At 48.5% G+C, this 67500-nt stretch overlaps 3 protein-coding genes and 2 long non-coding RNA genes across 5 annotated transcripts in view; 3 read left to right on the top strand and 2 right to left on the bottom strand.

Annotated features, from left to right (window-relative positions):
* Nucleotides 1–7860, bottom strand: part of LOC135825087 (uncharacterized) — an 18343-nt gene extending 10483 nt beyond the window's left edge. The window contains exons 1-7 of the mRNA XM_065337825.1: nt 7237–7860; nt 6106–6342; nt 5330–5530; nt 4529–4689; nt 1896–3521; nt 1554–1709; nt 324–658 (exon numbers count right to left, since the gene is read on the bottom strand). Of these exons, the coding sequence (XP_065193897.1) occupies nt 324–658; nt 1554–1709; nt 1896–3521; nt 4529–4689; nt 5330–5530; nt 6106–6342; nt 7237–7386 (2866 nt within the window). The 5' untranslated portion in view covers nt 7387–7860. The remainder of the gene's footprint in view (nt 1–323; nt 659–1553; nt 1710–1895; nt 3522–4528; nt 4690–5329; nt 5531–6105; nt 6343–7236) is intronic.
* Nucleotides 7861–9299: 1439 nt separating this feature from the next.
* On the top strand, nt 9300–12707 carry LOC135824510 (uncharacterized). The gene is made up of 3 exons (XR_010554867.1): nt 9300–9577; nt 11177–11324; nt 11857–12707. It is a non-coding gene; the product is annotated as an uncharacterized LOC135824510 (long non-coding RNA).
* A 5305-nt stretch (nt 12708–18012) lies between these two features.
* LOC135825117 (uncharacterized) lies at nt 18013–21707 on the bottom strand. Its single transcript, XR_010555018.1, has 2 exons — nt 20455–21707; nt 18013–19701 (listed from the first exon to the last, which is right to left on the bottom strand). It is a non-coding gene; the product is annotated as an uncharacterized LOC135825117 (long non-coding RNA).
* A 5358-nt stretch (nt 21708–27065) lies between these two features.
* LOC135825116 (queuosine-tRNA galactosyltransferase-like) lies at nt 27066–48428 on the top strand. The gene is made up of 12 exons (XM_065337852.1): nt 27066–27425; nt 29843–29959; nt 30214–30337; nt 36301–36365; nt 36617–36682; nt 37861–37956; nt 38476–38571; nt 38984–39108; nt 40494–40629; nt 44531–44599; nt 44955–45029; nt 46352–48428. Exons 1-12 carry the CDS (start codon nt 27381–27383, stop codon nt 46430–46432), a joined length of 1095 nt encoding a protein of 364 aa, XP_065193924.1. The 5' UTR covers nt 27066–27380; the 3' UTR covers nt 46433–48428.
* A 17978-nt stretch (nt 48429–66406) lies between these two features.
* Nucleotides 66407–67500, top strand: part of LOC135824734 (uncharacterized) — an 8426-nt gene continuing 7332 nt past the window's right edge. Inside the window, exon 1 of the mRNA XM_065337442.1 lies at nt 66407–67383. Coding sequence (XP_065193514.1) covers nt 66801–67383 — 583 coding nt within the window. The 5' untranslated portion in view covers nt 66407–66800. The remainder of the gene's footprint in view (nt 67384–67500) is intronic.

The raw sequence follows: 67500 nt of genomic DNA on the forward strand, positions 1-67500 counted from the left end.
TTCGCATCGCCCCATGTGAATAGGGTGAATGGATTCCGAATCGATTCCAGGGCTCATGACATGAAAATCGAACGATTCGAATGCACGAATCGATTCAAGTGCATAATCGAACGCAGCCAGTGTGGGAAGTGAACTGTGAAAAAGAGAAAACATATGCCAACCCTACCAGGACTCGAACCCGGGACAAAAAATCTGGGTGCGGCCTATGCTCTGGAAAATACGGTAAGAACACACGTACACACAAGTACACACACACACACACACACACACACACACACGCACACACACCCAACACGCACGCACACATGCATACAATATCCTACCGGGAAAGCTGCGACGCTTGTGCATTGGCGCCACGAAGCTCCACCGATCGTTGACCTCATCATACCTCTCCACGCTATCCAGACACATATGCCCATCATATCCACCGGCGGCGTAGATTGCACCCTCCAACACGCCCACACCAACCCCGGAGCGAGGAGACGCCAGGCTGGCTCGAACCTCCCAGTCCTTCGTCCGTAGGTTCCAGCTGTGCACGGAGTTGAGGCGAGACACGCCGTCCGACCCTCCAATCACGTAAATACTGCCGTTGTGGTAGACAACGCCTAGCTGTTGGCGGCGGCGTAGCAGTGTGGGACCTTGCGTCCATGATCCCGACCTGAATACACACCGTGGTGGAGCAGAGCAGAGTGGGGCAAGCAAGAACGCGTGTGGGAGAGAGAGAGAGAGAGAGAGGGGGGGGGGGGGGGGAGGGGAGAGTGTAGATTCAAAGGTTGGAATCCCAGGACAGGTAGACATTGGAAAAACAAAATTTATTCTCTTCTTGTATGTATCGTGTCTCAGCGGCGTCACATACGGTACGACCACTACGACCATGGTCGTACCACTTTTCGTTCAGGATGGTCCGTCCAATTCATCCAAAAAATAAGAGCGCTAAAACGCATCCCGCTACCTGAAAAATCCGACCTCCCCCCCCCCCCCCCCCCCCACCTCCCGGGACACCCCGACCTCCCGAGAGTGTAGATTCAAAGGTTGGAATCCCAGGACAGGTAGACATTGGAAAAACAAAATTTATTCTCTTCTTGTATGTATCGTGTCTCAGCGGCGTCACATACGGTACGACCACTACGACCATGGTCGTACCACTTTTCGTTCAGGATGGTCCGTCCAATTCATCCAAAAAATAAGAGCGCTAAAACGCATCCCGCTACCTGAAAAATCCGACCTCCCCCCCCCCCCCCCCCCCCACCTCCCGGGACACCCCGACCTCCCGTTGTACCACTCCCCAATGCCCTGTGTCTGCACCAAGCCAGCAATGATACTGACTTAGGCCTGGTATTATCGATAATTTTCACGAAACGAAAAAGTTTAGTTGGGATCCTCCACCACCCACCCACCCCCCTGAACAAAAAATGGATGGACTTGACAGCTAGATTGCATTGATGTCTCACATATCAATATTTTTGAAACGAAACTCCCCTTGACCCACCCACCCATAAACGAAACTTTTTTCTCTTCGTGTAAAAGATCGTTCATTATGGACGGCCCCTTACCTGCTATTGAATATCTCCATGCTGTCGGAGATGTGCTCCGACGACTTCTTGCCACCGAGTGCAAACACGGTGCCGCGCACCGACTTGCGAGGTCTACACATCTCCAGCCGGCTGCGCATGTCCCAGCGCGCTGGGCCTTCGTCCAGAAGATGAAACCTGTGACAATAGAGAGGTTAAAAAAATTTCAGATGGAACTCTCTTCCAGCTGACTGTCGACTGGCCCACTCTCTTGCTCTGTTCCTAAACATAGTTAAACTTCACCTAGGGTTCCCAGTAAAAAGGCAGTAGCCTGTTGGGACTCCCCTTGTAAAAAAACTACAACTACTACCACCTACTACGCACCTGTTTGCCAAGTCCAGTACGTTACGGCACTCCATGGAGTTGCGGAACGCCGGGAACGTGCCCACCTGCTCCAGCAGGCTGCGCTTGCTCAGGTGCACCAGACGCAGCGTCCTGAGCAGCGCTAGAGCGTGCTCGGAGCGCGTCCTGTGCTCCGAGCGGCGCAACCTCTCCTCGTGCTCGGCCGTCGCCCTCGCCAGCATGCCACCAGGCATGGTGTTGCAAGAGTGTGGTGATGCCGCCGTGGTGCTGGAGTGGGATACCGGCGGTGATCCGTGTATGTGATGCGATGCACCAACTGCTGCCGGTGGTGCTGCTGTGCTGGTTGACTGCGCTTCAACCGTGCAAGGATTCGCATCCCATTCGGATGCAGCAGTGGCAGCGGTGGAGGAGTAGGGTAGGAATTCGTGTGACGTGCTCAGTGGCAGACTACTGCTGGTGCTGCTGCTGCCGCTACGGAGGCTGCCACTGGACAGCGGGGCAGGCGCGGGCGGTGGCGCTGATTGAGATGCCGGTGGAAATGCCCAGCAACCACCACCACCACAAACACCCCCAGCACTGGTGACTGTGCCTTGAGCCTGCAGTGACGATGGCCACTGTGCATCTCCGGCTACTAGTTCTTGTGCTGTTCCAGCTGTTGATGCTGCTGCTGCTGATGTTTCTTGCGATGCTGCTGCTGCTGCGGACACTTCCTGCGATGCTTCTTCTGCTGCTGCTGTCTCCCCATCGGCATAGCTCTGACTCCAAGTACCTATCATAGACACCATCCTCGGTGGTCCGGCACTGGACATTGATCTCCTTGCCTGTACCGACGGCGACGTCTGGTTCGCGGCTGTGTTTCCGTCCACTACGCTGACGGGGAATGACTGCACGTGAACTGCACAAGCCGACAAAGTTGGTTTGTACGACGCTGCCCCTGCCACCGCTGGTATCTGCTCACCTTGCTGCTGGTGCTCCGTTGTCGAAGATGATACCCCGGCTGCCGCTGTGGAAGTTGACGATGTAATTGAGACGGCGGAGGCGGCGGAGACCACTTGAACTGAGTCCGTAGCCGGGACATTACTGCTCCTGCTGCTGGTGTTTGTGGTGGCGGTGCTGCTGGCGATGCTATTCGTGGTGGTGGTGCTGCTGGTGGCATCAGAGGCACTATTCCCTTCTGGTCCAGAACAGGAGTGCTGCTGTTGCTGCAGTGGAGATTGACGCTGCTGCTGTTGCTGGTGTTTCTGTTGTTGCTGTTGTGTCGTGGGACTGCACGCACACCTACATGGCTGCTGACACAATGTAGCCACAACGTTGGGACTACCCGGTGATGTTTGAGCAGCAGCAGCAGCAGCAGCGGCGGTGGTAGTGACAGCCTGAGGTCGGCACTGGGTTAGAGGATTCACCAAGCTACCGATCTCTGGGCACTGCCGATGCTTGTTGCCGTGGCCGTGGCAGCGGCCGCAGTGACACAGCGACCGGGCGCGAGGGTAGCGGTGCTGCTGCTCTTGACTCTTGTACAGGCTGCCGCTTTTCGGCGCGAGAGAGGAAGCGCGTCCGGCAATGCTGACGGACGTGGCGGCGGTGGACTGGAGGCGAGACATTGGGCAGAAGCTGCCTCGCAGGCCTGCTGCTGACATGGCTGAAGAACTACGGGCAACGAAATCCGGAGAACACACACACACACACACACACACACACACACACACACACACACATACACATGCACAAGCACACGCACAGACACACAAATGCACACACACACGCACACACACACGCACGCACACACACACACGCACACACACACGCACACACACACACACACACACACACACACATTTGTAAAGATCATGCCATGTGCTAGTATTGAGCACTTTGATCCCCAGGCCTACATAGAGGTTATACAGTTGAATTGTCAGTTGAGAGCTCTGGCACAGATCGAGTGAATAGCACTGAAATTTAATCCCAAAAAGCATCAAACCCGTTGATATTTTTCAAAATCAAATACATTCGGGTCAGCTCCCAAAGGGCATAAGTAACACAGTTACATCTACAGAGGATAGCACTGCTGTGAAACCTGTCAAGGCGACCACTCTGATAAGGCGACCACCTGTCCAAGGAGACAAACCTGAACCAGGCCCAGGGGATGCTATTTCCAGTCCGAAATGACCCTGGATAAGGAAACCCACCAACTGTACACACGGACCAGATTCGTCAGATTCGTTGAGTGGCTGCCTTGGCAGGTTTCACGGTTCAGTGAAACCTGTCAAGGTGACCACTCGGATAAGGCGACCACCTGTCCTAGAAGACCACTGCAGCCAGGACCAATGGATGCTATTTCCAGTCTAATGACCCTGGATAAGGAGACCACCTGGTAACAGAGACCACGATTTAAAAGTCCCTTGAGTGGTCGCCGTAGACAGGGTTCGCTGTACAGTTGCGCTCGCTGAAATCCAAGTGCCAAAGCTGGTGCCCTGGAGCAGTTCCGATTTCATCATTGTATGTGTACATGTGTACGTCCAGCCGCATTCGTGCCGCTTTCAGGGCGTCAAGGGCCGTCGAAGTTGAGGGCGCCAGCTTTGCACGTCGGGTCGGATTTTAGTGAGCGCAACTGTATAAAAAAAAAGAAGTCCAGTAGGTGCCTGATTGATTCTTACCTGATGTTAGCTCCGGTGTTACAGTAGCCTTCATGATGGTTATACCATCGCAGTACAGCTTCCAGCACCTGTTCCTCACACTCCACATTCAGTAGGTCATTGCGTAGTATCGGTAGCAGCAGCTCAAGAGGGTACGTAACAAACTCTTCGCAGACGGACACCTATGGACGGAAGTACAGTGCGCATGCACACACACATACATACACATAAGACAATTAGCAAGCTACAGATGGAATTCATAGGCCAATCAGCAAGCCAGGGATGGCATTCACAGGCTAAGCAGCAAGCCAGGGAAAGAATTCACTGGCCAATCAGCAAGCCAGGGGTGGCATTCACTGGCCAAGCTGCAAAACAGGGAATAAATTCACTGGCCAAGCTGCAATACACCAGGGAATGGAATCCACTGGCCAAGCTGCAATACACCAGGGAATGGAATCCACTGGCCAAGCTGCAATACACCAGGGAATGGAATCCACTGGCCAAGCTGCATACCAGGCACTGTAAAAGCCATTATTCTAACGAGGAGCATAACAATGTCCCAAAATTGACTGGTTTACGTGTACCAAAGGTAACGATTCTCACTCATTCTCAACGCTCAATAGGACAGTATATGTGTCGATTTCTGTATAACGATTTCTATTTTAACGACAGATTTCTCCTCGTTAACTCGTTAGAGTTAGCACTTCGTTATATATATGGCTTTTACAGTAATGGATTCACTGGCACAACGGCAAGCCAAGAAACACAATCCAGCAGCACAGGGCATGTAGTAACATTCTGCACTAGTGGGAATAATCATACCTCGGGAAAGTTGTTCAGAATGTACATATCAGTACGATGGGCGGTCTCCATGCAGCCATTGCTGGTCAGGAACGCACGAATGCCCAGACAGTTCTGGTCGTCGAGATGGTTGAGCAAGAAGTCGCAGCACTGACTGACGACACTGGAGACTTGGAGAAGCGATGCGGCCGCGAGTAAGTCCTGTACGTTCTCAATAGTGATCTGAAGACATATGCACGCATGTACACACACAAGCATACACACACACGCATGCACACACACACACACACACACACGCATGCACACACGCACACACACACACACTTCACTGAAAGATCCTCGATAAGCCAGCCTGGATGCATGCACCGGTGACGGTACAGGGTGACACACATACACGCACGCGCACACACACAACTCCGTAGCTACTCATGCTTACAAAGAAACCTAGACAATTGTTTGTGTCATCCTCGTGTCAGACAATCATTGTAATGATCATACAGTGTTAGGAGGATAACACAAACATAATTTATTTTGAAACTCGGATGTTGAGCCATAAATAAATGTAGAAAGGAAAAGGACATATGGATACGAGTTAAGAGTTATTGCACTTTCTGACTGTATATCGTATCCAGTTACAGTGATGGAGATTTACTCGTAACTCGTATCCACATGTCCTTTTCCTTTCTACATAATTTATTTTGTTTATTAATCGGACTTGGCCTCAAGGATGACACAATGTTTTAATACTATCAGACCTTGCTTATCTGCCTAGAGATTCCGGTGCATCCTGTACACACCTCAAGAGTTCGCGAGTAGATGGAGTCAACAATGGTCTTCAGCACATCGAACTGAACATGGCCAATTTCCACCTCCGCGGCGCGTCCTTCCTTCATGCCACTAGTAAACATGGCAAGGAAATAGTGACTGGCCGATGCCAGTATTGCACGGTGTGCCGTGAGGCGACTGCCGCCTGCTATCAGTGTGACATCACACAGGGTTGGGTAGCAACGTAGCTCATTCAGCCGGTCCAGCACCTGCCAGAACACAACAAACGATGAGCCAGCGAGCGAGCAAGGGACAGACAGACAGACGGACAGAGAGATGGGACACACTCACACACACATGCGTACGTGTGCACTCACACACGTGCATACACACACACACACACACACACACACACACACACACACACACCATGTACCATGTATATGCCCGTCGCAAGAGAAGTACGCAAATCTGCAAATGCACTGGATGTGAACCCACAGATTTTCTCTTACAGCAATGATAGCGAACAAGATTTGAATGAGACAGATCATGACTTGCGCCAGATAACTGTCTAATCCACACAACTGGCGAAGCCACGTGAATCGACCACCAATGCACACCTGGTCTACATCACAAGGAGTACATCGGCCAAGACAGTTACGTATGCACACCCTACACTTGCTGGGGTAACCAGTATGACACACACACACACACACACACACACACAAACACACACATACACACACACACACACACACACACACACCATGTACCATGTACCATGTACCATGTACCATGTATACGCCCGTCGCAAGAGAAGCACACAAATCTGCAAATGCACTGGATGTGCACTCACAGATTTTATACACACACACACACACACACACACACACACACACACACACACACACACACACACACACACACACACACACACACACACACACACACACACACACACACACACACACACACACACACACACACACACACACACACACACACACACACACACACACACACACACACTTAGCTCCATTTGAAAACATTATCCAACATGATCATAATCATGTTGCCTTTATATCAGTCTTGTTTTCAACAATGTTTGCCGCACAATTACGAATACAGCATTAGAACTATTTAGATGCCTATAACACCAGTACCTCTCGGGCTGGATCGCCAAACGCGGCGGGAAGAGTCTTGGTCGCTCCCCAGCCCTCCTTCACAGGCTCTAGCGCGCGGCTACTTGGCGATTTGACTTGCGCGGCCACTCCGTTGTTGATCGGCGCTTGATACTGATTGGGATCGGCCATGGCAGTTGTGTGACGCTACTGCTGTCTATCGCTCCTGCCTATGCTCACGAGGCCATGCAGCTACTAGTAGTACTACGCCGTCTACAGTAACTCCTCGGCTCCTTCTTGAATCTCGTCGCTGAACACCCGGCAAGGGAATAAATTATTTTAGTAGCAATCCCAGCGAGTCATTGATTTCCGCAGATCATTTGCTACCTGGAGCTGTCCAGACTCTACGACGCATGTCGTTGTCCTGGTCTCCTGCCTGAGTCCTGGCATGGCAGCCCGTGCCAGCTGGCTGACTTCGAAGATCACGATTCCACGTGCACGGAGTCACACTCGAATGAACAGTGGCATGCAGTACGCTAACAACACACAGCTGTTCAGCAACCACTTGCACACTCCTTCTGCGAAGCAAAGAATGATGGATTGATGTTGTGAATAACAGCTAACACAGCCTTTCGCCTCTGTTCAGACTGTTGTGTGTGTATTTATTATAATTTTATGTACATGTATGGAGTTTGAAGACATGGGATGATGGGGGGTGATCAATATTTTTTGTCTTTTTGACTTCAAGTTCAACTGTTCAACTCAACTTCAAGCTAGCATGCAGTGCAGGATCGAACCTACTCACATCGCAGCACTCACATCATAGCAGAGACTACAATCATGTATACCGGTAGTACTACTAGGCACTTCAGGCGGTTTTTTCAAAACCAGAAATACTCGTATTTCTTTCTTGTATCCGATTCAGATAGGTTTAGGAAGACTCCACAGAAAATTTGAAGCAAAAAGAATAACTTGGCACAGAGATATAGCCATCCAAAGTCGGAGAATTGAATAACGGCAATTTCAGTATTTCGACGGCACCAGCAGCATATCAGAAATTGGTAGGACTTGCTTCAGTGTCTATAGTGGCAAAATACCAGGCTCGCTCGAAGCAGGTCAAAATAACCAGATGAATGCAGAAACAGCATGGTTTGGAAAAACTTCGCATTTTTCATCCGTCCGGCAGCTCAGACGAAGATATCGGGTGTGGTCACCATGGCAACTCCATAGCAACTCCATCGCAACAGCATGAAAACAGTGCAGAGAAGCCTTTGGAAAAGCATAAGATGAGACTTTGAGGTAAGATAAAGTAACTACAATAATTCAGTGCCAGAACACATTGTTGCTACATGTACAGTACTGACGTGGTCATGAGTACAGAAGAACAATGAGCCACAGACGGAGCAAACTAGAATTTTACAGAGTATTTGACGGAAAGAAATGACAAACTATTACATGTAGAACATCGTTTGCAAATGTTTGGGACTACTGAAACTTCAGCAACTCCAGCATGAGAGATTTTGTGCATAGAGTGTGTGCTGGATTCTTGGTATTATATCACCGTCAATGCTTTTCTTGGTCGCTGGAAGCCACCTGCTGATCAGCTGACGATTTGTTCCAAGCAGGCCGTTTTGATGTCAGCTCTCTTGGTCCAGTCGCCGAAGTATATACTGTCCTACTCGTTGCCTGCAGGAGAGGACGACTGCTCCGATGCGACTCCAATAATACCTGGCAATATTAATTTTTCTTCTTGCGCAGCCATGCGCATGGGCTCCGACGAACAAGGACTACTGCCGGGAGGACGCCTGCCGCGGCTCGCTTTTAATAACACCTCGCATTATTTCTTCTTGCGCAGCAATGCGCAAAGTGTTGGACAAACGAGGACAACTGATTCCGAAAGGAAATACGACGCTGAAGACGATGAGCTACATGGCAAATGCGTGCAATCAAGTGAAATGCCCGAAAAATCCTTGCCGATTTTACTCGAACTGTACGTGAGTTCAAAAAATTGCCGCATCATGACGTATGTGGGCTCAAACGAAAGCTGAGGGCCTCAGCTACACAGTAGGATCGCCAAGCCCTACTCAAGGGCCAGTTTTATTTGCAACCGCGGGAAACAAAGCCCCCATGACGCCGTCTTTTCAGGCCTTCAGGAATGGCCGAAATTCCGAAATTTGTGGAGGACTCTACCTGGCCCTTGTCGTCTCAGTGGCCGGTCAAGGGCAATCGAAGGGTGTTTTCGGCTCCGTAGGGATACCTTCTACCCCAATATGATATTAGTTTGAGGATGACCTGCGTGAAGCGAAGTTACAGGGCTGATGTTTGTTGGACGTCGTCATTTCCATTTGCATTCATCAATCATTGGGCTCGAAAGAACTGGCTGGTAAGTGAAAACTGTATAACTGGCACTAAAGCCACTTGGTGGGTAGGTTGCCGCAACACTCTAGTTTATCAAACAACAAAAGAAAGCAGTGTGGGTGCTTGCCACACAACGCGGCACGAAATTCCCAGAGGTGTGTTGCCATTACGTGAAAATCACGACGTAATATTTTCGCACATATCAGGGGCGATATGTCTCTGTTTAGTATAGCAATCATGGGCAATGCATGTGTGACGCATCTATTGACAAAGAGCAAATGATGTAAAGTAATGTCGTGCCTTCCATAATGCTTGGACTTGAAAAAGTAGCATTTAGCCAGTGAGTACTGTGGTTCTCTAAAGATTTCCTTGAGTATGGATTTGTATTGCTCAAATAATGGAGGTGAATACGCCAGGAAATCTTTAGATTTTTCATAATATAGCAGTAGGGGATGGTCCGAAAAGATTCTTGGTACACTGCAGTATACATAATTATAATATACCATGCACATCATAAGCCGCGTCATGTTCCTGCTGTTGGAGCTGTTTGTGCTGGTACCACTGTGGTTGTCGTAGCTGAACATGATGATGCTGCTGCTGCTGTTGCTAATGAGGAGATTTGGGTTGATTATGTGACGATAGGTGCTGCAAATGGTTGTTGTCAGGGGTTGGTGCTACAGCTAGTTGTGCTATTACGACGGGTTATTTTGCAGCAACAAATTGTGGGGCTTTGGAGGGTTATGCAGATTTGCTGCAAGGTTTGTGCTGGTGCTTGAGGTGCGCTCACGCTGCACATACTCCCCCCCCCCCCCCCCCACTGAGGCCGCAATCAGGATTTGTAACGTAACTGTGACGTTCAGTTCATGTGTGTGCTGTTGCCATTCAACTTACCCGCTTTTGCGCATGGCCACCGGTTTTGGTCGCAATGTGAGCATGCCCTCAGTGGGTTGTACTGCTGCTGCTGCGATTGTTGCTGCTGCCACTGGCATTACCGCTACCGCTGGTGTTGCTTTTTTAGCATTGTTGCTGCTGTCGCTCCTCCTGGGACCCGTGTTGCTGCTGTGATCGTTATTGAGTCTGTACACTTGCCGTTGCAGTCTTGAATCTGGATCACTTTATCAATGGTCCTTGTGCACGTTGTACAGATGTACGAATTCCCGTAGTTGTTTGTATTCCTGCTTGGGTGTTCGTTGTGTGCCATACATGCACATTTGACCAATTTAGACCAATAATCATGGGAAGACAATCGCTTTTCCAGCTTCATCACTTTGGATAGAGCTCAAGACTAGCTAGATCTTCTTTGGAAAAATGGTTCCGTATGAAATGCCTTCAGGGCACGTTTCATAAAGCAAAGAGCAGTAAACACGTTTTCCTGTACATTCAACACCCAACACAGTCTATAGGATTCTACAAGATTCTATGAAATTTCTTGCATCTGTACAGCATTACTTGTTGAGTACAGAAACCCATGACTAGGCATTACATGAGTTGAAAATGTTGCCGCGGTACATGTATTTGTCGCGATGTCTACGTGTGGTATATCGGTCCTACCTGTGGAAACCACGACAGGTGTCTTCACAGTTGATTCTTTACCATTGCGTGTTATTGTGTGTGTTATCTTCAGATGTCATGGAGAACGTGTGCAGCATACCTTTCTGAACCCCGACAGACATGTGTCGGTCAACCATTGACATCATAGCAATGTATGCATGGCAGCAATGTTTATCAGCTCAGCCGAATGTCTATATGTTTCCACCACGTCGATCAGGAAGGTGTGTACATGCTTGATTCTGCATGTAACTGTGTGGCTTGGCCTCTAGCACTGTATACTATTGTGTATATTCTGCTTCAAACATTCACCACAGTGACTTCCAGAGGTTAAGACAATTTGATAGCAGTTCGAATGGCATATCTCTCGCTTGCATACGATAAGCCGAACTTGCCAAATCGCCAATTCTATGCTCACGTTGCCATAGCGTGTCAATCACGTACATGTATCATAAATTACATTGGGCTCTTTCGATTACACATTCTGGACCCAGGTTTTATAATTCTTGAATGACCAGAATGAACGGATTGCGGCTATGTAAACAAACTGCACGTAGAAATCGTAAAGGGGGATCACGTGGGATCCCGTACACCCTCGCCCGCAAGTGTACCTAGCATGGCGTGTACGTCGAGTGTGTAATTTCTGAATTCTAGAAACGACGAGATTTTGTGTAATAGGACGCGCTCGCTGTAGATACTTCTTACCTTAGTTTGTGCCATTCTGGAGTTGTTGCTTTTTTGTGTTACTGTGTGCAGGGTGTCTGGTTCTTGCCTCTGCCGCAGAAGATTCCATCGCTGCTCCAGGATTGAGTTGTAGAGGAACTGCAGCATGTCCGACCCATTTCGGTGAAGCACGATGCCGTGATTGATCGTGATTGATCAGTGATGGTGATGATGGCCTGTACCTGGTGGTCTGTGCTGGCTGGTGCACGCTACCCTATCCACAAGTTGCCTGTCAGGATGTGAAGCTAGGCATTGTAACATGTGCTGCAATACCAACCTTCTGGTGTCACCTCTATCTGGAAGTTGACTTGCAGATACTACTGTATCGGAGAACAAGTTTGGCGAGTCCCGCCGTGGCTGTTTTGTGATCGCTGTTGACGCATTCCACATGCTAGTCTATCATGTAGCTACTAAGAATTAGCATGGCGCTTTGGCATTTGGGATACGTGGCAGTGCATGTCACCCTCACAGTCGTCAGCACTGCACAGTGGCTTCGCCGGTTGGCCGGCTACTCTTCGCTGCCGGCCATTTCGCTATACCGTTATCAGGCTTTATGCGAGGCCAGCTTATACATACATTATGCTGTTGACGGCTTTCTGGCTTCTTAGTCTTGTACAGTTTGTGGATGCGTAAACTGGTATGGCTCTTCACATATTGCGCGTTCCGGGCCACATTGCTGACATTGCCGCATGTGTTCGTCCCATTTCTATTATCCAAATAAGTGTTTATTTTCATTCCTTGTTATGGTGGTATCATGGTGGTATAGTTTCCAGCCTCCACCCACTGTTTCTGATTTCGGCTGTGTTGCAGTAGCTCGCCAGTATGATAATCATTATGACTATATGACGCGAATTTCTAATAAAATATGACTGCTGAAAACCTGGCGAGAACAGACTAACTCGATAACTGGCACTAAAAAGAATCCTCTCACCGATACATCTAAGCAATATCTGTGCACACATGCAAAAAGAATTGCAATCGGTTAGTGCCAAACAATGCGGCACGAAATCTGCGGAGGGACGTTTTGAATCCAAGAATATATTTACCATCCAGAAAGCCGACGAGGACGACACTGTTTCTCATCTGTGGCCGTCGCGAAAAGATCTCAGGGGAGTGTGTATCCGTAGGATTGTGTAGAGCGCAAAGAATCGAAGCGAAGTGGAGTATTCTCGGTGCGGTGGCTGTCTTTGTTTTCGTCGGCATATTGTTGCCTTGAGAATTTTCGTCCACGGAGGGCTTCAAATTTCCCGCGACTGCAAATAAAAGTGCAACTTTTAGACGGCTTTTTTGAATCTGGCGATCCTACTGTACACGCGCGTGCGCTGCGCCACACGAGAAGGCCCTGCGCAGATTCCGTGCAGCTACAGATCGATGCGCATGCGCCTTTCCGTGGTGCCACGCATGTACGCGATTCAGCGTCAGCACTTTTTGACAGGTCGTGTCACGTGACTGAAGTGCCTAGTACTACTGAGTCTGTACTACTAGTACTACTACTGAGTACTACTACTAGTACTAGTCTATCCTAGTGTAGGACTGTTTCATCTCCAGTAAGATCTTGCATGTAGTGTGCACCCTGCCCTGCCTGCCATAGCTATGGCCCAGGCCTAGCGCCCGCGACAGTATAATAATAAATATTATTATTATAATTTTAGTAGTAAATTTACTATCCGAACGGGCCGAAGCACTGAGTCTGTGGCCGTGTGGGTGACCATGCATGGTGACCATGGTGACCATGGTGACTCGACTAAAACTTCGCAAACTGCGAAGGACTAAAGGGACCGTCACTTAATTTTTGCCGACTACCCGCCAAAAAAATCTTTTCGTTTCACGTGTCAGACACGTCCGCGAGCGCGTACGACTCGCGCGCGCGCCTGCGCTACCTTTCACGTCATGACGTCAGGCGATCTGTTCACGCCACATGGCTGGATAACGCGTACATGCAAACATGATTGAAGACTTGCAAAATCAATTTTTTTACAAGTCCAGGCGCTAGGCCTAGGCAGTATAGCTACAGTGCGTTTTTTTATAATAGACTCTGAAATCCTTGAGAACGTACTCAAGGCCACTTTTGAGAAAATGTCATGCGAGTTGCGTCACGAAAATCTGCGCGCGAAATTCGAAAACCAGGTGTGACTCGTGGCATTTCGCCATTTTGTTCAGAGTGTCCTTCGAGCTCCTCGTGGCCGGAGGAATCATTTTGTTGCTGACTGCTCTGTGGCCCTATTTTTGCTTTTTCTCGAGTGTCTTTTCGTTCGTGGCAACTTACTTGTTCTCTCGACATGCCACATATAACAAAGCGCGAACGGGCCATGGTAGAATCTACATGGTGGTGTCTGTTTTACAATTTTTGCGAAGACGAGGAGAACAGTGGCTAGGGCATCGAATTGGTCCCAAGTATTCCATTCGTCATGCTGCTGTTGCGTGTGGCGTCAGCATTTCCACTATGAACAGATGTACCAGGGATGCTGACGGCGAAAATCAGCGTGCTGCGTTGGGCTTGTCTGTCTCCAGTGATGAAGGTAACGAGAGTGACAATCCCCAATGTGAGACTCGTGCCATAAAACCACTCAACCCTGACGGATTTGCTTTGGACTGTATAAGAAGTAATTTACGGATTCTATGCTGCGAAGGAGCACCCAACACTGGACAAAGTTCCTGCTCGCTGCATAGAAAGCATCGACGATTTTCCAGACATGAGCAAAACTAGCTCTTGGAAAATGTTGCGTTCCATGGGATTCCAGTGTGGCAAGACCAGAGGTATCACACACATGATGATGGAACGGCACGGGATTGTGTCATGGCGGCATCGCTACCTGTGAGACATACCTGGATGACACGTGGGTCAATGCGCGTCACACAGTTACTAGGAGGTGGTCCGACAATGGTGACAGGAGTGTATAGGCAAGCAACCAAATGAAGCACCATCAGGTAAAGGCAAGTGCTTTATTGTTCTGCATACTGGTGGACGGGATGGATTCGTGAAAAACTGCGCCGATGTGTTCGTGACTGTAGACCGACGAGGCCGACGCCAACGATGATATACGTCGTCGGCTGTCCTAGCACATCTGTTCACTGTGTAATACTGTCGTCACAAGTGCAACACAAAACACGGAATTATTGGGGCCGTTTCGACGCTCGCTGGTCTTCTACTATTCGCAGATGTTGAACCAGACAAAACTGTGACCTATTTGCATTGTGTGTTTGTGTTTGTGTGTGTGTGTGTGTGTGTGTGTGTGTGTGTGTGTGTGTGTGTGTGTGTGTGTTTGTAAAACCGCTCATGTATTGCTTCCTTTTAGTCTCTTTATGGGTGCTGTGTGAATTGCCCTTGTGATTTGTTGTGGTGTTTGAATTTTCACTGCATTCTTTCAGGGATCGAGGGAAGTTTCCTACATGCATGCTGGAATGTTTTGATTTATTGAGCTAATTGCAATACAGCATTTGAATTATTCAGTACAGTTTGCCACAGTAAGTCGTGAAAAGCCACGACTCCCTGGTTTCCTACAAAGGTTAGGACAACTGCAGACAGCAGTGCACAACTGCACAGTCTACTTGTAGTCATGTACGTGTACATGCATGCGCTGTACCAAAAAAGAGGAGAAAAAAAGAATCAGGATGAACTGTACTGGATTCGAACTCTGGCGGACACCATGCACGTGATGAGCTTTCCTGGCTAAAACTTTCGTTTTAAAATCAAAATCCACTGAAAACCATTTAAAACCGGATTTTCAGCCCAAACCCGTCCGAATATCTAACTTTGACAATTATTATTATTCCGATTCCCAAACTTAATTTTCTTCGATCCAAGACCCACACAAACGCAGCTGTGAAGAAAAAATTTCAAATTTGGAATGAGAACAAACTAAAAAATCAAAATCGACAAATGTCTGTTTTAAAAAAACGCACTGTAGTATTAATGCCTAATGCCCAGGCAGCTGACTTTATTTTCGGAGAAACACTACTCATTGTAGTAAAAAGTAACAATGAATAGCGATATCATCTAGGAAGGATCGCTACCCAAACGCGAAGGAAAGGCCTTGCGCGGCTGCTCTACGAAGTGTTGAAGAAAGACTCATCAAAGTTAGTTGGTGGACGAACAACTCGCTGGCGCCGGAAAACTTGGCCCCCAACGATGGTGTTTGGTGAATCATCAAGCATAATGTCTTGTAGCAGTGTTCACCGAGGAAGGAGAACGCTCTAGCCGCTGCTGTTGTCCGTTTCATCCACGTTGGGCGTTAGCTGCACCGCGCCTATTGCGTTTTAGTATTCCATGGACACACATTAGCATTCAGAGCGATTGTGGAGCCACAATTTACTTCACACAGCGTTGTATTGTCCACGAGCGCAAACTTCATTATCAGCAGTAACTGTTACTCTCCATCCTACATGTAGACTTGGAGTATACACGGCCTTGTCACGACAGCGACAGCTCTACAGAGTGTTCAAGTGAGAAACATTAATTTCTATTGTTGGTGGACGAATAAATGGCTGGTTCCGAAAAAACGCGGCCTGCACCGATGGTATTTGGTGGATCATCAAACAGGGTGACCAGCAGTGTTCACCGAGGAAGGAGAATGCACTCGCCACCACTCCGATTCATCCAAGTGGGCGTTAGCTGCGCCGCGCCTATTGTGTTTTAGTATTCCATGGACGCACACTAGCGTTCTCAGCGATTGTGGAGCCACAACATATCTTCATGCGGCGTTGCACTGTCCAAGAGCAGAAACGTCAGCAGTGACCCATCATCATACATGTAGATTTGGAGTATACACACCATGCGCCAATGGGCCTTGGCACAACAGCGGCAGCTCTACGGAGTGTTCAAGTGAGAAACATTTGTTTCGACTTTTGGTGGACGAACAAATCGTCGGTGCCGAAAAACGTGGCCTGCGCCGATGGTGTTTGAACCATCGAGGGCTCCGGAAGCAGCAGCTGAGCCAGATCAGCCAGTCTTGCCAACTCTCAGTTGCCGGACTCCGTGCTGCAGCTAGCAGCACTGGCACCAGCCGGAAATATTTTTCCGCCGATACCCGTTACTTCCAGTTCTGTCAAGGGCATAACTGGAATCCATTGCCAGGTGATGACTTTTTACTTTGTGTTATTTTGCTGCCGAGTTGTTCAGAACTTTTCAGCCCCGATCTGTCCATGTCTACATGTCGGCCATCCGCAAACTTCATGTGGAAGTTGGCTTTACCTACACGTCGGGCCCAATGACTCTCCTCGCAAGGTTCCTGTCGGGCATCAACAGGTCATCATCGACACAGCGTCATCGCCTGCTGATAACCACTCAACTTCTCAGGGAGATTAGCCGGCATGTTGCCTTTCCACGGATGTGGCACCCTCATGACAAGGCCATGCTAAGGGCAAACTGACTGCTTTATTTTAGCTTTACATTACCGCAGTCAGTCCAGCACAATACGCCAATCGTATTTCACTATTACTCGCTTGTCAGAATTGGGGATATGGGCTGCTCCGCCCTATATCCCTGATATGCCAACTAGACGAAAAGTGTGTTCTGAGCCTGTATCGCGTATAATAGGCTCATCGTAAAACAAATAATAAAAGTCTTAAAAATCAGAGTTCACGTGACACTCGGGTTCCAGCCAAGTTTTCCGCATCCGCAGGAACGCTACCCCCCCCCCCTCTTGAATCATAGCATAGTGGACTCTGCAATGAACAGATTCATATGAAACTCCCTGCAGATTTACTACGGTCATCTTTGGTGACTGGTCTTGGGGCACCGTGGAAGCTGTGACTGGTTGCCAAGTTTTGTTTTGTGACTGATCATGGGGCATTTGTGACTACTTCGAAGCACAGCTCTGATTGATCACAAAGTCTTACTGTTGTGAATATTTATATCGATTGAGAAGTGAAGCAGCCACGGGGCGCTGGCCTTGCAGCTGTGAGTATGCATACGGTACTGGCATATTCACATGACTCTATCGTATGCTGGACACTGGTGGTCCATTGTTGCAGTGTGTAAGTGAACTGCAGAACCTATTCCGTGATGAAACACCTACTCTTGAAAGACTGAATGTTTGAGCTAATAGTCTTTTACTTCACTCTCATGCTGCTCATATAATTATACCATACGCCAGAAGACCCTAAGTTAGTTCTAAGATTTTGTGGACCATGTGACCATGTGGTACTTTCACTCTACAGCCAAGTCAACCTCTTCGTCAACACACAGGGTTTTCCTCAGACACAAGCGAATGGTTTACTCCACTCTGGAGAAGAACACAGTTTGCTCTCTCGAACACCAACCGCAGATAACTACGGAATGTAGGAAGTGCAACAACTGCTAGAATATTGAACTGTCGTCCACACAAACAAATAAAGACAACTGAAAACCAAAACACATGCAACTGCCAACATGCATGTAACAGCAACTGCAAGCCAGAACTACAGACTCCGCGCAGGGAGGAACAGGGGAAACAGAGCTAACGCTTCCGACTCCGAGAGCTTCGAATAGCAGCGGACAAAACAATCCATCAACCTTGCGTGTCACCTTGCGCTACCGCAAACGAACACCTATGGATGCACAGTGCAGCACAGACTCAGTGCATGCACGGTGTAATAACTGGAGTACATGTAAACCGACAACGGTCACCTTGCACCCTATGCAGTAAGTTACATAGGCGGTGCCAACAAAAGAGCAGGGTTTGTGTATCGTGCACACTCCAATGGCACAGCAGAAAATGTTCTCACCAACAGCCACTGCTAGCTGTTTTGTTATCTTGCTGTGCCAAATGATGCTGTATAGACGCGCCAAGCAGAAATGGACTGCTTATGAGCGTGAACAGGCTGGATGGGGTGACTGATGGACTGTCGGAGTTGGCGAACCACAGAAATCGTGTCGCAACTCTGTATGCTGGGTTGGCACTGATTTGTAAAATGGCCTTCTCAGTATCGCAGGTCATGACGATTGGTGGCAGGCAAAATCGTAGAACAATGATGAATTGCCTAATGGCTAGGTCGTTGTTAGTAAGATTGCCTGAATCCTGGATGTCAACACAGTCTAGGTTCCACAGATCTGGGATGGTGCAGGAGTCGGAAGTTGCATCAGTTAGAGAAACGATAGCTGGCATGGCTGCTCATCGGCGTAGCTGAGTGCTTGGAGTGACGTGTTCGGCCAGTCACCACAAAACCGACTGTGGTAGGCAGAAACTGTAGTCCTGGCGGAAGTCCTCTGGTGCTCCACGTCAACTGAGACTCCCAGAGGAAATCTGCACCGATCAAGACGACTGACTATCTTACGGTCAATGGCGATACTGGTTGATGCTGCACTAGCTGCTGTTGCGCTAGATGCTGGTACCTCGTCAGCCACAGGCTGGTCAGCTACTATGTTGGTACTGCTGTCAGATTTCTGTTGAGATTCAGGGCAGATCGTGACATGATGGTGACTCTGATTGGTGACCCATGCGAGAACACACATTACACTTGCGGGTGGCCTTGCACTGAGTTGACCGGTGCCCTGTGCGCAAACACACAAAGCAACGCTTCTGTTCAATCAGTTATTCTTTCCGCTGTGCTACTGTTGTGTATTTCGCGCAGCTCTTGTCCAGGTGAGATCCGCCGCAGAATGCACACCCTCTCATACTGCTGGCATTCCAGTTAACATCAGACCGCTTCCTTCTGGTGAACTTGCATGCGCCTGTCACCAGTGCACCTGCAGAATAGTGAGTGACATCTTCTGCTGTAGTACCGCCTGTGTTTGTGCGGCGCAGAAAGGCGTCTTGCATGATAACATAACGCTTCAGTGCTGTTCTGAAGTCATTCAGTTTCCATTGTGTCCCTGCATCTGAAAAGCCTCGCGATTCGTCCACGGTTGAATCAGCGTTCGGCATGATCCGTATCTTGGTCACAGCACCGTGTGACGATCTGGTGACATCAGACGGATATAATACACAAGAGACAATTGTGATATTTCTACGTTGTGTTTACTTCAGATACATAATCTAAATAAAAGGGGGGTTGTCAACCGACAACCGCTCTATTTAGTTGCTTTTCACTCTTTAGATGAAAATTCTTTTATTAATTATGTCGAAAAATTATTCGGTTGTCAGTTGACAACCACCCTTTAATTTACACTGCAGTTGCGTGATGTCCACCATTTTCTGTACATAATCTAAGAGTACTAACAGCCACTGACTTCCAACTACCAAGGGAAAGCAAGCCCAAGCGCAGGAGAACCGTGCGCGCGCGCGGGTACGTGACATGTAATATCGTAGTAGAGCTGGCAGGCAAGGCATGATCAGGGGTTCAGGCCCTGCCTGTAAACGCTCTGATTGGCTCAAACCCTGGCAACAATCACGTGACATGTCTGAAAGTACAAGTAGTTGCGATTTATGCTGAAGTTCTAACTAACGGAACACGTGCAGCGCTACACCATGAACCGTGTGGAAACAAAAATAAGTAGAGGAGACACGGGATAACAGACATGAACTCAGGGTCAAACTGATAACTGTGAAACGTGAATGCATGCAGTATATGGAGACAAAACAAAGTCACAGAATTCAGTACGTAACAAGTACTACACACTAACCTCGTACATGAGAATGTCACGACACCATTTGAATTAGCTCTTACACCCCACTTATGTTTCAGTCAGTAAGAGTACACATGCGTACTTACGTTGACTCTATTTTATCTGACTTGTCCAACACCATCGCTGTGAGCCTTCGGCACTTGGGAATACACAGGACGGATAAGATAGCAGCAAGAGCATCTCCCCGCTCTGTGAACACAGCTCAGACGCCATGCTTCATGATTGTGTGCCCATGGAATACAAGGACACAATAGACTTGGTGCAGCTAACGAAATGGATGAACGGTCGACGGCCTAAGTGTTCTCCTTCCAAGTTCCTCGATCAACACTGACAGTCACCACATACCATGCTTGATGTTTCAAGCACCATCGGCGCAGGCCAAGTTTTTCGGCACCGACGATTTGTTCGTCCACCAAAAGTCGAAACAAATGTTTCTCACTTGAACACTCCATAGAGCTGCCGCTGTTGTGCCAAGGCCCATTGGCGCATGGTGTGTATACTCCAAATCTACATGTATGATGATGGGTCACTGCTGACGTTTCTGCTCTTGGACAGTGCAACGCCGCATGAAGATATGTTGTGGCTCCACAATCGCTGAGAACGCTAGTGTGCGTCCATGGAATACTAAAACACAATAGGCGCGGCGCAGCTAACGCCCACTTGGATGAATCGGAGTGGTGGCGAGTGCATTCTCCTTCCTCGGTGAACACTGCTGGTCACCCTGTTTGATGATCCACCAAACACCGTCGGTGCAGGCCGCGTTTTTCGGAACCAGCCATTTATTCGTCCACCAACAATTGAAATTAATGTTTCTCACTTGAACACTCTGTAGAGCTGTCGCTGTCGTGACAAGGCCGTGTATACTCCAAGTCTACATGTAGGATGAAGAGTAACAGTTACTGCTGATAATGAAGTTTGCGCTCGTGGACAATACAACGCTGTGTGAAGTAAATTGTGGCTCCACAATCGCTCTGAATGCTAATGTGTGTCCATGGAATACTAAAACACAATAGGCGCGGTGCAGCTAACGCCCAACGTGGATGAAACGGACAACAGCAGCGACTAGAGCGTTCTCCTTCCTCGATGAACACTGCTACAAGACATTATGCTTGATGATTCACCAAATACCATCGTTGGGGGCCAAGTTTTGCGGCGCCAGCGAGTTGTTCGTCCACCAACTATTAAACTTTGATGAGTCTTTCTTCAACACTTCGTAGAGCAGCCGCGCAAGGCCTTTCCTTCGCGTTAGGGTAGCGATCCTTCCTAGATGATATCGCTATTCATTGTTACTTTTTACTACAATGAGTAGTGTTTCTCCGAAAATAAAGTCAGCTGCCTGGGCATTACTTCCATTACACGTAGGCATTAGACTGATTAGTGCTGCCTAGGCCTAGCGCCTGGACTTGGAAAAAAATTGATTTTGCAAGTCTTCAATCATGTTTGCATGTACGCGCTATCCAGCCATGTGGCGTGAACAGATAGCCTGACGTGAAAGGTAGCGCGGGCGCGCGCGAGTCGATCGTGCGCGCTCGCGGACGTGTCTGACACGTGAAACGAAAAGATTTTTTTGGCGGGTAGTCGGCAAAAATTAAGTGACGGTACCTTTAGTCCTTCGCACTAAAAGTTTAATTAAAGGGGAAGTATACCCTAAAATCAAATTTTCACCAGTTGTAGTCTTCTGGTGCTGAGTCGAATGGTCTTGGTCCGAGGAAGCTGCGACGCTCCCTTCCTACTTGAATCCCAATCGAACTCGCGCACTTCCACCGAAACTGGGTGACTGCGCCCTACTAGATGGGGATTTGTATGCAAAATGTCACTAAAAGCGCCATTTCGTTCTTATAAAAGCACGGATGACCGCGATTGGCCCATATGTTGTAGTCTTTTGGACGCTGAGTCGACTGGTTTTGGTCCGAAAAGGCTGCGATGCAGCGTTCCTCCTATATTCCCAATCGAACATGGTTGAACAAGCGGTCACGTGCTCCTGGGTGCCCAAATCACCTGGTCACCGCGCCAGCAGGCGACAACTTTCACACCAAGGTTCAACTCGAGTTCAACTCGAGTGACAGGACTGCACCCAAAAAAGGTCAAACAGGCTAGTAAGTTGTACCCTGCAGGCACGGTGACCAGCTGACTGGTGTACGCAGGAGCACGTGACCGCTTGTTCAACCATGTTCGATTGGGAATAAAGGAGGAACGCTGCATCGCAGCCTTTTCGGACCAAAACCAGTTGACTCAGCGTCCAAAAGACTACAACATATGGGCCAATCGCGGTCATCCGTGCTTTTATAAGAACGAAATGGCGCTTTTAGTGACATTTTGCATACAAATCCCCATCTAGTAGGGCGCAGTCACCCAGTTTCGGTGGAAGTGCGCGAGTTCGATTGGGATTCAAGTAGGAAGGGAGCGTCTCAGCTTCCTCGGACCAAGACCATTCGACTCAGCACCCCGAAGACTACAACTGGTGAAAATTTGATTTTAGGGTATACTTCCCCTTTAACTACCGGTAGTAAAAGAGTGTCATGATTTTTGTAATAAAATTTGCTCCGACATTTCTACTTTCTTGGTGTGCAAAAATTGAAAAAAATTAAAGTCAAACTGATTGTCCTGATGAGTGATGTAGTTCACCACTCGATGGTCTCACTCAGCCTGCCATCATTACAGCCACAATGGCTGGTTTGTAGGTTCCCTCTCTTGCCAGTTCTCAGTGGAGCTGCCTACTCGAACGACGTTTCTGGCTCGTACTGGCGCTCGCTGTGATCAAATTTACGGTTTCACATTTTCAACACAACTCGTCGGAAAATAGTGTTGATAGGACGGTGCAACGCGAAGGTACACGATGGGTAACAATGAGAGCGTGCCCGTCTCTGCCACGGATGCAGTCGAGACTGGAACTGCCCAGCAGGTTCACAACCCAAACGTACCGCCACAGTTCACTAGTACTTCGTCGCAGATAGCTGAAATAGCTGCTAGCGAAGACGAATCGTCACTAGTGGAGACGTCAAAGAATGCTGTTGCTGCTGGTGCAGCGGATCCAGTGCCCCCTCCGCGAACGGATGCAGAGACGAATCACACCCCCAGGCTACAGCAGCAACAGCGATGGTCCGGCTACCGTAAGCGTATCGATTCACCATACCCGGACACGGCGTGGTACGACCTCGGCAATCACTTCTGGCCGGCGTGGATCGGCGCCGGCGCCAACTGTCTTCTCGGCAGCTACGTCTGCTCCACGATGTTCGAGTCGAGCTTGCTGCGCGCCAAGGGACGCGTGGCGGGTGCCGTGGCGATCAGCGTTGCCACGGCAATGTACACGACGCGTTGGAATCGCCGCGCCTGGCGGCAGAGGAAGGCGTCGAGCGACGCCGTGGTTGCGAGGAATCTCCTGTTCACGTCGCTCGTAGTCGGCCCGCTGGCCGGGTTTCTGGGCGGCTCGGCGGTGTCCCAGCCGACGCACGACATCCGCTACAAGGGCAATCCGGGGTACTTTGCGACGCCGGTGGTGCAGCGTTATGCCGGCCGTACTGTGTGCACGCTGATAGGTGTGTCGCTGGGCGGCTGGCACTGCTGGGCATCCTGGCAGCGCGTCAACGCCGACCTGGCCTGGGAGCAGCGGCAGCACGACGTGCTGAGAGAGAAATTCCTCGCCAAGCAGAAGCAGCAGAGTGCGGAGACGCGTTGACGCAGTGTTTACATGGTGTGCAATTCGGTAGTCGACACGGCGCTTTCCGGCGCTGCGAGTCCATACAGGGCGCGCCGTTGTCGTCTGATGTCGAAGGCCGCACGGCAGCAATGGAGTGGAGCTATGATCGAGCGACAGCCATGAGCACATGGGTAGACCCTGTGTGCCGGTGTTGCTGCGCTGGCAAGGTTGACTGCGGGAATCCGGCACACACACACAGCTGTACTGGGCTATGAGCTGGCACACGACTGCACGTCTTCTCCTGAGGTATATTATAGTATATACGGGGCAAGCTCTGTGTTTACGGGTCCGGCATACTAGCTCTGGTGTTGTTTACCCGGCTCCAAAGCACATCGGTCTGTTTCTCCCGTGAACCACTCTGCTTTGGAGTAAGTTCACGCACAGTAATGGCCGTACCGCACAACACAGTGATCTCGTTGTGCATTCAACATGTACGCGTATCATGGAATACGGATTTTGAGACGTGGGATAGGGTACGTCGGAATGGGAGCACGGCTGACGTGCAGTGCCATCCCAGTGGTACGCTCCCGCATTGCCACGGCTCTGACTGTGAACCTGTGCGCCTGCAAACACAAACTTGCCCTCGTGCAGCGAACTGGCCACTCACGCTCTTTGTCTCATGCTAACTTTAGACCTGACTGTGTTGCCGTGGTTGCATCACAGAGTCACGCCGTTGACCATGTTTTGTGTCACGCCGCTACTGTCACAGCCACCAACAAATGAACCCAAGTAGATCCCTAATTTTAATTTATTGCTGGCTCTTGCTGCAACCAAATGTGTGCGCTATTCTGGTGTTGTTCTGGCATTCAGCCGTATTTCGGAAAGGAACGGGGCAGTATGTTGATCTGAATTATACCCTGCAGAGTATTTCTGGGGCCAGGGGATTCTGTTGAGATAGAGTCAGTCTGCTAGAGTGGTGTTCACATCTGTGTCATGTGTCTAAAATTTGAGTAGAAAGTGATCATGGCATAGGGGTATAGGGGCAGTGTGGAACCAACATGGCCGACATCATGCGACCCATAGATGCAAGGGTGGAGTGGAGTTGGAACCAACATGGCTGTACCGTTTGGTCATGGTATATTGTGAAACCACTCTGTAGGCCAAATTCCAGAATGGGTACGAGATCCGGAATCGCCAATCGAGTTTTTCCATTGTGATTTTACTGGTTCTGTTCTGCACTTAGCTGTTTAAAAGTTGGTTTACAGTGACGGGTGTAAATACCTGTCAAAGACGACCGCTCATAGCACCTTCAAAACCTGGTTTCTGTTAAACTTGCCAGGTGGTCTCCTTATCCATGGCCATTTGACTGAAAATAGTACCCCTCGGTCCTGGTTTCAGTGGTCTTCTAGGACAGGTGGTCGCCTTGAGAGGTTTTACTGCATGCTATGAATGGTGCAGTGCATGCTGCCTAGCCTGCAGCCAAGGGTCTATAACATCCAGGGTCTTTATCACCCAGGGTCTATAACATCCAGGGTCTTTATCACCCAGGGTCTATAACATCCAGGGTCTTTATCACCCAGGGTCTATAACATCCAGGGTCCATAACACCCAGCCATAGTACCCAGGGTCCATGGCACCGCGGATCTATAACACCCAGGATCTGTACTATCATGTGTGCGTAACACCCAGGATCTATAACACTCAGGGTCTATAACACCAAGAGCATCCAGCGCAGCACCTGAGGTCTGTCTATCATAGACATGGGACGCGATACAGACGCGTGTGCCATCACTATCCGCACAATGTTAATATAAACTACCAGTCGTACCTTTTTAATCCAGCACTTTATAAACCAGCATAATTTCCAGTAACCTCTGGCCTCCTCGTGCACAATCCAGCAGTACATCAGATCCGGCAATTCAGCAGGATAGCAGTAGTAGTGCAGTACACAGTATTATATATAGTATAAAGGGACCACTGTACTGTACTATCATGTGTGCGTAGTCGCGTACTCACCAAGAACACACAGGATATAGACGCGAAGACGCACATTCCCCTTCCACCACAATGACACACGCAGAGTTTGCCATTTCATACGAACTATCGGTTCACAAGCTTTCAAGTGCTATGCCCATCTCCTAAAAACAGGCCGGGCTCAACTAAGAATAAAAAAAGCAGTAACACGTTTCTAGGATTCTACCATGGAGCTGTACAGTATAAGCAACGTACAGTGCATGGGAGTAGCAAAGACTTTATGAGAACAAAGCTGGCGATAAGCCAGACGACCTAATAAGAAGGTAAAGAAATTCGAAGAAATTGTTTTTGATGTGGTGCCATGAGTACTACTCGTAGTAGTTTGGTATCGTACCGGATTGAATGCACGAAGTATAGGAATAAAAACTACCCGAAATTTATTACTGACTGGAACCTAGAAAAGGATGTTATTGTCAGAGAGGAACAGTGGTGCATGCAGTGGGTGGCTGATTGGCATGCCGCAAATACACCACTACTGCTGCCTCACTCGGTCCGCCATTTCACTCACTGCTTGATTCCAACGTAGCTAGTCTCCTTGCCGGCTTTCTTGATGTGCGCCAGCAGTGTGTCTGCATCCAGCGTGGACGTGACGAAGACTTTCCTCGTGTCCAAGTCACACTGGACGTCAGAAACCTCCTGGACGCGATTCAGGATTCGGGTGACGGCGCCGGAGCAGCCGCTGCAAGTCATCGCCACGTCGAACTCATGAACTTGGGCAGCCATCCTTGAGATCAGAGTATACTAGTAGTGAGGGCAGTAAGATAGTCGTCCAGGAATCAACAGAAAGCAAACCAGTCAAGCACAAAAAAATCCTGGCTCGCAGAAACTTCGAGTTCGAAATGTTTTTGAACAGATTCAGACTCATCGAGGAAGTGGACAAAATCAGGTGATCGCCCTCGCACAGTCGTGACTCGTCACGTAGGGGATTCCCCAACTTTTCAAGTGCTTTCAACACCCACGCTTTTCAAACTCGTCTGTAGCTGGACGCTTGGCTTGTAGCGATCAAGCGACTGATTGAAAGTGACAGAAAATGGCAGGGGTTTGTAGTCTGTTCTTCTAGTTACTGTTTGGAAATACAATAATAATATCCTGGAAGTGGAAGCGAAAGAGTAGTCCGACACTGAATACCTGTCCAGCAGCAGTGTTCAAACACACAGTCCCAGCTCATTGAGTCGTATCTTGTCGAGAACAACAATGTTTTTTTATTATCATGAAAACAAATGAACATCACTTTTCTGTTTGAAACCTTGTTTTGACTTTGCAAGCACTGCACCTAGTACCTGACAACAGCAGTAGAAGTATCCTTGTGAGCCAGTTAGTGATTTCTGAGGTGGTAGGAGTATGGAGCAGGCCGTAGCCCAAGCAGAACAACACCCTATTACTGTGGTAAGAACTGCAGCATTCTCTTAGCGTTGGGCCAGCCATTTTCGTCCAGTTTTCTTTCAAAATTTCATAGAATTCATATTCGTCAGGCACCACGGCATATGCGTGGCACATATGCTTGTATTGAGTGTCAAACCAGTACATACTTGTGGTGACAAAGACTCACAATTCTTATCACTCCATAGAAAACGGTCGATTCAAATGGTGGTAAAAACACACCTGGCAATATGGCAGTAAATACATGCCTGCCCTCACATGCTCTCTAGACTGCAAAGTTATTCTAGCACAGAGCTCTCCTTCTCACCACCACCACCACCAGTTCGCGCCTGGCGCCTATTCGATGCATGGCTGGTGGTATCCGACATGTAGCAGGCTGGTACATCGGGTAGCGCATGGCACATAGCAGATGACACAGCAACGACATAGCTGGATTGCGGCGTACGTTTCGTCCCCGCTGGACTCATCAGGCAATCTTCTTCGTGGCTGAATAGTACATTATCTTCCGCAGGGCTGTCTCCAGGGGGGGGGGGGGGGGGGGGGGGGTTCGGATGTGAAGACTGTTCGGATAAGGGAGCATGTCACACATCTACCTATAACATGCATATTCCCGTATGTAATACATCTTGTGCATCGCTTGGATGGTGCTCCAAGTGGCGAAAATCAGCAAAAACCTCGAAACACCTCCTGATCTAGTTTTTGTCCGGTCCGACCAGGCGATCCGGAGAATCGATCATCCGGATAGTTGACGTCTGGATAATCAGCGTTCTGCTGTAGTTCCACACAACACTTCTCAAGTGATGACGTAATTCCACAATGTCTACAGTACGGAATGAGTTCCTTTATAAAGTCTTGGTCTAGCATCTTTGAGATTTCAACGACGTAGCATCTGCTATTGCAGGGTTCTTGCGATGAAAACACTTGATAAAGCAGATTGTCGGGTCACCCCCCTCCCCCCCCCCCCCCCTCCCTCCTCTCTCACCATTCGTCATAATGTTGGACAACGCCCATGTGTAAACTAGCTGTTTCCATATGTTGAGGTTCAGCACATTTCTTTTTGAAATACTTCTGCGTACAACAACTGTTCAAACAAACGGCAAGGAGGCAACAATCTTAGAATCGTAATCAAGAGTCGTCCTCTTGATCACGCTTCTACAATAATAATTTATTATTGCTGTCATCCTTCTGTGTTGTGATCTAAAAAAAACCCACGAATTGCGTTGGATAGGCTTGATGTTACTCCGACGCTCTCTACTAGTACTCCAGAGGTGTGTGCAGGAATTTGACGAGGCGGGTTGCCCCCCCCCCCCCCCCCCATCCAGACAGCATTGATATTACTACATGAGTACATGAGTACATGAGTACATGAGTACCGTACAAGTGCCTTGCACCATGTACAAGTACATACACACACACAACAGAGACGAAAGGCTGTGTAGCTGTAAGTTAAAGTTTCACGCACTGTAGCGATCACCAGACAGCAGCATTCGAATGCCCCTGTCTGGTGATCGCTGAAATGCGTGAAACTTTAACTTACAGCTACACAGCCTTTCGTCTCTGTTGTGTGTGTGTATAGTATTGCTCTGCACATGTGTGCATTGAGCACTCTACCTCAAGCTGCCTAGACCAGCCTTGTTTGTACATGTACATATAATTATATTTATGTCAATCAGTCAATCACTCATGTGCATGCCGGTATTACAGTTTTTTAATTTTTTTTAGGCGCGAGGGTATTGCCCCCCCCCCCCCACGTCCCCATCTGCGCTCCCCCCCCCCCCCCCCCCCCCCCCCGCGTCCCCATGTGCACTCCCCCCCCCCCCCCCCCGCGTCCTCATCCATAGCGGGCTGTCCGGCCAAACCAGCTTATTGCTATTACCGTAAAGTACCGTTGGTCCGCCCCCCACGCCATGTCGCTTCCCAGCTGGTTTTTCGGCAGGGGGCGGGAATTAGATCAAGGCTGTCAGGTGCAGTACGATGTACAACAACGTCGAGGATCTGACTCGATGTGCTGAATTGTACACATTTTCATCCTGCACTGGCACGCATGGTGTACAGCAGTGCATGCGTCGGTTCAACATCGTATTTCGTTGTATACGCCGAAGTCGCTTCACAGGTAGAAAACCGACAGAGTGCGGCAATTAGAGAGTAGGCGGATCAACAGTACTATACGGTATGTTGCATGCTTATCCATGCCTTTGATCCTTGAGGGTGCTGCTGGTGTTGGTGTTTCCAAGGGATTCTGCAAGCTCAGTCTAACAGAGTCTGACTCCAGCCGTGAATTTGTTAAGTTTTACCAATGGCTGTACTAACTCTCGTCCTTTCAATCCACCCTTTTGTATCTTCTTGTTTGTGTGCAGTCTGTGATAATGCCCATGTATGTTTGTGTGCAGTCTGTCATAATGCCCATGTATGTTTGTGTGCAGTCTGTGGTAATGCCCATGTACAACGCTGCAGTATGGCTAGCGGAAGCATTGGACTCGGTACTCGGCCAGTCCTTGCGTCATGGAGTGGAGCTGAGTATATTTAATGACTCCAGTGTGGTGAGTATTAAAGGTGTATGTGTGTGTGTGTGTGTGTGTGTGTGTTTGTGTGTGTGTGTGTGTGTGTGTGTGTGTGTTTGTGTGTGTGTGTGTGTGTGTGTGTGTGTGTGTGTGTGTGTGTGTGTGTGTGTGTGTGTGTGTGTGCATGTGCGTGTGTGTGTATGTGTGTGCGTGCGCGCACGTGTGCGTGTGTGTTTATTTTAGGAGTTTATTTATTCCCTTCTCTTTGTTTGTTTTTCTCAACACTCCTACAGGATGACAGCATGGGCATAATCGAATCTTACCGCGAGAAGTTCCTTCATCGTGGTATTCGGCTAACAGTGACCGACGGCGGTTGTGTTAGTGGTGGTGATGGCTGCTGCCGTGGTCCACGTGGAGGTGAGTGGTGGTGATGGCTGCTGCCGTGGTCCACGTGGAGGTGAGTGGTGGTGATGGCTGCTGCCGTGGTCCACGTGGAGGTGAGTGGTGGTGATGGCTGCTGCCGTGGTCCACGTGGAGGTGAGTGGTGGTGATGGCTGCTGGTGTGGTCCACGTGGAGGTGAGTGGTGGTGATGGCTGCTGGTGTGGTCCACGTGGAGGTGAGTGGTGGTGATGGCTGCTGCCGTGGTCCACGTGGAGGTGAGTGGTGGTGATGGCTGCTGGCGTGGTCCACGTGGAGGTGAGTGGTGGTGATGGCTGCTGGCGTGGTCCACGTGGAGGTGAGTGGTGGTGATGGCTGCTGGCGTGGTCCACGTGGAGGTGAGTGGTGGTGATGGCTGCTGCCGTGGTCCACGTGGAGGTGAGTGGTGATGATGGCTGCTGCCGTGGTCCACGTGGAGGTGAGTGGTGGTGATGGCTGCTGCCGTGGTCGACGTGGAGGTGAGTGGTGGTGATGGCTGCTGCCGTGGTCCACGTGGAGGTGAGTGGTGGTGATGGCTGCTGGCGTGGTCCACGTGGAGGTGAGTGGTGGTGATGGCTGCTGACGTGGTCCACGTGGAGGTGAGTGGTGGTGATGGCTGCTGCCGTGGTCCACTTGGAGGTGAATGGTGATGATGGCTGCTGGCGTGGTCCACGTGGAGGTGAGTGGTGGTGATGGCTGCTGCCGTGGTCCACGTGGAGGTGAGTGGTGGTGATGGCTGCTGCCGTGGTCCACGTGGAGGTGAGTGGTGCGACCTGGCCACTGTAGCAGTACTTCAGTGAACTAGCAGTTCGCTGGACTTCATTGCAGTCCAGTGCATTGTTTTAGTGGAGTTCAGTGCAGTTCAATGAAGTTCTGTGGAGTTCCGCGGAGTTCTGTGGGATTTAGTGGAGTTCTGTGGAGTTCTGTGGGATTTAGTGGAGTTCTGTGGAGTTTTGTGGGATTTAGTGGAGTTCTGTGCAATTCAGTGCAGTTCAATGGACTTTAGTGTAATTCAATTGACTTCAGTGAACTTCAGTGCAGTTTGGTGAACTTCAGTGCAGTTTGGTGAAGTTCAATGCAGTTCAATGCAGTTCGTTGAAGTTCATTGCGGTTCAATTGACTTCGGTGCAGTTCAGCCAACTTCAGTGCAATTCAATAGCCTTCAGTGGACTTTAGTGCAGTTTAGTGCAATGGACTTCAATGCAGTTCAGTGCAGCTGCTGTGTACAAGTTCCTTGTGCGTTGATCTCCGACTACAGCACTGTCGGGCGCTGGAGAACGACCAGGCTAGGATTTCACCAAGCACAGTATACCAATGTATACACGCAGTGACTCAACTGTGCATAGACTGTAGTACAGGTCCTCCCTCATTATGACAAGTCCGGTTACTGTGAATATACAAAATTTCGGCGCTGCAAAATTTCGGCACTTCACGATTTTTGACATTTCGGCGGCGATTTATTTTCGGCGTGGGGTAGAGGGCATGGTATAGTGCGACAGATGCTGTGAAAACTTTCATCGGCGTTTTAATTTAGGCGTTTTGGGTCGGTGCCGAATATAGCCGAAATTAAATAGCTGCCGAAAATTTGTATATTTACAGTACTACATAAACCCAGTTAGTAAATAGAAATCTGAAATCCCCTGGCGAAACGTGGTCTATACAACTGTGTACAGGTCCGGTTACATCATAATTTGTTAGTACATCAAATTCATTATAACGACCCTTTGCCCAGGTCCCTTCAGTGCCGAACCCTCAGTATAAGATAATACTGACCATGCAGGACCAAGGCCAAAACACGTAGGCTAAAGCAGAAAGACGCAACGTATTATATCAATGTATTCGTAGACATGGACGATGTATTCGTAGATATGGACAATCGTTTGCATCCAAGGAAGAGCTATGTTGGAGTTTTCAATTATCTTATAACGAGTTGAAGCGTCGATAATTTATGTTGCATTGAGGGTAGCCCAAGTAAGTACGAATTAGTGCCTAATTCACCTTTAGGTGCAAGTCCTGTTACAAGTTACCGGGTGTTAGCGGCCGTCGTGAGTTCCCTTCGGGAACGGACACGATAATTTCCTTTTTTCCTTTTTTTTCTTGTTACAAGACAAGTCTCGTTATAAGATAACTTTTTCGATGGCCCAGAGATTATCTACAAGTGAGGGAGGACCTGTACGAGTAGATGAAAAACGAAGCTCCTCAAAACTCCTCAAAACTCCACAACCTCACCCGATGGGAGAGGTGGATTAGTTTCGAAGAGTTTGGAATAGCTACGTCACGTAGTACGTGGAGATGGTCGATGTGATCGGACGTCATCATCGCCATGACAATTCCACTGAAAAACTCTAAAAATGATAGAAACCGTTCTAATGGGACACTTCAACTAATCTCTTTATAAAATTTGTTTGAACAGGTGATGAAGACAATTCGAACGCGCCCTTAATTCCGTGTTTATTTATTTGTTTGTGCCATCGGCATGCCTGGTGCTATCCCGTGCCTGTCCCGTACCATACCATCGAGGACAGCATATAGCATCGGCATTTTTTTGCGTGGCACCAGTCAAGTTTCTAAAAGAATGCAGAACAATGTAGCCAAAAAATAATAACTTGGTGCAAAAATAATAACTTGGTGCAAAAATAAGAAAATAAAATGATAACACCCAAAAACGCTGAATATAAAATCAAGAAAAGGGGAAATTATAAACCACGTAGCGCTTAATGTGCACCGGATAATAAGTTGAATAATAAGAAAACCTATAAGAAAGAAAAAGGACCAAGAAACTACCAGTTATGCTATAATGTCCACTAACACCACCAGTTACTAAACAATCAGCTCATGAGATAACATTGCACGACACTGACTGACGATACTGACGTTCTACAACTAACTGGCTAACAGCTCTAGCACATCTTGGATGCGCACTCCAACAGCCTTCCAACTTGGAAGGTTCTAAGTTATAGAAATAACATAAGGAGGGGAAGGTGAACGCAACCAAGATAAGCAGGAGCTGAAAGTCTCAGCTGTGAAGGACGTTGGCGGAACCTTCCAAGTTGGAAGGCTGTTGGAGTAACTGGTGGTGTTAGTGGACATTATAGCGTAACTTGTAGTTCTTTGGTATTTTTTCAATTGCCGATCTGATGAGGGCAAACCCTAGGAGGCATCGGAGTTGCAATTGCCGATCTATCCAAAGGTGCTCGCCTGGATCGATGACCTCTTAAGCTTACAATTGCCGATCTGATGAGGGCAAACCCTAGGCGGCATCGGAGGTGAGCCATCACCATGGAGAACGGTTCCTTCCGCTTTTCGGCCAGCATTGACGCAATGCGCGTGAGGAAAGCAGAGGCAGCCTTGCCTTGACCACCGGAGGCACAAAACACCAAGGGGATAAATGATGCCTTCTCCACTTCTCGAACACGCTCTTCATAGTGTCGCCGTTTCTCCTTCTCGTGCTTTGTGAATGTGCTGCTGAGGGAGGGAGCGGTGTTCGAGCGGACAAAAGGGTTAAATACCCGGGCATCAAAGAATGTCCTCTCGAAACGGCCGCCCCACACCCCGCTGGCAGCAACATCTAGACGGGCACCATCCTCGCTGATTGCAGTGCGATGTCTCATCCGTTCCCCGGAAAGTGGCTGGAGAGACGGCTCCACACTTACGTCATGCGCGACGCGTGAAAGCAGTGAGGCGGTGATGTCTCGCAGCTCGTTATGCCGGAGTGACGGGTACCCTCCAATAGGGCACGACAGGGCATGCGCGGTGCTGAATGCCTGACCACAGACGCAGGTGGACGGCAGCATTGGGGGGATCCAGCCATAGCGAACATGGACGGCGTCGCGAAAACCAGCCTTGCTGAGGGAAAAAGCCGTGGACTTTCAGTGGCCGGCACGTGAGCCAATTGGAGGCCCCCTTCAGCGAAGCAAGCTCCACACAACGTTGCAATTCCTGTGAAGCGGCTGAGACAACATCCTTGGCGATGGTTGACTCCTTATTCCGCTGTCAGTTGCGGACTTCGAACTTCCTGTGCAGCATAAGCTGCGTGACGTCGGGCAGGTAGGAAATGCCAGAGAGGATTCCCTCAGCCAGCGTTTGGGTGATGTGGCAGGATGAATGGAACTGTTCTACTAATGAAGAGACGATGATTAGTCCCAGGCCACCCAAGCGACATGGTAGAGCCAGGATCTTCCGTTCGGCAGAGCCTGGAGAGGGGCGACCGAGGAGGGCTGGGAGTAGCAGGTGTACAACAGCCTGCTCCAAGGGCTCCAGCAGGGTAGCTGTGTTGGGTACAGTCCTGGCAACAAATGCCCAGCGATGCCGTAGACCGTGCGTAAAGGTGGAACACACTGCATGCGGCTGGGAGTGGGCAAATGTAGACAGCTTGTCAACCTCCTTGCACCATGTGTTCACCTTGCCCGTGACATAAGCCGCTACAAATTCCGGGGTGCCGAGTGCTGCACCGAGATGTCGGTACCCATCTGAGCGGACTTGGACACGTGTGTCAGCGAACAATTCAGTGGCACGCTCCAGATGTGCAGGCTTCACTAGTAGTACGGATTTCTCCGGGTTGAGGAAGTATCCAAACGCCTCACCGCGCTGCGATAGGATGTCCCACCAGTGGCGAAGTGGCAGCAGTGTTGACGCTGTTACTGAATCGTAACCAGCTCAAACTCTAGCGCCCACAAAGCACTCACACATCAACAACAAGACACTCTTTCTTGATGTTATACATAGTTTCATACAACAATGGATGAATAGAAGAAGAGGGAAGAGAAGGTCATAGTTACAGTACTTGAACAGTAGCCAGCAGCAGCTCACGACGCCATCAGGACCGAAGAGAAAGAGGATGAAATGAGGAGAAACCACTGCCTTTATACCAGGGTGTTGCCAAATCCCTGGTGGTTTATGGTTCGAGGTTATTCTTTGCCCCTCAGATTAACACACTTCCAGACGCACCAAGTAGTTGGGAGACGGATACTTAATATTGGACAAGACGAGGAAAGATTATTGAGTGACTAGCATTAGACCAAGGATTCGACTACGCCCAAGACTCTGCTGCGAAGTCTCGTTATATTATGTGAAATATTACTACAATAAATGTGTATGGTGCACTGGCACCTAGCAACAGCCAATCAGAGAAGCTCATGTGACTACTCTATCTACTACAAAGAGTGATGAGTAATGATTACATCACTAGCATAAATGGGAAAGACACAAAAAGGTAACACATGCAATTGTGGGATTTGAACCGGCAACAGTCATTACAATGGTCAAAGAATTAGCAGTAACTTCTATCAAGGGCTCACTGAGTGTCACCATGCATTGCCACTACTACTACAACGCTGCTGTAGCGTCATCGGCGTACCAACTCTGGGTGGCCCCACTGCTACGGCATTCTTCAATGTCAATGAGGGGGATTGTGACGATATCGTACATGGCCATGGCGAGCGGATCCCCTTGGGTGGTGCCCTTACAAGACTACACTGTCTCGCCATCCACAAATAGCTGGGCAGGGCTTTGGTAGGTGTTGACAAGAGTTGTTGCCAGCTCGGGACACAGGCATTGGACATTGCGGCACTATCCAGTACCTGTCCCGAACCGTACCATCAAAGACAGCTAGCTGGCCACAATATTCAAATACGGCTTTCGAATGCAAGATCATAACGTGAGACAACTTGAGAATGAGTATGTATGCGAAGTGTATCGGGGGAATGCATGCATGGCGATAGTGCGGGTTCGAATCCTAGGTTATGTCTTGAAAAAATAGGAGAAATGAAAAAATTATAACATCCTTATGCTTTTTCTTGCCGTGGTCATCAAGGTGGCAGACGGTGTCGTATTACCCTCGAATTACCCTCGAATGCAAAGAGAAAGTTGACTCTCGCTAGGCAAAAAAGTATAGCGTAGGGCCCTGAGCTGCCAAGCTCTCGAGTCTTTTCAATCTTTTTTGTACGTGTTTCGTCTTCCCCAGTCGGCTTTGCCAAGAATCGAGCTATCGAAGCTAGCTGTGGGGAGTACCTTTGCTTTCTGGATAGCGTAAGTGCTAGCTGTGGGGAATACCTTTGCTTCCTGGATAGCGTAAGTGCTAACATTATTGCTGTTAGTTTAGAATTGATAATCCTCGCTTTGGTCTGCCGGGTAGGCCGAATCGTGTTGTGTCTGCTGACTGGCAAGACCTGTCAAGGGTGGGGGATGTCCCAGATCCAGTGACACAGGGACGTAGTGTTAGTTCACCCAGTCCCACCCAAGTTGTGTTGTTGTTATTGCATGATGTCATTTCCCTGCAGGATGATGTCATGAGTGAGAGAAGACTTGAAGTGCAGCTAGCCATGGCGAAGGAGCATCGCAACGATGTAAGCTGGGGATCCACTGTAGATTGGGATCTGGTGTGTATGTTTGTTTGTCTGTGTGCCTGCCTGTTCATTCGTCTGTCCATGCATCTGTTCGTCCGTCTGTCCATCCGTCTGTCCATCCATCTGTTTATCCGTCTGTTAAAGGGGAAGTTAAGGCAAAAATTAAAATTTCACCAGTTGTAGTCTTCGGGGTGCTGAGTCGAATGGTCGTGGTCCGAGGAAGCTGAGACGCTCCCTTCCTACTTGAATCCCAATCGAACTCGCGCACTTCCACCGAAACTGGGTGACTGCGCCCTACGAGATGGGGATTTGTATGCAAAATGTCACTAAAAGCGCCATTTCGTTCTTATAAAAGCACGGATGACCGCGATTGGCCCATATGTTGTAGTCTTTTGGACGCTGAGTCGACTGGTTTTGGTCCGAAAAGGCTGCGATGCAGCGTTCCTCCTTTATTGCCAATCGAACATGGTTGAACAAGTGGTCACGTGCTCCTGGGTGCCCAAATCACCTGGTCACCACGCCAGCAGGTGACAACTTTCACACCAAGGTTCAACTCGAGTTCAACTCGAGTGACAGGACTGCACCCAAAAAAGGTCAAACAGGCTAGTAAGTTGTACCCTGCAGGCACGGTGACCAGGTGACTGGCGTACGCAGGAGCACGTGACCGCTTGTTCAACCATGTTCGATTGGGAATAAAGGCGGAACGCTGCATCGCAGCCTTTTCGGACCAAAACCAGTCGACTCAGCGTCCAAAAGACTACAACATATGGGCCAATCGCGGTCATCCGTGCTTTTATAAGAACGAAATGGCGCTTTTAGTGACATTTTGCATACAAATCCCCATCTCGTAGGGCGCAGTCACCCAGTTTCGGTGGAAGTGCGCGAGTTCGATTGGGATTCAAGTAGGAAGGGAGCGTCTCAGCTTCCTCGGACCACGACCATTCGATTCAGCACCCCGAAGACTACAACTGGTGAAATTTTAATTTTTGCCTTAACTTCCCCTTTAATCCATCTGTCCACTGGTCTGGCTTTTCCCCTGTCCATCCGTATGTCCGCCTGTCTGTCCGTCTGTCTCTCCATCCATCCGCCTGTCTGCACGAGTATGTCTGTCCTTCTGTCCATCTGTCTGTGCAACATTCGAGGCTTGACTGTACCTTCCCTACTGTCTTCTGATGCAGATCATCGGCAGTTGCTTTCACCGCTTGCCTGCAATGTCCACACATCGCTACACACAATGGGCGTGCAGTCTGTCACATGATCAGCTTCAACACCAGGTACATTAAAAGTCATGTACACTGTGTTCTGTGATGATGTCATGTGTATGATGTCATGTGTGTGATGCCATGTGTTAACGATGTGTATGATGCCATGTGTGTGTCTGTGTGATCAAGAGTCCATAATCCCCCAGAGTGCGCAACAGGGAAGGGGTTGTGGGACGGCGTAATCCGTGATGCACGTCATTCTTGGGTCGAACTTGCGTCATTCCGTCGACGCGGTCCACCACGAACACACTTCCCCTACTCATGATGTCACACTATGACGTGCAACACGGATTTCGCCGTCCCAGATCTGATCAGTGAAGTTGCACACTGTGGGGGATTATGGACTATTGGTATCATGCCATGTGTATGATGCCATGTGTATGATGCCATGTGTATGATGCCATGTGTATGATGCCATGTGTATGATGCCATGTGTATGATGCCATGTGTATGTTATCATGTGTGTTTGATGGGCGCGCGTGCGCGTGCGTGCGTACATGCGTGGTACCTGTGTGTTGTCTCAACTCTCAGGTCTATACATCGAATGGTCCAACTGTTGTCATGCCAACCTGGTTTTGCCATCGGTCCGTGTTTGAACGAGCAGGGCCTTTTGATGAGTCGGGCAAGGTAAGGCTGACTGAGGCTGCGTTTACATGAGAGTTTTCAACTTAGTTTGAGTTCAACCCGGGTCAAGTTTGAACACAGATTGACTGGAACGTTTACATGATGCATTGCGCATGACCCACGTGCATGGGTGTGTAGGATGTAGGAGAGAGAAAGAGAGAGAGAGAGAGAGAGAGAGAGAGAGAGAGAGAGGGAGGGAGGGAGGGAGGGAGGGAGGGAGGGAGGGAGGGAGGGAGAGAGAGAGAGAGAGAGAGAGAGAGAGAGAGAGAAGGAGTCCATGTCTGAATTGCTACAGGAGCTACAACCAACACCCTAGATCTGACATGCCAGTGACATCCGTTATGGACACAGAAACCAAGTTATTTTCTTCTTCTTTTTTCTTTTTTTTGTGTGTGTACTCATTACATGTGTGTAGGGTACGCCAGAGGACCTTCTATTTTTCTTCTCACACTTACGCCATGGCGGTGGTGTTGGTAGATGCGATGAAGATCTGCTCATGTACCGCTATCACGAGAATGCTGCCACATTCAGTATCAACAGGTAGAATCAACAATGTGTTGCTTTTAAGCTTATAAGAAGGTTGGCCGCTCCCCACACCAGAGCTTGCGCTTTTCCGCCAACTCCGCAAGCTGCGGTGTGGGGAGCAACCAACTTTCCCGTACACTTTTATATAAATTTATCGCCAAAGACCACTATATCGTATTAAAATTTCATTGATTTGATCGTTTTGGGGGAAAGATGCAAGCGGGAAAAGTCTGAAGAAAAAAATTATTGTCACCACCATTAACCCTTTGCGTGCTGAGTACGAGTTAACTCGCACTTTATGCATGACCTGATCCACTACGTACGAGTTAACTCGCAAAAACTTCGCGCGCTGTATCGCAGTGCATAGACCAGTGTACAAACTTTCGTAACTTCGTCAAACATGCACGCATCGCGACAATCAATACACCGTTGGAAAGATCTTCACCTCATCTTTCCGGGGGTATAAAGTTCTTCGCGATAGGATAAGAATTCATTGAGCGGCGACAAGATGAACACGGAAATCACGGCCCAGAGTGAACGCGCGCTGTATCGCAGTGCATAGACCAGTGTACAAACTTTCGTAACTTCGTCAAACATAAACGCATCGCGACAATCAATACACCGTTGGAAAGATCTTCACCTCATCTTTCCGGGCGTATAAAGTTCTTCGCGATAGGATAAGAATTCATTGAGCGGCGACAAGATGAACATGGAAATCACGGCCCAGAGTGAACGCGAATTTTTTTGTTCATAACTTCTTTTTGTTGCACAGCGTGCCAAGGGATTTCCCTTTTGGCACGGCGCATGCGTGATGGACATCAAATGAAGCGCTAGGATCTGAGCTTTGCAGCGCAGTTTGAATTGTGAAAATCTGTTGAATTTGGGCAAGAAGCCGAACAAGAATGTGAAATTGAGTTGTTGTGCCGTTCCGAGGCACGGTGGAGTAATTCGGAGAGGACCTGGATGTGGCCCTGATGTGTCTATGGAGCTGAGAGCTGCCAGGATGGATTCGCTTGGTCCTGATCTTTCCAACGAGCCCAGGACGATGAAAATCCATCAGGGTTGAGTAAAATCAGAATAAATTTCGTTCGGAGCTGTGAGTGCATACTCCACCAAGAGAGTCAGTGCGCTGGACGGCCAGTGGATTGGAGAAAAGGGGCTCAGCATGCAAAGGGTTAACTCGAAACAGAGACCTTCATTTGAGGCCAGCGGTGCTCTAACCACTGAGCTATGGTGTAGCTGTCATCCCAGCAGAGACTGTTCAACATAATGTGAATGTATTAATCTTTTCGACTTCATAACTCCTCCCTCTCCCAGTTTTTTAATGCACCTAAAATTACATGTTTTACAGGATGCGTGACGGTGACACTGTTCCCATTTCTTTACCCTGTGCTATTCAGGGAGACGATATTTGCCATCAGCCTTGCTGAGCTAGAGCAGCGGGTCTTGGCAACATGGCCATCATTTTCCATTTGGAACGCCGGCAAACTGGGACGCAAGTTTTACCGCGCACTCTGCAAGCAGTCAAGAGATAAGGTGAGCAAGGGCTGAGCAGGTCCTGCCCGTGTGTCTCGGCTGAGGTTGGGGGGGGGGGGGGGGGGGGGGCAGGGCTGGTCTGTATCTGGTATTCATATTTTACTAGGGCCTGCCGGCAATAATAATACTACCACTTTGACCACTTTGTGGTGGGTCTGATCTACTCACCTCCCACCGCTTAGGAGCTGTATCTGCGCCTTGACCTACAGAGGGTGGTGGCGTTCCCACGGCGGATGCTGAAAACACGGCCTCCAGCCGAGTCTCAGGTGAACCGTGATGTTTTATTATTTTACTAGTGCAGTCCACACAGATCTATGGTCTTCTTACAGGGTGCCCTAGCCACATAAAGATAGCGGAGTGGAATACAGTAGGTAGGGGTGTGGTGCGAATTGCCGCAGGGAGGGAGGTCCAGCGGTCAACTCCAAGATAAGACATATAGAGTGATAGCCGAAATACGATCTGGCACGGGGCAGAGGAATGACTGTAGGCATACAGGCTGGTAGGTGCCTGGCGTACACCGTCAGCAGTGCATGTCCCAGGACCGAGTCCTGAGCGACACCGCGTGACTGGCCGTGTATGCGGTTCCAGGTGGTTGACGGACGCGTTTCACTTGCTGTGGTCGGCTGGGCAGATAGCTGGAGAAACATTGCAGAACAGTGCCTTTAAGGCCAGGCGTGACCCAGGGTTTTTTTTCTTTTTCTTTTTTCGTCTCACGGTGGCCGTTGGCCAATAAGAGAGATGCAATAAAATAATGGTGATTATATGAGGCTATGAGATAACATGAGTTGAAAATATGATGATACTGATACTGATACTTGTAGTTCAAGATTTGATCGCTAGGGAGTGTACAGAGTGGGATGGAGCTATCGGCACATTCGACCTACTAACTTAGTTGGGGCTGCACTGGAGATTAGAGCAAGAGCATATGCTAGATTCGATGAGAGCAGAGAGTTGCTTCTTAAAAATGAGGAAGAGTTCTGAATGGATCTTATATCTCGGGGTAGACTATTGAACAGATTCACTGAGCAAAGAAATGGAGAGGAGGAATAATGAGTGGTGCCAGCAACGAGCAGAGAAAAAGCTCTGAGGTGCCTCAAAGCTCTGGTACTGTGTATGGGGAAGTGCACAGTGGTTGTTTGTATAAGAGGTGGGGCGTAATAGTGGTGCATGGAATGAGCTAGTACGAGCTGTTTCACTTGTTTACGTGATTTCAGTTTTGGCAGACTGACATGGTGCAACAGGGAGGAGTGGTGGCATGGCTTGAAGATATTAGGGAGTTCAGTTCCTTGGCTGAACACTCCGGTGTCCACCAAGGATGGTCAGACGGGCGGGTTACCAGTTCACGAGATGGTATGAATTGCTTCATGCCTTGTGTAATGATCTCGGTGACATTGTGACATGATTTGTTGGGACATTGACTGATGGCTGTGGTCCAGTCAGCTTGACGATAAAAATGAGAAAGTCGAGGCCAGTCCGCTAGGTTGTAGCGCCAGACTACTCGTTTCGTGAGAGGTTCCTCCGACACTTGTGTGGGAAATTTAGCTATCAGAGTTACATGGTCCGAGGCGCCAAGGGGAGGTTTGCAACGGACTGTTACATCAGAAAGATAGTCAGACATAATCAGATCCAGTATATTGTCCCCTCGGGTCTTCATCGTAACATGTTGTTCCAGGCCGTGGCTAACACACATATCCTCAGCACATTCCCCTGCAGGAGTAATTGTGTTGCTTCCTAACCACAAGCCGCGATGCACATTGAAGTCGCCAGCGAGGATAATCTTCGATCCATGCTGCCTAACTCTGTCAAGAGTTGCATCAAGGTGTTCGAAGAGTTTGGTGTCAGTGCCCAGACAGGAGCCTGGCCTGTAGACAGCGCCAATGACAGTGTTTGTGTGTGTGTGTGGGGGGGGGGGGGGGGGCGTGGAGACAGACACCCAGACAATTTCGTGATCACCACAGTCGATGTCATAGAGGTGCTGAAAGGCAATGCCGTCCCTAATCCAGACCGCAACTCCTCCTCCATGAGCGGTGCGGTCTCAACGAATGGGAGGGGCATATCCAGGTAGTGAGACTTCCGCCTGGGTGGCCTTGTCTGCAGTGAGCTTGGTCTCTGTCACGATAATAACATCAGGCTTCGAGATCTTCACTGCGTGCTGAAGCTCACCAAGCTTGGACAGCAGTCCAAATGCATTGGTCATGTAAAGGCGAAGTCGGGGAATAGAAGGGCGGGGAGAAGGCATGATGAAAAATAGAAAGATAGTCAGGCTAATAACAACACAAGAGAGAAAGATGACTAGTACTCACGCACGCCAGCCAGGCTTCTGGCTGATGGCAGGGGAGTGCAAATGAGTTGGCTTCTGTTTCCTGGGACGTCTATTCTTGACAACAGTGAATCTGCCGTCGTGTTCTGGTGATATCGATTCGTGCTGGCGCTTGGACGACTCAAGTGCATCAGAGAGTACTTTGTCGGCTCTTTCGGCTGCAGTGTAGTGATGCTGATCTTCTGCATCCGCTTCTGAGCCGCTTGAATCATTGGGTTCAGCTGCTGGATCATGTGTATTGCCCATTTGGTGTAGGCACATTCCGTCATGCTGCCCAGATATGAGACCTCCGTCAGAGGTGTTTGACATGTGGGCCAGAGACGGGGTGGGGTTAGGCTGCTGTGCGGAGGGGGTGGTGGCTCCTCTCTCTGACTCCTCAACCCAGCTGCTGTCGGGGGACAGAGCTAGAGTGAAATCGGGCTCACCTTCAGTGCCTCCTGCCGAGGCAGGTTCCGATTCCCCAGATGCATCCCTTTCCGCATCCGATCCTCCTACAACAGATGAGTATGAGTACGGTTTTTCTGACCCCACACCACTAGCACTGGCAAGCTGGCGGTTGGCTGTCGTACCAGAGCTCATAGGTGCGTTTTCCCGGGAGTGCTCATCCTGCTGCACATGCACTGATCTTGCAGCTGCAACCTCTTGACTATGCGTACTTTGAGGGCTTGCTGCTGACCTGTTCACTTCGGTGCATCCCGTACTTGTTGACTGACTAGCTGGAGGTTTTCGGCGCGGGCATTCACTGGCTTCATGGCCTGGTGCTGCGCAACGGAAGCATGTCTGGGGTTGCCCTTTGTACCAGATGCGTAGGGGCGTCTGACCCACGCGAGCAAGAGACGGAACTGGCTTTCGCAATGTCACTTTCAAGAAGCGAGTACCGGTTTCAACTGAGAACCCTTCGTGCAGGATTTTTTTTCCTAGCAGGAGACCCGTGAATCGTTGCATACTGGCTTATGGCCGAAGACAATGCACCGTCATGCAGGTGATACGGACAGCCAAACACATGCAAGCTAATGAGCTCGGTGTCTCCAATGACAATATCTACTGCCTTACCAGCAATTTTGAAAGAAGTGGACACAAGGCGATCCCTGGCGGCGGCATGATTGAGGGTGACAGTGCACCAGCCTGGTCTGCCATGCAGGTCCACTTGCTGGAGTTCCTCGGGCTTGACTCCATTACTAGCTAGTTCCTTAATGAAAAATACATGATCGATCTCCCAAAGAGGATCAAGTTGAAAGGAAAAAGTGATGCTAGGCGGAGCTCCAAACGTGCTCCCGCCCGCCATCGTACTAAATCTGAGTATGGGTGCGTTTGTGATGTCATAGGGGATCCTTTCAGTATTGGCTAACTGGGACTTTTGGCTTGTGTGTGTGTGTGTGTGTGTGTGTGTGTGTGTGTGTGTGTGTGTGTGTGTGTGTGTGCGTGCATGAATGCGCGCGCGCGCGTGTGTGTGTGTGTGTGTGTGTGCGTGCGTGCGTACGTGTGTGTGTGTGTGTGTGTGTGTGTGTGTGTGTGTGTGTGTGTGTGTGTGTGTGCGCGCGTGTGTGTGTTTGTTGGCATTTCTGGCATGTTGCACTCCAGGTGGTTTGTTTTGGCGATGTTGACAAGAAGAAGTTAGACCTCGGCTCATACACATGTGTTGAAGTAAATGTAAGTATGGTTTAACACATTTCTGCCGGTGGGTCAGGGAGATGAGTGTATATCATGAAGCCAAGCTGTACTTGCCTGAGTCTGAAACACAGCCATCTGGGATTTCTTTATGACTGAAACTGCCTGTCGGTGAATATAGGAGTGACAGCTCAGACTTAGCGCTCCAACACTGCACTGCGAGTAGTCACGCGCGAGGCCGCTGGGGCATTCACTCCGTGACCTCCCTCGCCACCATACTGGGCTATCGTCACATAGCCCAGCGTCACACTGCTGTTGTCTACACCCTACATGTTTTTAAACTGCCTGTCCGTGTACTTTATATGTCTTACTATTGTTTTCGCTGTTTTATTTGCAGGAGCGTCCGTATCCGTGTGTTCCGATTCGTCACTTCCGTCAGCTGCGCGCGCCTTTCGTTATCTGCATGAAGCAAGTGAGTAGTAGACAGTACTGTCTTTATTTTATTTTTATTTTTTCTCCGATTATAAGCAACACTCGATTGTTAGTCACACACGCTATTGTACCGTATTTTCCGGAGTATACGCCGCACCGGCGTACGAGCCGCACCCAGATTTTCGGTCACGAAATACAGCCCGGCTACCCTGTTTATCAACATTGATTTGACCATCGTAGTTTAAGCCGCAGCGACTTTTTAGGGGGTGAATTACTGGTGTTTATAAAGTGTGGCTTATACTCCCCGGAGAATATGGTAAGTCAGACTCAATTGTAAGGCGCCATCCGGCATTTATCGATAATTTTCACGAAATAAAAAAAGTTTAGTTAGGACCCTCCCACCCCCCTGAACAAAAAAATAGATTGACTTGACAGCTAGAATGCATTGATGTCTCACATATCAATATTTTTCAAGACGAAACTGTCCTTGACCCACCCGCCACCCATAAACGAAACTTTTTTTATTTTCGTGTAAAAGATCGATAATTATGGACAGCCCCTAAGTCACATCCCCATTTTGCAGGTCAGTCATTAAAAAAATAATGAAATTTTCATTTCAATATATCCTGTACAGTAGTAAGCCATGCTCTAGTCGCACCCCCTTACGTTGGCAATGAATTTTAGAGAAAAAGTGTTGACTTTTATTCGGGGAAATACAGTACACAGTTTTGGGAACAGGAAGAACAGGAGACCACTTGAGTGCGTCTGATCTCCTCATCTCCCACCGCTTTAGGAGCTGCAGCTGCGCCTTGATCCTTGAAGGGTGGCGGCGTTCCTACGTTTGCGGAAAACTCGGCCTCTAAAAAAAAAGCCGAGTCTGACGCGAACCGTAGTTTTTTTTGTAAGAACAAAGAACCAAGGTTCATGGTGTCCATTCTGGTGGTGGCAGTCCATTCCTCTCCAGACACTCCCTGGTTTCACTTTGTCGAACATTTGAATAGCTAACGGACTAATCCCCGACTTCTTGGTCTGGTCCCGATCTGTTTGGTGACAGTTGGGCTTAGATATGGCCTAGCTGTAGAAATTCAGACATGAGCGTCCTTGCATTTTGCTCTGTCTCATACCGCTACCTCGCTGTTCCTATCCCACACACTCTTTCTCCATCTCTCTCTCTCTCTCTCTCTCTCTCTCTCTCTCTCTCTCTCTCTCTCTCTCTCTCTCTCTCTCTCTCTCTCTCTCTCTCTCTCTCTCTCTCTCTCTCTCTCCTACGTGCACGCATGCACATACGCACACACACATGCACACACTCATGCACACACGCATGCACATGTTATTTTGTTTTGTGTTGTGTTCTTACTCTAGGACTTGACTGGCGGTGCGTTTGAGGAGAATCTGGCTTCGCTGCACCTCACTGAGGGAGTGGACTATGTCTTCTTTGGCTGACCGATGTCCAGATGTACCGGCCTTCTCATCACCGCTGTCTGCTTTCACAGGTGCAGCCATCCAAGTAGTACTTATGATCACCCAGTCTTGCTCAGTAACAGCTATGCAGTACTTCTGCTCATCACCAATTCTTACACAGATACCCCTGTGCAGTACTTCTCATGCACAGTTGCAAGGTGGAGCTACTTACTCAGGTACCTGTAGCAGGATGGAGCTACCTACCTGCAATGGCTACCTACAGTGGCTACCCGCAGTGGCTAGCTAGCTGCAGTGGATATACTGCTGAACAGTACTTGCCATGTCACTGCTTACACAGTTGCAAGGTGGAGCTTCCTACCTACAGTGGCTTGCTGCGGCGGCTAGCTGGTGGATATACTGCTGAAAAGTACTTGCTATGTCACTGCTAGTGCAGTTGCAAGAGTCGAAGACGGAGCTACTTATTTGCAGTAACTGTTGCAGGATGGGGTTCCTACCTACAGTGGCTAGCTACAGTGTATAAGTATACACTGCAGGTAGATGGAGATGACATAATGGAGCAGGATATGACATAATGGAGCAGGAGATGACATAATGGAGCAGGAGATGACATAATGGAGCAGGAGATGACGTGATGGAGCAGGGGCTTGCATGCGAAGCAGTGGATGGCACTCCTTTCAGTCAGTAACTTGCACATCTATCCAGTGCTGCATACTCCGCTGTGTTATTGGCGGAACCTCTCCCCTCCACTGAACTGCTGATCTCCGTCAGTAAGTGAAGTCCAGTGCCACGGCATCCTGAACCAGTATCGCTTAGCAAGCAAATGTTCAAATCCGCATGAATACTGCTCAAGCACCTCACGAATACTGCTGAAGTCCTCCACGCTACAGACTGGAGTGCAAGCAATGCGGAGACTTGCTATACATGAAGTGATAGCATGGTGAGCTGGCCTATCGCCATGCATCTTCTATCGATATCAACACACAGAATAGCCACTCACAGCACAGCGGCCAAGAGGAGAGCTAAAAATAACATTCTGTTGCTTCACCATTCCAGTTCGGTGCTGTGACGTTGGCCGTGTAATTCTTGGCGGAGTGAGTGAGACTGGATCGACACTCAATTCGTTGCCAGTTCTGCCGTTTTGCTATCACGTTCTGTTGCGACGCGACTTGGAAAAGCCATGCATTTCTGTCTGGTTATCAAGCGGACGCCTGAAAGACGACACGTCTGAAAGACCGGAAATGGAGGGACCACCGTCGCTGGAAGCGTAGATCGTGCAATTTCTCGTAAGGAGATCCGTTTGAACAGTTTGAACCGTCTCCGCTCTGCTGAGCGCAATGTGAGCATGCAGAGACTAGTGTACTGGGTTAAGATTGCCTGTTCACGGCCATTCCGTTTCTTGTCAGCACCGTCCATTCAGATGACATACTGTGATGCCCTTTTAGTATAGTATAGTATTTATTCATATTTCTCTAGGACAGTCCCCACAGACCTATGGTCTCCTTACGGGGTACGCGTATAAAGCATTGCCCATATAGAAGTGTGACTCGAAGAGAAGCTGAATTTTCGAAGCGTGCAGTGACACAGAAGCACCATCAGTGCTGGAATGCATCATGACATGCAAGGTGCAAAGCGATCGCTACGTAGAAGCATGTTTTGACTAGCTGTAGAAGCGTAACTATGAATAGAAGCGGCATGGTTTGAATCCCGGCTTATACGGCCGTAAGCACCTGCTTTTATACACGACTTTACGGTAGTCTCCCCAGCTTTTGAAAACCCGATTTTGTCGGAATTCAGGCACAAAACCTAGATGAATTTCAAAGATTCCGAGCTGTTTGGCGGCTGTAGATCATACTCATGGAACTCGTTGACACCACCGGCGATAAACCTGTTTATCCTATTTTAAAGTTCTTAGAGACGTGGTGCATGTACCGTACTTCCCCAATAAACGTACACGTCTCCAATACTAGTACGTCTCCCATAGTGGTACATGTTGCGTGTGGATTGAAACTATAAATGAACCCGTCTCTAATAGTAGTACATGCCGGAATGATGTGATGGGCATTATCGGGGTACTGTAAGGCGTGAAATTTTCGCGGCGTTTTTAGTTCGCGTTTTCAGAATCCGGACAGGTTTGCGAGGTTTTAATTTTGCGATTGCAGAATGGCATTCTTGCTAAACCTGTGGCGTTCTTGCTAAACCTTTCATGGATCTCCTTTTCGCGCTGTCTAAATTTCGCGATTTCCACGCGGTCGCGAATTTCGCAGAAATTAGACCATCGCAATAATTAAATTTTCACGATTTACAGTATATGTACATGTACGTGGATCCACCTACAGTCCATTCAGAAAAAAATGAACTTCTAGCTTTTGGCCATAAATGGGTCAAACGTTGAGTTTTTTTAGAATTTTTTTCTGCAATCCTCTATGGAATCCTCTTCCAATTATGTTTCTGAAGTTTTTTTCTCCAAAAAAGCAAGCCATAACAAGAATAGGATTTCGGCCAGGTTTTGCCCCCAAAGCATTGAATTGGGAAAAACCATAAAAATCCAGGCCATTTGACCCCGTCTGCAACAGTGCATTGTGCGGTTCGAACCCCAGTTCAGGTACCCTTTTTGGACCCTTTTTCAAATTTCAAATTTCGCAGCACTGCACTGTGTACGATGAAATCACGAAAAATCGCCAATTACGGGAGCTCGCCAGAGCCAGAGCCCATATTTTTATGAATGGACTGTAATTTCGTTTTTCTTGCCCGTTGATCATCTTTGTGCCTTTCTAGACCGCTTGCTTGGTACCCTAGCTGGAGTGTTATTACAGGCATCTACAGCAGAAAAGTATCATTACGATGAGTGGTATGACACACATGGCAGGCGATCAATCTTGCCAGAAACAATAAGAGAACAGTCTCCAATACTAGTAAAGTCTCCTTTAGTAATACAGTCAACTTCGCTTATAACGACACTCGGCGGGGCATCAGAAAAGTGTCGTTATTCACAAAGTAGTGTCGTTATACCCGAAGTCTCATTATATGACACACAGTTGGATGGGACTTTGCTCTGGGCATGGAAGTTCTGTCGTTATTCGCGAATTGTCGTTATATCCGCAGTCGTTATATCCGCAGTCGTTATATCCGCAGTCGTTATATCCGCAGTCGTTATATCCGCAGTCGTTATATCCGCAGTCGTTATATCCGCAGTCGTTATATCCGCAGTCGTTATATCCGCAGTCGTTATATCCGCAGTCGTTATATCCGCAGTCGTTATATCCGCAGTCGTTATATCCGCAGTCGTTATATCCGCAGTCGTTATATCCGCAGTCGTTATATCCGCAGTCGTTATATCCGCAGTCGTTATATCCGCAGTCGTTATATCCGCAGTCGTTATATCCGCAGTCGTTATATCCGCAGTCGTTATATCCGCAGTCGTTATATCCGCAGTCGTTATTAGCCAAGTTGACTGTACAGGTCTGACCAGCTTTGAAAATAATACAAGTACAGTGCATTTTCACTGGTTTAAGGGAAAGACACAAACGGGAAAAGGCTGAAGAAAGAAGTCACCGTCACCACCAGGACTCGAACCAGGGACCCTTGCTTGTAGCCAGCAATGCTCTTGTCCACTGAGCTATGGTGTAGTCGTCATCCCAGCAGAGACCGTTCAACTTTACAGTACATGTACATGTACATGTATTGGGGATAATACAGTTTGTAGTGGGGATTGTGATCTTCGAGCTCTGACCCTTGAGTGACGACTTGACCGGTTCTATCTCCGTTTTCTGTGTTTCTTGCGTAGTACATTATCGTGTCAAATTTGGTTTTCAAGTGCTTGCTAATGAGCTAGGAATGCGACAGCTGGGTAAAACAGATAAAGACACCAGTACATCGTCTTGTGCTAGCTTATCACTGTTACTATTGCATGTACATAATTATAGTGAAACATGGCTAAGAGTAAGACGACCACTCAAGGGACCTACAAAACGTTGTGTCATCATCTTGTGCTACTGCTAGCTTATCACGTGACTGTTACTATTGCATGTACCTGCACACACAGTGAACGTTGAACTGTGAAACCTAAGACGACCACTCAAGACAAGGGACCTTCAAAACGTGCTCTGTTACCAGCTGGTCTCCTTATCCAGGGTCAACTGCCTGGAACTACACGAAACAGAAAATGTATATGATCAAGAAGATAAGCTCCCGTGATAGTGACGTGATAGTGACGTGATAGTGACGTGATAGTGACGTGATAGTGACGTGATAGTGGGCGCTTATTTTACTCTTGATAATAATTTAAAATTAATTATGATGCTCAGCATGCGTTCGTATGCAGCATACTACAGTTTTCCCCAGATGACCCGTAGCAAAGGTGATGAGGTTCCCCGCGGGTTTTCACACCGACGGATGTTGCCACGAGGAGGATGTGGTCAGCGAATTCCTGTGGAATCGTGTAACCATGTGTAACCATGTGTAACCATGTGTAACCATGTGTAACCATGTGTAACCATGTGTAACCATGTGTAACCATGTGTAACCATGTGTAACCATGTGTAACCATGTGTAACCATGTGCAACCATGTGTAACCATGTGTAACCATGTGTAACCATGTGTAACCATGTGTAACCATGTGTAACCATGTGTAACCATGTGTAACCATGTGTAACCATGTGTAACCATGTGTAACCATGTGTAACCATGTGTAACCATGTGTAACCATGTGCAACCATGTGTAACCATGTGTAACCATGTGTAACCATGTGTAACCATGTGTAACCATGTGTAACCATGTGTAACCATGTGTAACCATGTGTAACCATGTGTAACCATGTGTAACCATGTGTAACCATGTGTAACCATGTGTAACCATGTGTAACCATGTGTAATTACTCACCAGGCGTACACGTACAAGTAGAGCAGATGAAAGAATTTCCGACCAAGAAGTCGTCTTCTGTTCCTGAGATACTTGAAGTTCGTTATGTCTGGTAGGCATGCACGCAGTGTCATTGGACGTGACGAGGTTTAATTTTAAACGCCTGCTCATTGCTCACGCTCAGCATGACTCCACTGTATACTTGTCAGCTGTAAACTCAGTACAGAATAACATGTGCATGTATGCCTAGGTGCTCATTTCCTACTTCACTCGTCACAGCGTGAAGAACTATGGAGCAGATGTTTTCCTTTTCACAGCGTTCACGCAATGACTATGCCCACAACCCACAAAGCGAACATCACCCATTCATTTTTTCATTATTATTTTTACTTTTTATTGTTTAGGGATTTCCCCAAAGGCTTTGAAAACCTATCGAGGGGGTCTCCAAACTTTCCACAATCCCAAAGCTGTATAAGAAGTGATGAGCAATAGGCGAGCAAAGAAAGGGATAATGAAGTACATGTAGTCTAGAGCAGAGCTCTGCCTCTGGTACATACCGGTACATAATTGTCATGTGTGTACATGTAAGCGTTCAGAACTGGGATAATAAAAATTAATGATGAAAAGTGTGCCAGAGGAGTGTAAACTTCTAAAGAAAATGCAATACGATATGACGCTACCATCATATTCAACGGTTCTTCTGAACTCTTAGATTATCCTAACATACATACAGAACCATGCGAACAATGCTTGAAATTTGGCAGATTCTGCTCCAAAGGGCGAAATATTGGTGATCATTTTCCTTTGTGCTGTTGAGAGCCTGTTCGGGGAATAGGAAAACGTTGCAGTGGAGTTGGAGAGGTCCGAGGAAACTATTTTGCTCGACATGTACATAGTCTGGGTGAACCCAGGGTAGATTCCAGACCAATGGCAATGTTCGGATAAAGTACAACCTAGCTTCTTGTGTCCAGCGATTGCGCGTCTTATTCTCAGAGTTAAACTGCACACGTACACAACATGCACTTCAGTACAATGTATGTACAGTAGTGGCCTATGTTGTGCCATGCTGACGAGTCGCCTTGTGACGCAATGGACGTCGAGCCTTCTAGAAAATTGCCCGCCCGGAATAGTGAAGTTGCGGACAGGAAATGATTCTCCCCTTCCTCTCCAAGCCGGAAGCAGGGCTCTACTCGATACGCGGTTAGCAGATAGAGATCGACACCAGATCATGATCATATCGAAGAGGAGCACACAGCCCACTGGAAGATACCAGCATGATGGAAGATAGTAGCATGATGGAAGATACCAGCATGCATGATGACGCAGCAACAACGATAACTGTTTTTTAGCCAGGTCAAATCGACTGGGGTGTGAACGTTTGGCGCTGACGAAAGTGTTGGCCAAGCCCGTGGCAATACGCCTGGCCGATCAGGGACAATCCCAGCTCTAGAAAATGATGACGTACAAATGTAATTATTATGGGTGATGGACCTAATCATGGCTAATGGGTGGTGTTGAAGTCTTTGATTCCTGGTTTGCATTACATCATAATTATGCACCATGATCGATGGTGAAGTGCTTGTTGATTTGTTTTAAAGCTTCGCACATATTCCAGTGCTGCGGGAAAGGCTGTCGGGCCGCAAGTGTCCTCACACTTCTAACCTGACAGAGCACTAGCGTCCTCGCCAAAATATTATAAAAGTGAGAATATGCATGGTGAACTTTTCATATTGTCCGCAAACTCCAACTCAGCCACTTACTGCTTACACATGATTGTGTGAAACTTCACTCCTCAATAGAACAATACAACACCATGCAATAACTGTCCCTTTACTGCGATTCAAATCAATAATTTATGTTACACCGAATTATCGAGTCTGGCCCATCATCAGGACACGGATAAATGGAGTTGAGGAGTGTGGGATTCATACAAATATGCACGGTGCTGCAAAGAGGAATGCGGGCTCACACCATCACCGTCTCACACGGGTTCTGTTTTCGACTCGACATAGAACAGACTATGCTAAGTACTTGCACACTGCATGTCCATCCAGTGGAGACGTGTTGTGTCAGCTATCACGCGAGCGCAGGGAACGGGGTATGGAATCATCACGCCTTTCCCGCACCTTTCGACAATGGAAAACCTGGAATGCCTCTTGCTAGGTCTCATATTCCGTAGCTAGCCGCATGTGAGTCCAGTGCATTCACCCTTGTCTCTCCTCCTGTCAGCCTGTACTGTCCTAGGCTTCTAGCTCTTGAAGAAACAATTTCTTATCGTAAGCATGCTCTTGTGCCCGGAAGTGCATGATTGTCAGGAAGATGAAGTTGAGAATTGGTCACTTTGCATAATGACAAGTGCCTACAGCGCGAGCGTGTACTGTATTGGTGGAGCGAGCATGCCAAGATGCTAGAATGTGATAGACTGGTGAGTCTCCTCTGTATGGGTATAGTTGTGTGTGCGTATGTGTACATGTGTGTTTGCGTGCGCGTGTGTATGCGTTGCGTGTGTTTGTGTGTTTGTGTGTGTGTGTGTGTTTGTGTTTGTGTGTGTGTGTGTATATGTACCGTAAGCTGTACTGATATGCATACACAGTGGTAAGTCTAGGTTTGTGTTCTGTCGGTCCTCCTCAGAGCGGTCAAATACCACATTGCACAGATAGTATACATGTACTTACACAGATACCGGTATTGTGTGATTTGAACGTCATCTGATATCTTTATCCCAGAATGGCTGTACCACTACGCGTGGCCTACTCCCATAACCACGAAGAATGCACCACAGAAAAGGAGGCAATATCGGACTGAATTGGGGCGTTTTAAAATGCACTATTCATATCATTACGAACTTAGAAGTTGCGACTTCGGCGGTAATAGTCATGAAGTTGATTGTTCCAACTAGGAACACACGCTTCTTGCCGAACTTGACACTTGACTGACTCACGACTGCCATCCGGAGCTCCTCGTGTGCTCCGGATGGCAGTCGTGAGTCAGTCAAGTGTCAAGTTCGGCAAGAAGCGTGTGTTCCTAGTTGGAACAATCAACTTTATTCATATCATAATACAATTAATTATTTTAATGCTTAGAATGAAGATTAGACTTCACTCTCCTTACCTTGCAAGAAGAATGTTGCAGAGCTACATGTACAGTCATGTAGAACAGGTTTGGAAGTGTTGGTTTTCACGTCAGCAAATGCATCAATCTCAGAATAGCCCAGGGGCAACCGCTACTTTTTTCTACGTCTACAGCGAGGCACATGCACAGTCCACTTTCGTTGTCACATGGTTGTATCCCCGCAGACATTCGCTTTTCTTTGACACAGCATCTGCAAGGGTAGTGCGCGAAAGATCCTATTGTTTACGTTCTTTCACCTCAAAATGGAATTTCCTCAAATGGACTTTTCTCAAATGGCATTTTCGGTCTTTGTCTCTTTGACCACTTTGGGGTGGGCTTGATCTGCTCACCACCCACCGCTTTAGGAGCTGCATCTGCGCCTTGATCCTTAGTCATAGAGGGTGGTAGCGTTATACTACGGACTCGAGTCTCACGCGAACCGTGAATGTTTTCTTCTTTTTTTTTGATCTCGCTGCAGAGCAGCAAAAGTAATACTAGCGGTTTACGGAACAAACCATCTCGCCATGCAGCGTGCCATGCACTTACGTGTATCTCTGGGAATGGGCTAGTCTTCAAATTTAAGAGAAGCAGTCAGGGAAGTGACCTGGTAGAAAGGCGAACAAATGTCAACCCCACTTGGCCGCTGGCAGTTCACTTCCCTCACTGTCTTCCACTACGTGCGCCTAGGCGATCGAATTACAACTTTTGGGCTAAGCGTTTGTAGGGAAACTTAGTGAAAAAGTAGATCAACAAGCTGTTTTAGTGTGCGCCAAGACTCCATAACCTGAGCCTACATGTATCAAGACAAACGTTTTTTCTACAGTCATCATACGTACATTGCCGATCACAACTCTCCCACTTCTGTATTGTCAAGAATATTGATAAGATAACCACACTCTTGCTACGGGTACTGCCAAGGTAAAAAAATCATTAATCTTCTTCGATTTTGCCTGTTTTTCACCTGACGATAAGGCTTGAAATTATACTTGTGAAAAACTTTCAAGATGATGTTGAAGAGCCTGAAGTGTGTCCTTTTCTCAGTTTTGTTGTAGCACTCATATACGGCCGCCTTTCATACACAGGAGTAGCCAATATCTCGGTACACGATAATGCGGTGAAACGGTTAGTGACCAAGGTTCTAAAACGGCATTGCACAATATGACACATTGTGTTTACCAGTGACAAAGTATTCACTCAGTTCCTCTGAGTCTACCGTGTGCTTGGTCGACCATGATTCCGTGAACAATGGTTGGATGAGCCAAACACCATCCGCACCAAATAAATTGAACACTGTTCTCTTGAGACTCAGTTAGACTGAGTTTTCAGCATCCGTAGGAACGCCACCACCCTGCAAAGATTAGGGGTGAAATTTGGCACTGAGATCCCGAGTTCGAGTACTCTGATTTCCTCCGATGGAATATTCGAGTATTCTTCATCTGTTAGCAATTGTACGCCAAGGGCATTTAAAATCACATAATTGAACCAATAGGCAGTCACTTCTCCCGGGTACATTGATTGGAGGGTCATGCAGGCTCTCTCTACTTGTGTTCAAATGTTCACCACACCCAGATAGGCGTTAGCCTTTGGGTAATCCTGAAATAAAGATTATTATTATTATTACACAATCTGCACATAAATATCTTCTGACTGCTGCCCTGAAACTGTAGATTTCTGAGGTAAATCCATGTACCATGGACGAGCGAGTACTCTGATCTATTCTGTGTACGATTATTTTTGAAAATTCCGAGCGAGTACTCGAATACTCTCTACAATTGTTTCCCCCTAGCTAAGATCCACACTAAAACCTGGTATTATTCAGGGAACCGACTTGACTTACATGTACATGTACATGTACATGCACGTCGATCTTGTTGGAGATGTTAGACGGAGCAAATTGCACACATGTAAAAGACTTATAGTATAAAAGCCTTATTCGTGACTGCTAACGTCTTGTACGGAAGTTGACCCTTGAGCCTACGAGTGTGTGGTTTCCGCAAAGGTTGGTTCAATTCACTCTTGTTAATTTCACGATGTGTTACCAATTGAGCTACATGTAGGACTAGTAGGAGGTGGGTGTGTTGGTTGGTTGGTTGGGGAGAGGGCGTGAAGTGCTGTACTCTGCACGGGCATATTGTTATCTTGGTGTTACGCTGTCGTAGGGTTGCAAAGGGCAGGGGTCAGTGCTGGGCCACAGCTAGTCTTGTTCCTGTTGGTATCTCGAGTCGTGGCAAACATGTCGAATTGTTGACATGTTTGCCTGATCAGTCAGCAGTAAGCGAAGTGGCCCAAGCTCTGCTGTGCAGGGCATAGTAGAGAAGCATTGGACACCATGACCCTCTGCAAGCATAATGCACATGTACATGTAGCTTGCAGGTGCGTGCAATGCAGGCATACTACTACAACATTACTGATGAGTGCGGAGTGTTTGTGACAGCACTTTACCCCAGGCAATACACTGTGCTGCCTAACGAAGTTAGTTCGCGTAATTGCGCACTCATTATTCACATCAACATCTGGCCGTGGCGTGTCAGAACGCTGGAATACTTGTACACACTAATGTAGCAAATCAATGATTATGTAAAAGAATGAGGGAACGTTTGTTACATGTCTAATGAGGGTGTGGTGTGGCCTCCATGTGTTCATCAATGCATGGGAAATGTTTCAGCGGCAACCATAATTAGAAAGACCATCACGACATTCGAGAGATCTAAAGAGATGTTACATTATCTCCAGAGAATGCACCCCGCGTTCTGAGTGTGCTCCAATACCGCCGAGGCAGAGCATATTGCACAGATACATGTATGTTAACTTGACGCGAATGTCGAGCCAAAGTAATCATGCCGACTCAGGTTGAAAGGAAAGGGCCATATGTTGTGAGTTTAATGACTACCACCTGACACCTACATTGTAGCTCCAACACTTCTACGCAAACTAACAATCTTCCAACTGGGAAGGCTCAGGTTCTGAAAGGTGCAAGAGGGGAAGGAAAGCGCTACGAAGAAGAGCACGAGCTAAGTCCCACGGCAACAGAGAATGCCGAAAGTAAAACAAACATGCACGTGGTGAAATGGCAATCCAATGCTGTTTGGAAGTCCTTACACCGTTCTAGCTGCGCCACTTGTTTGCGCATGTGCTTGATTTTGTTTCATTTCGGGCAGTATGGCTAGACTGTGCTTCGTCTTGGCCATCAGACATGGGGAAGCTGACATATAGGGGCGTGAGTCCGCTTCTCGGCACCGGAAGTACACTTGCTCGACTCGACTGTACTGAGTGACCGATAGGGCCATACCCGGGTTCATCTGGTGGGCGGCGGCACGGGAATCATACCCGGTTTGATCTGGTGGGCGGCGTCACGGGAATCCTACCCGGTTTGATCTGGTGGGCGGCGTCACGGGAATTTTTCAGTCAAATCTGTTGCGTTTGTTGGATTAGCCGAGGGATGCAGTCACAGTTGTATATATATATATATATAATAAAAAAAACAAAATCCAAAACCATCGAAGCGAACTTGAAGGTGGTGGATTTCCTGGATGTCACCATGAACCTGGACACCGGGAAATTTCAACCCTTCCGAAAGCCCAATGACAACCCGCTCTACGTCAGCAAGCAGTCCAACCACCCGCCTGGGATTACCAACAACATCCCTGCTGCTGTCAACAAGCGCCTTTCTGCTATATCGAGCGACGCGGAGGCATTCAACCATGCAGCCCCCGTGTACCAGACCGCATTAAAGGCCAGTGGATACACCGAAGTGCTGAGCTTTCAGCCCGAGGCACATGAGCGCAGGGGCAGGAAGAACCGCAGCCGGAAGGTCATATGGTTCAACCCTCCCTACTCCAAAAACGTTAGCACAAACGTCGCTGGTAGGTTCCTGAGCCTTGTCTCCAGGCACTTCCCGAAAACATCCAAGCTCGGGAAGATTTTTAACCGTAACACTCTGAAAGTGAGCTACAGTTGTATGCCCAACATGGGAGCGGTCATCAGCAGCCACAACAAGAGCAACCTGCGAGAGCCAGAACAAACCAAGGCATGCAACTGCAGAATTAAGGAATCCTGCCCGCTGCGCGGAGAGTGCCAGACGAAGGAGATTGTGTATGAGGCCACTGCAGAATCTACCAGCAAGATTTACATCGGCCTATCAGAGACACCTTTCAAAGCCCGTCACGCCAACCACCTGACCTCCATGCGTCATGAAAAATACAAAAACAGCACTGAGCTCGCAAAACACGTATGGGAGCTGAAGAGCGAGGGAAAGCCGTTGACCATCACATGGAAGGTGCGGGAGAAGAGCCGATCATACAGATGTGAGTCAAAAAAATGCAATCTTTGTACCGCGGAAAAATTCCACATCCTGACTACACCCAAGAAGCTCCTACTCAACAAGCGGTCTGAGATGGTCTCGAAATGCAGGCATGAGAATAAGTTCCGCCTCGCAAATTTCACACCTATCACATGAACTGACCAAGTACTGTACTGCACTTTGCCTGAGCACCCATTATTATTAATAACACAATCCCTTGGCCTGTTGTTGGCGATGCCACTCTGCTCACGCCTGCCCGTCACCAAACGACTCCCTACTTGTAGTGATCTCACTGGGCCATTGCCCGCCACCTTCCTGGCACCCCCACCCTCCCCCCACACATCTGCTGTACACTGCCTCCCCATCGCCTCTTTCCGCACTTTCATGCTCACACCTGCCTGTTGCCCGCCACCCTCCTGGCACTTCCACTGTCGCGCCTTGGCCCGCGCCAGCTTTCTCCCCATACCTCACACCAGATTTAGCGCTAAATTTGTTTATGCTTGTGGCCCTATGTGTTTATAAGCATACTGTTGGGTAGACCCGAGTATCAGTTGTCTGATGATTGCCTAGCGGCATGAAACTCAGAGTTACAACCAACCTGAACGTCCTCCGCTGAGTCTGCTATATATATATAATATATATAAGCCGCCTGACAAACGTGTGGCAACAAGTGATAGCGCCATCACAAAACATTTGCAGGCGCAACCTGAATGCATCCCGCAAGAACGCAACAGCAGCTTCAGTGTGATCACACCAGCCCGAAACAGCGCGCACAGATTCACACTGGAGGCGCTGTACATTCGCAGTATGAGGCCAGAGCTGTGTCGACAAAAGAAGCACATCAAGGTGCTGCGGCTGTTCAAGCTGCAACCGGACTGACAACTAAAACTTTATCACGTGTTTGTTCTGGTACTGCATTCCCCTCATGTGTTGTTTCCCGCATTTTTCCACTGCTCCATACATTCTTATGGTAGTGTAGTGTGAACTTGAGGCGCGTAAGAATATTCTTGCTGATTCTCTACCCCCAGTATAAATTCTGGCTTCGTTTTCGTTCTTGCTCATTCCCATGTATCTACTGATGAAAATGGGTGAAAAGCTTTTAGTGTTATGAAACTGACAACCTTGTTGTTGTGTGTATATATATATATATATATATATATTCTTTTATTCCACGATGGCGTGACGCCAATAAGGATGATTAATAAGTGCGATAGAACTGGTACTAGCCAGAAACAGCTAGATGGAAATTAACCGGGAGGCAAGAAGCAATGGATCATGAAAAACAAGCGGGGGCAATAACGTTAGCAGGGGTGATCGAGATAGTTAAGTACACGTTCGAGATATCAGAAACCAGGGGGATGCGCGGAGCAGGAGCAGGTACTGCTCAAAAGAAGACTGGATGCATTGTTTCGGAAAGAATTTCTACGAGGTTGGGTTGTGATGTCGATAGGGAGTGAGTTGTAGAGGGTGAGGGCACTGTTGATGGGGAATCTCGGTGCCTGTTCGTGTGTGCGTGTCCGATGGAGTAGGTCCTTGTCTGTCGAAGGGTGTATGGTTGGTGTTGACGTTGTGGTGCAAGATGTGGTTGTTGCAGGTGTGGTGGGGAGGTTTGGTGGTGGATGTCCCATGCTAGTAGGGCTTGTTTAACAAGGAGTCGTGAGCTAAGGGTGGGGAGCTTTGCGTGATGGAGGAGGGAGCTGTGGTGAACTGGTGCAAAGAGGGGAATCCGAAGGCAGATGCGTATAGCACGGCGTTGAATTCTCTCCAGTATGTCCCGCTGTTGCTGTGTGGTGTTGGAGAGGGCAAGGCTGCCATATTCGAGAACGGGTCGGATGTAGGTTGTGTATATTAACAATAGGCTGGAAGTGTTCATTGTGCCACGTGTCTTGTGGAGTTGGTGTAGTAGTTTTTTGGCTTTGTTGGTGGTTTCTATGATGTGTTGGGTTGTGTGGTTGGAATGCAGAAGGAGTCCAACAATCTCAGGCCACACGTAAAGTATATTTACAAGAAGGGCTACAATCAGTGATAGTCTTACATCTCTGTAGTCGCTTTTCAGAAACGCATGCACGTGGCCTCACCTGCAGACATTGCGAAGGAGAAGAATTAGCATGGTCCGAAGTTGACATCCCCAAGGCGCTTTGGTACTACAGCTAGTGCCAGTAGTGGGTTTTTTGTACTCTTGGTGCTACCTTATGGGCGTTATGGGGGTTATGGGGGTTATGGGCGTTATGGGGGTTATAGCGCTGCAACAACTAACACTACAAACTGTAGAAAGCGTTATCGGACTCAGAAATGCACAGAGTCATCACCGCTCTTCTTCTCTGTGAGTGCACTTCGTCAAGTGACCAAGAGACGTACTTGTCAGGTGATAAGCTCTCCTCTTAGAGGTTGACGCGACGTGCTTGAACACTCAGGTGTTTCTGAGGCGGCCTCAACTTCCCCCCTGGCCTAGTAATACTTGTGTTGTGCATTGACTCGGGCTAGGCTCGAACTAAGTTACTTGAGGCAAAGGGCAGAATTCGATCAAATTCCTACTGGATGTGGAGTGCGTGTGAGCAAGTAGGAGTCATTGAAGTGGTGAGCGTGTTTCGAGTACCAACTAAGTAAATACACCGGTGTTTTGCAGGCGTGGAGCAAATGTATAAAGCAACAGAGCGGCGTCCGACATCCCACTGTTGTGCCTAACCACAGCCTGGGTAGTGGTACGGATGGATACCGGACTAGCTAGGTCGACTGTGCGCGAAGGTCAAGTTTCCGATAATATCATAAAACCTGATTCAGCACATAGCACTGTAGTGACTGTACTGCCATCACAATACCCAGTACTGGTACTAGTACTGGTACTGGTACTGGTACTGGTACTGGTACTGGTACTGGTAGTAGAGTGTACATGCGTTGCTGTTACTATCTACAAGACACTAATAAATAAATTTCACGGTTCGCGTGAGACTCGGCTGGAAGTCGAGTTTTCCGCATCCGCCGTGGGAACGCCACCACCCTCTAGGATCAAAGGCGCAGATGCAGATACAAGACACTACATATGTAGTAATACTACTAATACTAGACTAGTGATAGACTGCAACATGTCAATATACAATACCAAATAACGATTTCAGTGTAACGTGACACCAAGAGTAGATAAACAGTTTATCTACTCTTGGTGACACCTTGGCGGCATAGCTTATGGCCGGGACAGTGTTCGGCGATACCCTGCTTGGTAAGGGACAGTGTTCGGCGGTACCTTGCCTGGTTAAGCCAAGGGACAGTAATCGGCGGTACCTTGCCGGGCAAGATGGACTAATGTTACACAAAGCTTGTATTAGGTCCCTAGGGTACCGTGTATGTGGGGAGGTAACTGTACGCAATGGGCCATTCACACTGTGCGCAAAACGTGGCGTAGATACGTGATGTTTTCGTCCGAATAGCCATGACAACATTGAACGTGTGTTATATCTTCATTATTATTATTATTATTGTGGTTGTACCCGTCGTATGTCACCAGTACATCAGTCAGGGTTGGAGAGAGTTCTGCTTTGTACAAGATACAACGTCATGTACACAACTCACCGTCAGGCACATAGGGCTAGCATGGGGTGAGATGGTGCTGGACTGCTGGTGGGGCAGTTATATTACACAAGACTCAATCTGCGGACAGCATGCTGTTTCGTTCTTTTTGAACTCATCAGCGCAGCACAGAGGAAATGAGGCCGAACCTGATAGCAATGGAAATAAAAATTTCCAATCAGGCCCGAACGTACCTTGCCAGAGTGCTCAAACTGACAAGTCAGTATTACACAAGACTTAATATCAGGCAAGATAAACAAGGCAAATGCTTCAGGACGAAAGTTAGACTGCCTTTTCTTTAGGAGAAAAGGTAGACTCGACAGCTTTCAGTTTCAAGAGAAATCCCACTACAGGTGCATGTACTACTAAACAACATTACATCAATAGAGAATGTGTTTCCATTTCAAATTTGGACTTCACGGAGAATTTCAAAGTTTTAGGAAATTAGAGGCCACATGCCACGTACTGCTCTTTTCTCTCCGAAACTCAACACTCCCGGAGTCCCGGAGTCCCGGTGGTGTGACTGATGATTTTTTCTTTCTTTCATATCTGGCGTGCAAGTGTTGAGTTTCGGAGAAAAGAGAATGTGTTTCATGTAAATATTCGCCACTACATCTACATGTATGTGTGGGCGCGCCTAATTTGTATTTATTCAACATTTCCTGGCTCGTCAAGCGACTGCCAATGACAAATGAATCATTATGAGGCGACGTAAGGATCGACGGGAAACGACGGGACGGTCTGAGGGCGTCCAATGTGAACACCAGGGAGTACTAAAAACCTTACTTGTAATTTATCTCCCCTCCCCCGAGACACACACATCATAGCACCATATAATAGGCATATGCGGATAATGCCGGCAGAAAAATTGGCAGAATTCGGTAATTTTTCTGGTAAGTTTCATGCATGTTTGGTATGTGGATAAAGAAATGGAGCAGAATTCGAGGAATTGCCCGCCATAAGGTTTGTATGGTTCTGCCAATTTCTCTGCTTTTCGAGCAGAATCTGCCACCTTTTCGAGCATTATCCGCCAATGCCTACCATGGAATGGGGTTGCATTTTTCCATGATGTGGTTGTCGACCCCTGCCTAGAGCCCCTATCCGGTGAAAGGTTCGCCCATCGGTCAGCTGCCACGGAAGATTCCGCCCGCCTGGATGTGGCCGCCAGTGGTCTGTGGGGGAATAGGTTTGCGCGTACCTACATGTACTTGGACATCCGCGTCTTCAATCCTTTTGCCTCCACAAACACCAAGCAATCCCTCCAGGCCACATTCCGCAAGCACGAGCAGGAGAAGCGGCGACGGTATGAGGAGCGCATCCGTGAGGTTGAACATGGTTCCTTCGCCCCAGTGGTACTGTCGTCCTCTGGAGGCTTTGCCAAGGCAGCTAATGTGCTGTATTGCCGGATAGCCTCGATGCTGGCGGAGAAGAGGAACGAGCCATACAGCATGGTGCTCAGCTTCGTTCGGTGCCGGCTCGCATATGCGCTACTGCGCTCTGCAATCGCCAGTTTACGTGGTCATCGGCAGCGGGCACAACTGTCCGACGCCACTTCAGCTATGCTGACCGTATCCAGTTGTCACATTCGTTGAAAATTGACTTGAAAATGTCATATCAAAAAGTATTCTTTCTAGACCAAAGAGTGGTATATTTGATAACATTTAATAACGATAGAAATTTTTTTACGATACTTCTCCAGACGTTTCGTTGTTCTGAACAACATCGTCAGTGGATAAAGAATGGAGGGCTTTGGGTGGTGGCACGGGTTAGCACCGGGTGCGGGTGTTCTTCTTCTATTGCGATCATTTTTGGATGGGTTGGCAGATAGTGGATGGTGGTAGGCAAGTTATGCCAAGAATCCAGTTCCCATATCTTCTTTTCTTCTGTTGATAGTTGGTTCCTTGTCGCGGATGGCATATGCCTCACGGATCCGGAGCCTCAGCTCATCCCTCTCCGTGAGCTGAGCAATCTCGTACATAATCTCTGGGGTGGCGTTCGGGTGCTCCCTAGCGTAGTACACACCGAATGCAGACTTCTTGTCATGAGATTTTGCAGCATTTGTGTGCTCTTGGGCCCGGGTGTGCACTTGCCTTCCAGTCGAGCCGACGTATCTCTCGTGACAAAGGTGGCATGTAGCTTCGTACACGGCAAATCTCCCTTCCCACCTGTATCGACCCGCACCTAACCTTCACCATTAACTTAGATACATGTATTTCCCACCTTCACCTTCTCACCTCATCTCACCACCATCACTCCCTATTAACCCGTGCCACCACCCAAAGCCCTCCATTCTTTATCTACTGACGATGTTGTTCAGAACAACGAAACGTCTGGAGAAGTATCGTAAAAAATTTCTATCGTTATTAAATGTTATCAAATATACCACTCTTTGGTCTAGAAAGAATACTTTTTGATATTACAATGAGAGTGAATAATCAACGGCTTGTCCACCAACTCTTTGAAAATGTCAGTTAGATTCTGGTTCTTGCTCTTTCGTCTCGCTCGTTATCGGTATTTTCTAGCTGTTGCCGCCCGGTGTCTTGGTTTTTATCTTCATGCGATCATATCATTGTAGGTTTGCCCGTACAAGAGGCGGTACTGAAAAAAAGATTATCGCCTCTCCCCCCCCCCCCCCCGAGACACACACATCATAGCACCATAGAATGGGGTTGCATTTTTGTTGTTTTTGCCATGTGATTATGCAATCACGAGTGAAACGAGGGTTGCCTGCTGCTCCTCGTTGCTAGTCTTGAAGGAGAAAAAAATCACGCCTATCTGCTGCTGCTAGCTGCCCTGCGTTCGCCACGTCCAACTGCTGAGGTGCCTCGTGCTGAGCTGTGGCACTACCACACCTTGGTCCGCCCTGCGCCTGCGTTGATCCGGCATCGTACTCTACTCATGCTGCCGTACTCTCGCGTTGTGGCCCTCATATCATGGGTACGTCTTATTACGCTATTTGCGCTTGCCGTGTGCTTATGCGGCCCGCCTTATAAGCTTACCTAGTGGGCTCTCGCACCTTATTTGAAGTTATTTCCCATAATAAGCATGGTGGTGTCTGTCAATGTGGACCGCGTACCGGGCGGCACTGGGCATCCGTGCCCCATTCCGGGGAGTCGGGGACTTCGCCTCTTCCATACGTGGTATGTTTTGCTCCACCACATCCCCTGTTGTATCTTGCATGCTCGGTTAGTACTGCACTGTACCTTGGCTGAGGCTTAGTACGCGCGCTGCAGCGCTGGAGTCCTTCCGTGCCATGAAAGGAACTGCTTCCTAAAATAGAGATTAGGCGCCATGATCATGAGCCCTTCTTGTAGTAAACTTGGCATTAGTAGCGCTGATATCTTTATGCAAATATGGGGTAGTCTCGCCTGCGCATATGGGCGTACTCGTACTGTGCGGCCTGGTCTTTCTCCAGTAAGGCTGACCGCAATTGCATGCCAGACACCCCCCCCCATTGTTGCGCGCCTAGCCACGCGCGTGGCTTTTGCCGGCTGCTGCTCCGTTGTCAGCGGTAACTACGCCGTAGTCTACGGTTTGCCGTACGCTGCAAACCTACATAAAAAAGCTGTTCCAGCACACACAGCTGTGCATGTGACGAAAAATAAGCACCCCCGACCCCCCCCCCCCCCCAAAACAGTTTGCCTTGTACACCTCGTACATACATGTATAAATATGTCTGTGTGAAACGACGCCTGCCAGTAGATCTACGTGTATTGGAACGGAGTACACTGTATGCCTATGCTGGAAGCTTATTATTTTTTACTCTTGCCAGTCACTAGTCTTGGTGGTATTCGCGTGACACCTTGGAGCATGCAAGGCATGGTAAATGTGTATTTGCGCGGAGATGAATGGAAGCTCATTCCTGCAGTCCAAGTACATGATTGCACACAGTACAGCTTCAAAGGACGGGTCTAGGCAGTTTGAATTCAACCATCGCTGACAATTCAAGAGTGGTCAGGCACAGCTAAGTACTAGTGCTGTAACGCCTCTCGAAGAAGTTCTAGTGTTTGTTATCGGATTCCGGACCTCGGACTCTGAGGAATTCAGCGTTTGACTTCGACCGTTGGATTTCGTCAGCAGGAGAATAGGCTTGATAGTGATACTGCCGACATACGACCGACACTCTACACGGCTACAGGTGTTCACTGGTCGCGCGTCTCCGAATTCCGGCGTTTGTGCTCCGTTTGTAGCGACACCAACACAGACCGTAACGGGTACAAAGTGTTTTGTGCACCTGGGGTGGTGGGAGCCCGGTGGACTTCGTCCTGCAATCGTCGTCAAGTGTGTAAGTGCTCCCCCTGTACATGCGCGTCGCTTGCTGGCGAATCGTAGAATTAAATTTTGTTTCCTCAGGAAACACGCTTTCTGCCCGCGGCCGTCCCAGCCACGTACTCGGGGGCATAACGAGGTGATAAACTTGTCTGCCGAATACACGCTGTTCACGCCTCAACGTTTGCCAACACTTGCAATTATTCTACAGCCGCTCAAGTAGTCGTTTGTGCGACCGCTCGGCGCTTGGACCATCCGCTACCGGCGCGTCGGAGAGATAATTCGAATGGCAACGAAAATGCTACGTTGGCGTGGGGCTAGTTCGTTCAGCCGTCACCTCCGGGGCCTTCAGCCTGTCATCGTACTGTCATCGTGCACCGCAGCTTGTCTGCTTCTGTTTACGCTCTGTTTACTCATGCCTTGCAGCCATGGGACGGACGTGGGAACTAGCGCACGTGGCGACCAGCAGAGAACGATCGCCAAGAATGACGCTGGTACCGGCTCCGCTTCCAGACGTCATCATCTTCATCAAAGCACCGGCGTAGCAGATATGCACCAGGTGCCATCCGACCGTAAACGACTGAAACGGGACGCCAGCAATGAGGATGATGCTGATGCTGATGAGCTCGCGCCTACAGCAGTGACCACGCCGGATCAAAGACAACCTCCGACGCTTTCGCGCCAGAAAACGAACAAGCTGGTGGCTCGTCTGCTGCGTATGTTCGGTATGCGCCGTGAGCCGTACGGGCTGACGGGAACGGGCGCACAGAAGCAGCGACCACGGATTCCGGCGTTCATGCGAGATGCGTTCAAGCAGCTGAACGCCTTCAGCCCATTCCAGGAGAAGATCTCGCTCTGCTTTGATAAAGGTAAGTACACACATGTTGTCACAGTTGGAATGTCCGCAGTTTTTCTCAAGACGCTGAAGCTCACATTGTGTCTATACCTCATAAGAATGATAATTATTATGTGCGGCACGTGCTGTG

This window comes from Sycon ciliatum, chromosome 9 (genome assembly GCF_964019385.1).
Source record: "Sycon ciliatum chromosome 9, ocSycCili1.1, whole genome shotgun sequence".
In the NCBI taxonomy this organism is placed as follows: Eukaryota; Metazoa; Porifera; class Calcarea; order Leucosolenida; family Sycettidae; genus Sycon; species Sycon ciliatum.

What these genes read in the sequence shown, in the direction of transcription:
- LOC135825116 (XM_065337852.1), top strand. Translation starts at nt 27,381, where the DNA reads ATGGAGCAGGCCGTAGCCCAAGCAGAACAACACCCTATTACTGTG. An exon ending in TATTTAATGACTCCAGTGTG is followed by an intron (nt 29,960 to 30,213) that starts GTGAGTATTAAA and finishes ACACTCCTACAG; the next exon opens with GATGACAGCATGGGCATAAT. An exon ending in CTGCCGTGGTCCACGTGGAG is followed by an intron (nt 30,338 to 36,300) that starts GTGAGTGGTGGT and finishes CGTCTTCCCCAG; the next exon opens with TCGGCTTTGCCAAGAATCGA.